General features: G+C 38.4%; 2 long non-coding RNA genes across 23 annotated transcripts; one reads left to right on the top strand and one right to left on the bottom strand.

The window, feature by feature from the left end:
* The first annotated feature begins 26,600 nt into the window (after positions 1-26,600).
* Positions 26,601-30,120, top strand: LOC110922288. Of its 20 annotated transcripts, none has more exons than XR_004886436.1 (10): positions 26,601-26,785; positions 27,049-27,456; positions 27,836-27,881; positions 28,059-28,162; positions 28,238-28,293; positions 28,416-28,662; positions 28,816-28,895; positions 29,071-29,187; positions 29,311-29,497; positions 29,597-30,120. It is a non-coding gene; the product is annotated as an uncharacterized LOC110922288 (long non-coding RNA). The 20 variants fall into 20 exon arrangements; XR_002583041.2 differs by having other exon boundaries at positions 29,071-29,203; XR_004886440.1 differs by having other exon boundaries at positions 28,242-28,293; positions 28,434-28,662; positions 29,071-29,497.
* A 3,260-nt stretch (positions 30,121-33,380) lies between these two features.
* On the bottom strand, positions 33,381-44,537 carry LOC110925946. Of its 3 annotated transcripts, none has more exons than XR_002584876.2 (3): positions 44,426-44,537; positions 33,974-34,031; positions 33,381-33,494 (listed from the first exon to the last, which is right to left on the bottom strand). It is a non-coding gene; the product is annotated as an uncharacterized LOC110925946 (long non-coding RNA). The 3 variants fall into 3 exon arrangements; XR_002584875.2 differs by lacking the exon at positions 44,426-44,537 and adding an exon at positions 35,900-36,176; XR_002584877.2 differs by lacking the exons at positions 33,381-33,494; positions 33,974-34,031 and adding an exon at positions 43,727-43,946 and having other exon boundaries at positions 44,426-44,521.
* Between the last annotated feature and the right edge of the window lie 27,552 nt (positions 44,538-72,089).

Below are 72,089 nucleotides of genomic sequence, written 5' to 3'. Positions count from 1 at the left end.
CTCGAATTTATCCTGCATTATGCGCTCGAAATTCCTACACAAGACATCATTAGTAGAACCAAAAATAATATCATCAACGTATACCTGTACCAGAAGAAGATCTCCATCTTGTTCTTTGATGAAAAGAGTACAGTCGATAAGACCTCTGCGAAAACCGTTCTCCAGCAGATAGTGAGATAAGGTTGCATACCAAGCTCGTGGTGCTTGATGAAGACCATAGAGAGCTTTGTTGAGCAACCAAACCCGATCGGGATGGATAGGATCTTCAAAACCTGGAGGCTGTTCGACGTATACCTCTTCTTCAACCACACCATGTAAGAATGCACTTTTCACGTCCATCTGATAAACCTTGAATCCTTTGAAGGACGCATAGGCTAGAAAGATTCGAATTGCTTCGAGACGTGCAACAGGTGCATAGACTTCGTTGTAGTCGATCCCTTCAATCTGACGAAAACCTTGAACGACTAAACGTGCTTTGTTTCGGATAACAACTCCGCGGTCATCCTTTTTGCATTTGAAAACCCAACGGGTACCAATCTTCTTGTATCCAGCCGGTTTCTCTACGAGTTTCCAGACACCCAGCTTCTGGAATTGTTGCAGTTCTTCCTGCATTGCTTCAACCCAAGCGTTATCTTTCAAAGCTTCTTTCCACGTTCTTGGTTCTTCCTGTGAGACATAACATGCGAAAGACCAATCGTTTTGTTGCCCGGATTCTCGAATAGCTGCATACAAGCCTGCATTGTTGTTGTTTCGCAACATGTTTCTTGTTTGAACGCCACTTTGCACATTTCCAATGATGTTTTGTTGAGGATGGGTATTATGAATCCTTGTTTCTGGATTATCTGGAACTGGAATATTTATACCCAGGTTGTTAAGATTAAGATCAACAACCAAATCAAGGCCCGGAATTGACGAAGAGGATGATGCAGTAGCCTCAGCTGTTCTATGGGCATCCACTGGAGGAGTACCCTCTGAAGTACCATGAACTGTTGTTGTTGGAGCTTCTTGATCTGCATCTAGAAATTCATCATCCTCTGAAGATTCGTTCAATTCGTTTGCATCATGAAAATCCTCATTGTTGAGAGTATTATTGTTCACCGAAGAAGATGGTTCTTGATTAACAAGAATTGGACGAACCACCGGTGAAACTGTTGCATTGTCACTCTCGAAAAACATCCTAGCCGCAGCACTTTCTTCAACGGCTTCAACATTGATCGAATTGAAGAAGTCATCGTACTCAAACATCCAAGGTTGACCCGGACATTTGACTGGCAAGGTGTGCCTTTGTACTCTGACCTCAGACCATTCCTCGACCCTTTTAGTCTCTAGATTCCAGACTCGTAAGTTAGGGGTGGCATACCCAAGAAAGTATCCATCAATTGCTTTTGCCCCAAACTTTCCATTTGGATCGATGATTGTGCATGGAGCTCCAAACGGTTCGAGATAAGACAGATCTGGTTTCCGTTTTTGAAGAAGCTCAAAGCAGGTCTTGTTGTGCCTTTTGACTGTAAGGACTCGGTTCAATGTGTAACATACAGAGGCCACAGCTTCAGTCCAGAATGGAATGGGCAACTGCGACTCTACCAACATTGTCCTAGCAGTCTCGATCAATGTGCGGTTCTTACGTTCAGCGACGCCATTCTGTTGAGGAGTATAAGCTGCACTAAACTCATGAAGAATACCCTTTGAAGTGCAAAACTCCGTCATGGAATGATTTTTAAATTCAGTACCATTGTCGCTACGTATCCGCCTAACCTTCAACTTATACAAATTCTCAATCTGAATGATCAAGTCTTTGATAATGCCAAAGGTTTCACTCTTGTGTGCCGTGAACGCTACCCAAGAAAATCTTGAATAATCATCAGTTATCACGAGGCAGTATTGATCACCCCGAATACTCTTGTGCTTGACAGGACCGAACAAATCCATGTGCAAACGTTCAAGAGGAACTGCCACCGTGTTGATCTTCTTTGTAGGATGCTTCTTCTTTGTTTGCTTTCCTTTCTGGCACGAAACACAGATGTCTTGAAGATGGAAATTTTTGAGGGGAACACCATTCACCAATTCATTTGAAACCAAATGATTCATTTTGCGTAAGTGAATGTGACCCATTCGTCTGTGCCAAGAGATAGTATCTTTTTCTGTGGCTTTAGAAACGAAACAAGTTGCTTGTGCAGACGTAGTAATAGCTTGGCTCATATCAAGGACATACAAATCATTTATCCTTGGAGCCGACAAGAGAATCCATTCTTTTGGAATTTTGAAGCCGGGTTTCAGCACATAACATCCATTAGCATCAAAGTGTACTGAGAACTGTTTGTCACAGATTTGAGAAACACTAAGAAGATTGTGATCAAGTTGTTGCACAAAGTTGATCTTGTCAAAGCTGACAATCCCGTTGGATATCATTCCTTCACCCGTTATATATCCACCTTTATCTCCAGCAAAAGCAACATAACCTCCTCTAATAGATTTGACGTCGTAGAGAAGCTTCATGTCGCCTGTCATGTGCCTGGATGCCCCACTATCAACAATCCAATGACTACTGACAGTTCCTCCTGGAACACCCTGCACATGAACTCAAATGAATTAGTTGGAGATGGGGACCCAAGCCATTGTGGTCTTGGGTCTTCCATTTTCATCAATGACAATAACTTCTTGTCTTTGATGGTTGGTGAATTGTGATGGTCCCCCCTGATTCAGTAACCGATTTAGGTTTCCAGGTCTGTTTTGTTTTACCAGTGTCTTTCTTTAAAATTTTAACTTCTTGATTGTTTGAAGTTTCAGAATTGTCTGGTTTTACAGCAACAGATTGTTTTTGAACCACCTCGGTTTTAATTGCTTTTTCAATTTTCTTGACCTGTTGGCGTTTCTGTTTCTTTTCCCTTTCTTTTGCAAGGCGGGGATCTTGTTTTACAGAAACAGATCGCTTACGGTCAATCTGGTCACGGGGAACATCAACCTTTCCTTTTTGTTTATGAAGATATGGACAATTTCGAATAATATGTCCAATTGTTCCACATTCAAAACATGATCTTCGTTCAACAAACCCCGAAGAATCATGTGTTTGTCTAGCCGATGATGATGAACTTTGTGAACCCGAGGTACTAGGTTTTGAACTGCTTGGTTCATTCCTTTTCTGTATAATAGCTTTCTTGACAAAATCTAAGTTAGATTTGTTTTCAAAAGTCTCAATTTTGTCCGTTCCCGTCGATTTCACAAAGTTAACGTTTTTCTTCTTCTTTTGATTCGGCTTCTTTTGGGCTTGAGCCGGTGATTTTTCTTTGGGCTTGGTGTGATTTTGCTGTTTTGGCACTGTTGGTAATTTCTTGTTGCCAAATTGTTTTCGAATTTCAGCCTTTGGAATAGGAGGACACTGTGTAACTGTAACACGTGGTCCTGTTTTTCCCAAAAACTTACTTGTCGAATTTTCAAAGACTTTACAGATTAAGGATTGATTAACATTCTTAATGGGAAAATCTTTGTCTGAGTAAATTTTATCATCACCAACAAGAGTGTACAGCAAATTCACACTCTCCGGCTCTTCTGCAGATGAGGACTCAGTTGCAACAGTCTTAGCGGGCTTTACAGGGGGATCACATAGAATGTGATTCTCGAGAGGTATGTCCTCATTCTTGGCTACCGCATCAGACTTTGCTGGGACAGCATCATCAGATTCATCATCAGAAGAATCAGCATCCTCAATCACAACTGGAGGATCTTGATTCTGTTCAGCACTTACAAATGTATCTGCTGACGCATCTGAATCTGAGGATACTTCCTTTTGGTATCCGAGTCCTGCAGCAAACTCTTTCACATCTAGAGGCACAGATGGTTCAAAGAACACCCTGTCCTCTTCATCAGGCATGGCATCATAATTGTGTCTAACTGGTGGTGGACATTTCTTGTAGCCAATACATGTGACATCCCTCTTTTCCTTCTGAACATCAATGATGTGATCCAACACATAGCTAGAGCTCAAATAACTGTCTAGCTTAAGCTGGATCGCATCGCTTTCTGTTTTCACACAAGCCATCTCTTTTTACATAATCTCCAGGCGAGATATATACAAATTAATATCAGTTTGTTTTCTTGAAACCATTTTTGTCAGTTCAGTTTTATCTTTCTTTAAGGTCTCAATTACTGACTTAAATTCTTTTTCATGGTTTTCATAAAACATGTTGGCTTCTGTGCATTTTGAGAGATCCACAGTCAACTTCTGATTGTGGATAAATGTCACATCATATTTCTCTTGCAAAGCCTCATGCTTGCTTTGCAAGTCACACCACTCAGCACTCAAGGAACCATGTTTGTCTTGCAAGTCAAACAAACTAGCTTGTAAAGCATCATGTTTGGCTTGCAACTCAGACATGTTTCCTTCTAAGTCAGCACATTTAGCACGCAAACTATCACAGTTAACACAATTAATAGCAGTGGGTTCATCGACACATACCTGACTTGATGAACCGTCGACATTAGCCATAAAGGCTGAATGGAGAGAAGACGAAGTATAAGCAGCTTGATCCACCAGAATAGATCTTCTTTGAGCTTCTGCTGCAGCTTCCTCCAAAAGTTCATCAATATCTGCATCGATTGTTGCATTTGATGTCTCACCCACATGATCATCACCAGAATTGGATGATTCTTCATCAACACTCCTGCTGTACCCAGACGAGTCTTCATCTTCAGACGATTCACCACCACTGGCAGAAGATTCTCCACCACTGGTGTGAACTAACTCCTTCACAACCTGAGCAAAACACGCTGTTCCATCAGGAGCATCACCACCCAACTGGATTGACCAGTCACAACCTTCATCCACCTGAACTGCCAGTGCCCGGTTGGTTTGGTTGTTGACAGGCACCAATGTACGCTCATTGTTTCTGTTCTGCTGGTTGCCTAGATTTCTGAAGGGGTTTTGGTTCCCGTGCTGAGCTGGCTTTGTACATTCTCTCTTAAAGTGACCCCTTTCACCACAGTTAAAGCACTTCACTGCCTGTTTATCGAACCCATACTTGGTGTCTCTCTTACTCTCCAAGCTGGTTCTGCCAGTACTTTCCATCCAATCCTTTGCCCTTCTTACAGCACTAGCAAAGGCCCACTTGATATCCATCAAGTCCATCTCTTCTTTATCAATCTGCCATCTTGTGTCAGATTAATGTTGCCAATCTGACCTTCAATTAATCCACAGTACGCTCTCACTACAGTGTTAAGCAGCTCCATGTGTTCCTTAGCTACTTCTACACTGACTTTAGAGAAGCTTGAAGTGTCGAGCTGTACTGTACTTGGCTTTGATTGCTGACCAGCAGATGATGTTCCTCCATAACATGCACGTTGTGTTTGAGCAGGAGGAGGAGGAGGAGGAGGTGGCTGTATTGGATTTCCATACATGTCTGTGGTGGGAGGTGGCTTAACAGGAACTTGCACCGGATTGCCATACATATCTGTACTTGTGACAAAAGCCGTCTGTAGTGGAGCATGTGGACCGGTTCTTGCAGACGAAGTACTGGACGTTCCATAATACATTTCTGGATTTTGTGGCAATGGAACTCTCTTCGCCTTCAATGTTTCCTCCTGATCCTTGTTTTCCAAAAGCTGCACAAAGTCGTTGATATTTGTAGTTTTCAACTCTCCGTTATACTTCAGGATTTCCAAGAAACTGCTCCATTGGGGAGGCAAAGCATCAGCAAACTTGTTCACCACTTCTGCTTGAGTTGTCGCTACTCCAAAATTGCCCAACTCTGTAAGTAAATGATAGAACCGACTTGTCATGTCTCCCAAGGACTCCTTATCCATGCATGTGAAACAGTCGAATTCTTTCTTGAGCAGATCATGACGCAATTGACGTGTTGCTTCATTCCCTACTCCCCTGGTTTTCAAACCGTCCACAGCTTCTTCGTAGTCTTGAAGCTGACAAACTGATGATAGATGTCTTTGCTTAACGCCTGAGTGAGAATGGCGTAGGCTTTCTTCTCCAGATCATATGTTTTCTTCTGATCCTCTGGAAGATCGGCAAAAGTAGCAGTTGATGAAGCAGCGACCTCGATAGCTTGATCAAAATCTGTGGTGAAACGTATCCACAGCTCTGTATTTTGACCCAGAACATATGTACGGAATCTATCAGCCCAACCCGGATACTCCTTTAAATGCATCAGCTTTGGAGGTCGATTCAAACTTCCTGTTTCGCTTTCGCTCAGTAAGATACTTTGAATACTTGGAGTTTGATTCGAGACTAACGCCCACTGATTGGCTTGAGAAGATGTCGACACTGGAGACTCGGCCCATGAAGGAGATAGACTTGTACTTGTGTACTTTCCACTATCGGGAGCCGGTGTACCCCACCATGAGGGAGTGAAACCAGAACTGGTATATTTACCACTGTCTGGGGCCGGATTCCACCAATTCGGATTCATGATTGATAAGCAAAATAAATGCTAAGTGAATATTCCGAAAGATCACACACAGCCGAAGGATCCTGTTCGAAAGATCTGAAATCACAGAAACTTGTTAACAATAAACAGACCACAATCGAAAGATCAAATCTTGTTCGAAGGATCAACAGTGCTCGAAAGATCACCGTTGAATCTCGAACAATGATTTCGAAAGATTCACAAACTCGAAGGATTCACTATTTGAAAGATCCCTATCTTTCGAGTATATATCCTTATCTTTCGTATAGCTGTCTTTCGAATAGATTCCCTGATCGAAGGATATGTTTCGGACTTCGAAGGATGGGTCGAAAGATGATGATCTATCGAGCCTTCCTTGATCGAAAGATGGTCTTTCGATGTCGAAAGATATCTTTCGAGATCCACTGACACACTGACACCGATTTGACAGGTTGGTGAAAAGGTGATGGGTAGGTAAGGTCAACTTTCGGCAAAAGGGATGTGCAGGTTGTACTTTCCCACTAACTTTGAAAATTTTACCCAAAATGGACAACCTTATCCAGAACCGGTTACCGGAATATTGACCGGAATTTTCGCCGGAAAAACACCAAATCACTTAAACACAAGTTTTCAAGTTACCCAACCCAACCTTGAACACTCCCGAAGGTTTAGAACGCGTTTTACAGTTTAAAGATGCAAGAAAAACCACCAAAACGGGTGCTAAACCAAGTGTCCAAACACACCAAGAACTTGAACAATCCCGGTTTTAAACAAGGTAAAGAGCCAAGCTCTGATACCACTTGTAGGTCCCTCTCGGAGGATGACGAACCTAAACCTTGTTATACTAACCCACTAGCAAGTGCGGAATCCAAGCTAGCAAGCAAACCGGGATGAGACAAGTATAAAGCACAACACACAAGGTTCACCGATTAACACCACTGTATTAATACGTATGAAGGTTTCGGTTACAAGCACAATGTTTACAAATCTAACTTGCAAACTCTCAAGTGTGTGTGTGTGTTTTCGGACAGAATGCTCTCAAACTCTCTATCTTTCTATCTGTGTGCATCTATCTTCTAACATAGACTGCATGGGTATATATATACCCAGCCCAGCATGTCTGGTCGAAGGATCCGATAGATGATCGAAGGATCATCTATCGATGACAAAGTGTTCGAAGGATTCACATATACTTCGAAGGATGGCATATCCTTCGAAGTCCAACATTATCCTTCGTAACATATCTTTCGAGGTCATCGAAGGATAGAATCAATCCTTCGACGGATCAACCTTCGACACAGAACAATACAACCATTTTCTAACTGTTGGTCCAAGTCAAACCAGGAGGACGGTTGACTTGGTCAACTTACAGGACTGACAAGGACATCGTTTACATCGTGACCGAATACAGACAAAGTACAGACACAAGTGCACCAACAAAGGCAGATTGAAAAGAAAAAGCTCCATCTTCAGAAAATAACTTCTCCATCTCCTTTGATGCAGTAGCCGCCTTCCTAATCAGAATTGATTTCTGACATTTAAGCTCATCAGCTTCACTCAGTAGATCCTGAATATCATCACCTCCTTCCTCCTTCACATCAGACTCTGAGTGATTATCCCCAGAAACAGAGCCTTCTTCATCAGAACTTCCAGAATAACCAGAACTGTCATCACTTCCAGAAGACTCTTCTTTATGAACATGCTCGATGATCTTTGCATAACAAGCTGTTCCACTTCTCTGATCATCATCACCAAACTGCACTGACCAGTCACATCCCTCATCAGCTTGAACAGCCAAAGCCCGATTGGGATTTGAAGTTCCAGGCTGGCTCTGATTGTTATTAACTGCCACCATCCTCCTTTCACGGTTTTCTTGCTGGGCATTCACATTTGTAGTACTCGTCTGGTTTCTGAAAGGGTTGTGATTGCCATGTTTTGTTGGTAGAGTGCACTCACGTTTGAAGTGCCCTTTATTACCACAATTGAAGCATGTAACGGCGTTGATATCAAACCCATACTTCGTATCTTTCTTTCCTTCCAACGAAGTTCTACCAGTACGAGCCATGAAGTCTTTGGCCCTTCTAACCGCACTTGCAAAAGCCCACTTAATATCCATCAACTCCATTTCTTCCTTGTCGATCTGTTGATAATCTTCATTGGTCATGTTGATGTTTCCAAGCTGACCTGCTACCAAACCACAGTAAGCACTGACCATGGTGTTGATAATTTCCATATGCTCCTTAGCAACTTCAATGCTAAGGTGTGAAAGATTTGAATTGTCGACTCGGATTGTGTTAGGATTTTGGTGTTGAGGTTGAGGATTGCTGGTATAATGAGCTTGTTGTTGTTGTTGTTGAGGTTGGACTTGTGGCTGTGTTGGAACAGGAATGTAAGACCTCGGATCGAATTGAGGTTGTGGTGGAGCAGCTGTTGACTGAGGAAATGGGAAGGAACTTGTGTTGGATACAAATGCAGTTTGCAGTTTAGGTTGCTGTTGCTGAGCTGCAGCGGATCTTGCCAAAGCATCGAAGCCTGGAAGGTACATTTCTGTATTCTGAGGAGCGGGAGCTCGCTTTGCTTTCCTGATTTCTTCATCATTTTTATGTTCCAGCTTCTGAATGAACTCGTAGATATTAACCGTGTCTAGAGTTCCAGTATGCTTCAACAGCTCAATAAATGAACTCCATTTTGGAGGTAACGCGTCAGCAAACCTATTCACCATGTCTTGTTGAGTAGATACAACCCCATAAGCACACATTTCACTAATCAGATGATAGAACCGTGTTGTCATATCATTTAGAGTTTCGTTTTCCAAAAATTGAAACGATTCAAACTCTTTCTTCAACAAATCATGACGAGATTTTCGAACAGCTGCATTGCCTTCTCCTCTAGCTACTAAGGCATCCCACAATGTTTTCGTGGTTTTGCAGTAGGAGAACTGATGATAGATATCTTTGTTGAGTGCTTGTGTAAGTGTAGCAAAGGCCTTTTTCTCCAATTCATAAGCCTTCTTGTCATTTTCCAGCATGTTGGCATAACCTTCTGAAGTGGATGCAGCAACCTCCAGATTGGCATTGAATGCATTGATGAAACACGTCCAAAGATCGGTGCTTTGCCCTTGAACATACGTGTGAAAGCGGTTTTTCCATGATGGAAAGTCTTTCATATGATTTAGCTTTGGTGGACGATTGTTGTTGCCCGTTTCGCTTTCACTGATCAAAAGGTTTTGAATGCTTTGACTTTGATTGGATACCAAAGCCCATTGACTTGGACTGATTGATGGCGGAGGAAACATACTCTTTGCCTAAGCTGCAGCAGAAGTTAGTTCTTGATTAGATTGTGAGTCCAAACTCCAATCCCAAGGACTTGTACAACTCATTTTGATCAATTACTAATAGATAACCTACACAAACACAAACTGTTAAGATTCAAACAGACCCGAAATGAAAGATACAACCTTGTTCGAAAGATCAAGACTTGTTCGAAGGATCAACAGTGTTCGAAAGATCACTGTTGAGTTTCGAACAAAGACTTCGAAAGATTCACAATTCGAGAGATCCTTATCTTTCGGATAACAATCCCGAAAGATTCACAATGAAAGATCCTTATCTTTCGAACACTGATCTCGAAAGATTCACAATGAAAGGTCCTTATCTTTCGAGAATGTATCCTTCGAAAAGATTCCAAGTACGAAAGATAATGCTTAGACTTCGAAAGACTACTCGAAAGATGCTTATCTATCGAGCTGTCTTTGATCGAAAGATGATCTTTCGATGTCGAAGGATATCTTTCGAATGCTCTGACACAACTGACACAAAGTTGACGGGTAGGTGGAAAAGGTGATGGGTTGGTGCACAACTTTCGGCAGAAGGTATGTGCAGACACAACTTTTCACCAACTTGAAAATTTGACTTTGAACAATATCCCAAAAAGGAAAGATCTTATCCAGAACCAGTACTGGAATATAGCCGGAAGTTTGGCCGGAAAACAACAAAACCTTTTAGAACAAGATTTTAAGTTACCCAACCCAACCTTGAACACTCCCGAAAGGTTTAGAACACGTTTTTCAGTTTAAAAATGCAAGAAAAACTCCAAAAACGGGTGCTAAACCAAATGTCCAAACACACCAAGAACTTGAACAAACCCGGTTTTAAACAAGGTAAAGAGCCACGGCTCTGATACAACTTGTAGGTCCCTCTCGGAGGATGACGAACCTAAACCTTGTTATACAAACCCACTAGCGAGTGCGGAATCCAAGCTAGCAAGCAAACCGGGATGAAGCAAGTAGAAAGACAAACACACAAAGGTTCACCGATTAACACCAATGTATTAATACGTATGAAGGTTCCGGTTACAAGCACAATGTTTACAAATCAAACTTGCAAACTCTCTGTCACGGCCCCCGACCCGGTTTGACCCGTTTCGGGAGCCGCGGGACAGAAAATCCCGTGGTATTTATTTTTATAGCGGAAGTCTTAACAGGATCGTTTTAAATTTAGAAAATTTGCCCGAGTATTATTTATTTACATTTAGGATAAACCCCGTAAATATCATAATTTCATTATTTTACAATCATGTTTATTTATTTTATTTGAGCCACCACTTCAAGCTTGATAGTGCTCCGTAGCACGTGTACTTAATTCAGTAGGTCACCTGAAACATGTTGTAAAAAGGTTTTGTCAGCGGGGAAATACTGAGTGAATCATTCATTTTGATAAAATGACACATAGTTATAAATTACAGCATAAGAGCGATTACTATGGCAGTATCTTAATTAATATCTGGTCTTGCCACCCGTGTGACGATGGTCATACCACTTATTGGGTCCAGTCACCCAATTAGTGACGTTTTGTCACTGTTAGGTCTTATTAGCCTAACCCATGTTAGGGCTTATTGCCTAATCGTGAGAAATTAGTAATGTGCACAATACCCCACTAACCAGCGGTTAAGATAACCACGACTTAATCCCTGTAATTATAGTACTTTGAAAATAATTTGAGGTATTGTAATACTTACTCACAAACTGTGAGAAAACAATTTAAAAAGAAGAATGACTCACAAACTGTGAGAAAAGAGTTTATAAAAGGGGAATGACTCACATTGCAGATTTAGCGGGCAAGGTATAAGCCTACTGATTTGCCTTGATTTAACCTAATTTAATAATAATGCACACACAATAGGTTAGTAACTAATTCAGCAGTTACGTCAATTCACGAGATCAAACCCTCACAATGATTAACGAGTGCAATACTTAATAATTCAATCGGATTCACAACGAATAACAGAGCATAGTCCGAATTCGAACAGCACTCAAATATTCAAGTCGAAATCACGATGAATAATCAAAGTACAAGCTCAATTTGAGCAGCACTCGGACAATCGTTGGATAGTTACAATCGATCGGACGTTGAATCGTAATAGCGATCGAGTTATTACCCTGATTGCGGCAGCACTTCGTGAATTGTGTGTGTTGTGAACGAAATTCGCTATAACTCGATGGTTATAGAGAATTTGGACGTCGAATGAACACCAAAATTCAAGTGCCAACGTCCCCTATTTATAGCTGGAAAATGTCCTCCCTCGCGCCACGCGAAGAAGACATGTGTACCCGTCGCGTGGCGCGACGGGTCTATTTTCTAGCCTAGGTTGCTTCGTGTCCAAGTAACCTTGCTGAGTAAGTTAAACGAACAAATTTCGTTTCTACAGCAAATTTAGAGGATAAACATCCACTAGGGTTTAACCCCCCTGAGTTTTAGGGGCCCTGATCCTGATTCTGATTGTTACGAAAATTTTAGGGTTAGTGCAGAATTACTTGGGTGTCTTAATTAGGGTTTTCTTGTTGACTAATTATCGTCCTATTTATGGATTTTAGTGGCAGTTGTGACATCCTCCCCACCTTAAGAAAAATCTCGTCCTCGAGATTTACTAAAATAGATGAGGGTATTTTCGCTTCATCTTTGATTCCAGTTCCCAAGTGTACTCTGGTCCTCTCCTGGATTCCTATTTGACTTTTACTAGCACTAGTCGTTTGGGTTTTGAGAAACTTGATCTTTCTATCTTCAGTTTGTAGTGGTTTCTCTACAGATTCAGCTTTTTATTTACCTCTACATCTTGAAGAGGTACTACCAGGGATTTGTCAGATAAATATTTCTTGAGGTTGGATACATGAACATATCATGTACTCCAGCTAATTCTTCTGGTAGTTGTAAACGATAAGCTACTGGTCCTAACCGTTGGATCACTGGGAATGGCTCTACGTATTTTTGACTTAGCTTCTTTTCTTACCGAATTTATAAATTCCTTTCCAAGAAAATACTTTCAATAGCATTTTGTCTCCAACTCGAACTTCGACGGCTCTTGTTTGTTATTTGTATAATTCTTCTAACCGTCTTTGATGTGTGTAAAATGCAACATATAAAACACATCAATTAAGGCATAAAACTAACCCTTTTTAAGTACTAATGTTGGAAAAAGAGTGTTTTTGTCTTCCTTTTGTATTTTCAGGATGAAATGAGCTCAAAATCACAAAAGAAGCAAAAAGACCACTAATTCTACCATAAATACAAGAAAAGGAACAAAAGTGGACTGCCCGGACCCTCAACGGCACCTCCCAAAACAAAGAGAAGAAAACAGAGTCTGAACACGCCCCGTGTCCAGCGAACACGGGGGCGTGCCCAGGAAGCAGCAGAAAAGACAAACCAGTAGAAGCTTCCATTGCTGACCACGGGGCCGTGCCCAGCGGGCACGGGGGCGTGTTGAAAGTACAGCAGGCGCATTAATTGTAATTCGCAATTACAATTAATGAAGAGAGAGAGTGTCAGACGGGCACGGGGCCGTGTCCAGTGGACACGGGGCCGTGTCCAGCGTTCTGTCCAGCCTATAAATAGAGGAGCTTGGTTTCATTCTCCCTCATCCCTTGGCACACCACCTCTCTCACACCTCATCCACCACCCACCACCACCATAACACCATCATCCACCACCATCATCCATTGTCCATCGTAGAGTGTGTGAGTCGTCTCGGGATCCAAGATTGATCGTAAGAGTTCTTGACAATCAAGGCCATGTTTGCCTAAGTCTCTTACATCACTTGGTGAAGACAAGTGTTTAGTATAATACTTTTTATTTTTAATCTTTTGCACTTTTTATTTGGTTTTGTATTAATGACTTTAATAACTAGTTACTTATGTTGAAGGTGATCTTTCCTTATCGTTTGTCCGTGGTGTCTTGGCATTATTTTACTGTCTATATAAAATAAAAGATTTTCACCATTCATATCTCCACGGTCTATATGGAGGTATGTTGGCTACCTGGTCGGGGGTTAAGGGAACGGTTTGGTAAAGGTCTTGCCCTTGTTCAGCGTTTAGAGGTCCTGCTTGGGACCTGTGTCAAATTTAGTAGGATCTCCTTCAATGCCCATAGGTATTGGATGGCGGGGATCCAAACTCTTTGACCCCCTCATAAGTTAACTACTATTAATACTATAACCCGGCTATTTAGGACTGTATCCCTGCTGACTCAGACTACTTAGCCGAGGGTAACGTCACCGCCAAAAGCGGGGCCTACCATAATTTGCATTAATAACTTAATTCATTATCTTTCAATAATCCGACCCTTTAGGATTGTATCCTTGCTGACTCAAACTACTGGGTTGAGGGTAACGTCGCCTTCAAAAGAGGGGCATACTACAATAACTAAGATAATCTCTTAAACAAGTGCAAAAGTGCGAAAATAATCAAAGGTTATACTAATACACGTGTCGGATCCAAGTGATTCATCTTGTCTATCTGTTTTTATTTTATTTTTATTTTCAGCATTTAGTTAGTTTTTATTTTTCTTAGTTTAAATCATTTTTCTAACCTTTTGATTTGATTAGACGTTGAGGATAAACCGGTATTAAAAGCTCTTGTGTCCTTGGACGACCTCGGTATCTTACCAACACTATACTACGTCCACGATGGGTGCACTTGCCCATATGTGTGTTTAGTGTTAGTGAATATCGTGTTTTATAAATTTAAAACTTGGCTAAAAGTGTAAAAAGGGTTTAAATATACATCAAAAATATATACACACTAACACGCATCAAGTTTTTGGCGCCGCTGCCGGGGACACAAGGATTTTAAGAAAGTTAGGAATCAACGGCCTAATCATCTTTTTATTTTTCTTTAATTTTTAGGATTTTTTTTTTGATTTTTCAGCTTCTGCAGAGCTCAGCACGGAGCCGTGCCCGCTGAACACGCCCCGTGCCCAATCATTGGAACTAGCAATCCTGTTTTATATCAGACAGTAGGCTGAACACAGGGCCGTGTCCACTCAACACGCCCCCGTGCCCAAGATTCAGTTGCTGAAAACAGAACCGTTTGATCCCGGCGGTTGGTAATTTCTGATACAAACATGAGTAATAATGATTCTTTTTACTTTCGGCACTCTTATGGTTTGTGGTGTCGAATATGTGGAGGCGAACACGAGGAATTAAAATGTTTCTTCCTCACTTATAGGCCACACTATATAGACCCACCAATTCCTTGTAACCTTAAGAGGGGCGAAAGTAAAAATAAACATTATTTCTCCCTTGAATGCGCCCAGCCAGACATTCTAGGAGAAATGCTCCTTGACGAGCTATTTCAACTAGAAGAACTACTTCTAAATTGGTCAAAAGAACTTAGGAAGGATTTTTTAGATCCATCCCAAGAAGATGACCATGAGGAAATGTTGGAATCGCATTCTGACAACCTCGTTGCTCCCGAAAATACCTTTCTTCCTAGACAAGACGTGGACGATAGTCGTCCCTGTGCCGATTGTGCCGTGAAGGACTCCCCATCGACCTCGTTCGGTGCATACATAGACCTGAGCGATTCGGCATACACCTTCTTTAACGAGAGCCCGGGAAAGGGTTGGACTTGTCCACCTATAATGAAAATAGGAATTACCCTCACCGACAACCTCTTGCGTTCTTGCCTTAGTATAGGACAATTAAGGTATCTTAGGCACTTTGGGGTTGTTCCAACAAGTCAGGAGCCACCCGATACAAATTAGCTCCTTAATAAAGACAAAACTTCATAAAGCCAGCTTTCCGACACGGGGCCGTGCTCGGCCAACACGCCCCCGTGTCCACCAAAAGATTCCTATCTGATCAGAACGTCAGAATACGGACAAACTGTGTCAGAATTTCATCTGCACACGGGGCCGTGTCCAGCGGACACGGGGCCGTGTGCAGCAGGCTGTCATTTTCTATAAATGCAGCCAAAATTCCTGCACATTTGGACCAACTTGGGGACAGAGATTTGAAGGAATCTTCTCTCAAACAATCCTAGGTAAGTCTAAAAGAAGTTTCCAACAACCCATCTTGTCCTTTCCTCTTCTAGACATTTCCTTCTTCTTCATCTTTCTTCAAAAGCCACCATGAAAAGTTTGAATTTTCAATCTTTATGGTAGGAAACAAGGAGTTTTGGTCATGGAATCTTGGTAAAAACATGTTATGTAGCATTGTTTAGAGTTATTTACTGTCAAAAAGCTTGCACAAACTCAGAAAATAACTTGAAAAACCAAGGTTCCTTGCTCCAAAATTCTGCAGAAAGATGAACACGGGGCCGTGCTCAGTGAGCACGGGGCCGTGTCCAGAAGCTGTTTCGTCTTATAAACTATTTCTGGTTTATTTTTCGTAGAATGGCGAGTGAAAACAGCGAAACATCATCCGTGCATTCCTCAAACAGCCGAAGGGGAAGGAGGCCCTCCGTTGAAGCTACACTTGTGCACTACGTGATAGCGCTAAGGGAAGCTCTCGACGAAATGACATCCGTGGAGGAGGTCCTCATTGACCGTATTAACGATCTTACAATGGGATTGGAAAGCAGCTTCCAAGAGATTAACCTTTTGCACCAAAGGTTAAACATTTTGGTGGCACCCCCTATGGAACCAGTTCTTCCACAACAAGACTGGAACCTGGCACTCGGTATTAACAACCCTACCGGGTGGGGAGACATCCCCGCGGAACCTCCTATGGAAAACCCACAAGAAGTTCCGGCGGAAGTTGAAACTCCTCAAACAAATGCAAACGAGCCCTCCTTCCTCCTTCCAAGGGAGGTAGAGGAGTGGCTTGCCGACATGTGAGGAGAACCGCGCCCGAAAAGTGGAGCTCTACAAAGCCTTATCTAACCAAGATCAGTAGATTCTTGGAAATTTTGCTAAATTAAAATAAAACATAGGGCTAGAACTCCATAAGCTTAATATCTATGTAATTTCTATCTTTATGTAATCTCTCTATTAGCAATGTTATGATGGTTTTTATGATTTATGGACTCGTGGTGGTAATGGATGAAAAAGGGAACGAGAAAAAATGGAACCATGCAGAAGAACAGAACAAACCGACAAAAATCTCCATAACAGAAGGCTCCACACGGGCCGTGCCCAACCAACACGGCCCCGTGCTGAGCCCCCTGCAGGAAATCACCCAGTTCAGGTAACTGGACACGGGCCGTGTTCAGCGGACACGCCCCCGTGTCCAGGCTTCTGTTTCACTTCTATAATTTTTGTTACTGGCACTTGACCACGGGGCCGTGCCCGGTCAACACGGGGCCGTGTCCAGAGTGCCAGTAACACAAATCTTTGTTTTTAAACACACTTTTACATATTCTAATCAACCAAAAACTTTATTTTTGGACACATTGAGGACAATGTGTAATTTAAGTGTGGGGGGGGGTGCTAAAACCTTGAAATTTTGCAAAATCCTAAAACAAGCCTTACACAAAACTCTATTGGAACCGCTAAACACCCCAAATTTTTTTCAAAAAAATTTTTTTTTTTTATTTACTTGTCTTAGTTTAAGTTGGGAATAACAAGTTATAAAAGGGTTATATTTTTTTTTATTTTACAACCGATAGCGTCGTGATAAAAAGAACTAACATAAGAAAATTATGAAACGGTATAACAAGTCTAGCTAAAATTCGATTATATATGCTTGGTCACATTAAAAACCCATTCCCACAAAAGTGAGTTTTGAGCCTTTATTGAGCATAAAAATATACATATTTAGATTAAATGCTCATTTTTCGTTTCTTGTGTGAATAGCCGCTCGGTCTTTACAAATCTAGAACTTGCCACGACGATACATTCCCGGTCCTTACCAACTTAAACCCAAGTAAGTAAATGATGGAGGCATTAGGACTAACTATTTTTCTTTCAAAACCATTATTTTTCATTTTTTTTACCTACCCAAAATCCCCCTAGAAAAACCCCTTTGAGCCTAAACCTTTCATTTCATTACCCCCAAAACAATTTTTTTTTTTACCCACCAAAAACCTTTTTCATTTTTTCACCCTTATTTTAGTAACAAGCTCGGTTTTTCACAAACATACCCTCTATGTGACGAAAAAAAAAAATAATAATAATAATATATATATAATGAAGTCAAAAACAAACAAAAGCTACAAAAGCTTGTTTGGAGAAATACTTCAAAAATAAATGTCACTAAAAATAAGGTATTTTATGAAAACCGACACTTGTTACGATTTTCGCCCTTTTTACTAACCACTAACCAACCACCCACCTTTAAACCCAAGCCTTCACCCCAAAAGTCCTCTTAATATTTACAAAGGTAAAAAGTTAAAAAGAAGGAGGATTGATCGCTTGGCAAGCCTATGGAAAACGTAAGTCCGTGCCGCTCTCGAGCGATTCACTTAAATATACACCTTCGGCCGAGTGATTGAGTGATCTCCCGTGAGGTATGTGAACTTGTATATAAATGGAATTTTGATAAGGCATGTTATGCCAAAATAAGTAGTTTATCTTATGAAAAGTTCAAAATAAATCATAACGAATAGGATTGTAAATAAAATAAAAATAAAACCTATAAAAACCTTGGATTCCCGACACTCTAGGACAAGCTAAAAAACTTCTCTTCTACCTATTCCATTTGGGAGTGTAAGCCACATTAAAAGAGTTTTGCTTGAGGACAAGCAAAAGTTCAAGTGTGGGGGTATTTGATGTGTGTAAAATGCAACATATAAAACACATCAATTAAGGCATAAAACTAACCCTTTTTAAGTACTAATGTTGGAAAAAGAGTGTTTTTGTCTTCCTTTTGTATTTTCAGGATGAAATGAGCTCAAAATCACAAAAGAAGCAAAAAGACCACTAATTCTACCATAAATACAAGAAAAGGAACAAAAGTGGACTGCCCGGACCCTCAACGGCACCTCCCAAAACAAAGAGAAGAAAACAGAGTCTGAACACGCCCCGTGTCCAGCGAACACGGGGGCGTGCCCAGGAAGCAGCAGAAAAGACAAACCAGTAGAAGCTTCCATTGCTGACCACGGGGCCGTGCCCAGCGGGCACGGGGGCGTGTTGAAAGTACAGCAGGCGCATTAATTGTAATTCGCAATTACAATTAATGAAGAGAGAGAGTGTCAGACGGGCACGGGGCCGTGTCCAGTGGACACGGGGCCGTGTCCAGCGTTCTGTCCAGCCTATAAATAGAGGAGCTTGGTTTCATTCTCCCTCATCCCTTGGCACACCACCTCTCTCACACCTCATCCACCACCCACCACCACCATAACACCATCATCCACCACCATCATCCATTGTCCATCGTAGAGTGTGTGAGTCGTCTCGGGATCCAAGATTGATCGTAAGAGTTCTTGACAATCAAGGCCATGTTTGCCTAAGTCTCTTACATCACTTGGTGAAGACAAGTGTTTAGTATAATACTTTTTATTTTTAATCTTTTGCACTTTTTATTTGGTTTTGTATTAATGACTTTAATAACTAGTTACTTATGTTGAAGGTGATCTTTCCTTATCGTTTGTCCGTGGTGTCATGGCATTATTTTACTGTCTATATAAAATAAAAGATTTTCACCATTCATATCTCCACGGTCTATATGGAGGTATGTTGGCTACCTGGTCGGGGGTTAAGGGAACGGTTTGGTAAAGGTCTTGCCCTTGTTCAGCGTTTAGAGGTCCTGCTTGGGACCTGGGTCAAATTTAGTAGGATCTCCTTCAATGCCCATAGGTATTGGATGGCGGGGATCCAAACTCTTTGACCCCCTCATAAGTTAACTACTATTAATACTATAACCCGGCTATTTAGGACTGTATCCCTGCTGACTCAGACTACTTAGCCGAGGGTAACGTCACCGCCAAAAGCGGGGCCTACCATAATTTGCATTAATAACTTAATTCATTATCTTTCAATAATCCGACCCTTTAGGATTGTATCCTTGCTGACTCAAACTACTGGGTTGAGGGTAACGTCGCCTTCAAAAGAGGGGCCTACTACAATAACTAAGATAATCTCTTAAACAAGTGCAAAAGTGTGAAAATAATCAAAGGTTATACTAATACACGTGTCGGATCCAAGTGATTCATCTTGTCTATCTGTTTTTATTTTATTTTTATTTTCAGCATTTAGTTAGTTTTTATTTTTCTTAGTTTAAATCATTTTTCTAACCTTTTGATTTGATTAGACGTTGAGGATAAACCGGTATTAAAAGCTCTTGTGTCCTTGGACGACCTCGGTATCTTACCAACACTATACTACGTCCACGATGGGTGCACTTGCCCATATGTGTGTTTAGTGTTAGTGAATATCGTGTTTTATAAATTTAAAACTTGGCTAAAAGTGTAAAAAGGGCTTAAATATACATCAAAAATATATACACACTAACACGCATCAGTCTTCAGTCTTTTCTTCGTGATACTGAATATCACAGGTGTAGTTACTGAGGATTCCCTTATCCTCATGTTAAATCTTTGCTCCAATATATATCTTAAATTCTTATGACCCATATAGATAGTAAACTTACTTAGATAATGTTTCCTAATTTTAAGGGTAACTTGTGGTTTCTAATTTTTTAAGCTTACAAGGGGTAAGGCTTTCTTCGTGCTTTTGCAATTGCCTTGATGCATACACAATTATCTTTTTGTGTTGCATTACTATACATCCAATTTCTAGTTTTGAAGCATCACCGTATACTTTTAAAATCTTCTGTTCCTTCTGGTAAGGCTAGGATTGGAATTTTTGTTAATTTATGCTAGAGGCTTCTTTTTGTTTAAGTTCTTATTTAGGATTAACTGTTTTAGCTTAGTTAAGGATATATCTATCTAAGAGAATCCTTAATAAACTGCCTATAGTATCTGGCTAAATTTACAAGATTCCTAATTTCCATTTAAGAATTACGAAATCTTCCATTTTAGTGATTTGATGCTATCTTAGCAGGATCTAAGTGAATATCTTCATGATTCATCATGTGACCTTACGTAGTTTATTTCCTGTAATCATAAATACTTCTCCGGCGGGTGCCTGGATTATCTTTAAAGTTCTTATTACGGAGAATTCGAGCAGGGTTGGTTACTACTCAATCTATTTCTAACACACATCAAACTCGGCTAATTTCATAGGAATTAGATTGGCGAAAAATTCTATGACCTGAGAGTTCTATATTTTCCCTTTTTGCGTATTTTGACTGTAAAGATTTGCCTAAGTTTGATTAATGATAGGTTAAGAGTTTGACAGAATGAAGTATTTATAAAACCTTGGTTTGTACCAGAGTCAAATAATACTCGTACCAACTATGATGTCAGGAATGAGTTCAGCTTCCTGAGTAGTTAATTGAAAGGCTCTTGCGTTTTTCTTGGTAGTCCCTTCTGCAGGTTTCGTCTTTTCGTTTGCTGGATTGCCTAATTTCGGGCAGCTTGTTCTGAAGTGTCCGGGTTTTCCGCAACTGTAGCAAGTGATTGCCTTCTTTTTCCTACAATCCTCTTCTCGATGTCCTGGAATTTTGCAGAAATTGCAGTATCCTTTGCATTTTCCAAAATGCTTTCCTTTGCAGATATCGCAAAATGGAATAGTGGAAAATCGCCCGTTTTCTCTTTTCTTAAAATTGTTACTATTACCTATATGAAATTCTTGGGAAATTTTCTGGGCTAAATCCTTCCTCCTATTTTCTTCCCGTGTGCGTACCAATCCGTCAGTTAGAGTGTTAGCTAATTCTACCGCATCGTCAATCGTGCGGGGTCTCGCAGCTTGGACAATGTCACGAATCTCACTAATCAAACCCCAGATATAGCGAGAGATAAGTATCGGTTCTGGCGAAGCCAGAGTAGGTACAATTCTGGCATACTCAAAGAATTTTGAAGTATACCCTCGGCAATCTACGTCCACCATTCGGTGACTTAAAAACTTATTTGCCATTTGCTCTTTTTCATATTTGGGACAGAATTTCCTTTCTATTAATCGCTTAAATTCTTCCCATCCCATGGCATAGGCTACGTCACTTCCTTTGGCTTGTAACACTGTATTCCACCATTCTAATGCTTCTTCCTTGAAAAGGTGCGAAGCGTACATAACCTTATCTTCCTCAACACATTTACTTATTCTGATTACTGCCTCGGTTTTCTCTAACCAACGCAGTGCCGCAGTTGCCCCTTTATTGCCGGCGAACTCTACGGGTTTACAGGCAAGGAACTCTTTATAAGTGCAACCAGGCGTTGCAGCTTTCCTTTTCTTAGGGAGCGGAGCTTGTCCTAGTTCCTTATCATGATTAACATGATCATTGCCTCCATTTACGCTATTACTGAAGTTATCTTCAGAAATACGTTTGCTAGGAATGATTTGTTGTGGTTCTATTGGATTTTTAACAGCAGTAACGATTGCTGGAATAGCGTTGGCTATCCCTTGAGCTATCATTGTTGGAATAGTGTTAGCTATCCCTTGAGCAACGATATTTTCTATATCCTGCCTAGTCATATATTGACCCCCTGACTGTTGCTCAGATTGATTACCCTCGTTAACTGGTTCGTTATTAGCATTTTCCATTGGATAACTAATTTATGAATCAATAATTAGTATATAAGAAATAATCCAATGTTACATTTAATTGCACATAATCACGTAAACAAACCTAATTCTGTAATTTTTCTAAGATTTCCTTTATATCATGCTTCTATATACAACCGTTTTATTTATTTATTTTACACATACTGATTTTACTTATTACTATTACATAACCGTAATTTCATAATTCCTTTATCCTTTCGTTAGATAATAGTCTAATAACGGTGTTTCCTTGGATTGTAATTCCAGGAGATTTGTTTCCCAATCTCTTGGATCCTATTCCCAACATTTATTAGTTCTTGACCCAAGTGGTGAAGTCTAGCTGTATTCTTGTTACTCTTTGGCGGATTCGGTAAAGGTTCTAGATTGAACTGAGGAAAAAGCTTATAGGGATTGTTCTGTAATTGTATTTCATGAGTCAACCATTCGTTTATGTCGAAAGGTCGCGAGTGTACTGAAAGGTTCGGAATAGCTGGTTCTAAGTTCATTGATAGTTGTGTTTCATTAATAGTCTTGATAATACTATAGTCTGTTATTGTAAGATCTATTTCTTCTTGAGATGGTAACCCCTTAATTTGCCTAGAACTTTCTTCAATTTCCGGTTTCTTAGGCTCGAGAGGTAAAACATTAAATTCTATAGGTTCCTCCATATCTGGTATATACCTATTAAAATCTCTGGAAACTTCTACTCTTACTGGATAGAGATTTAAATTCTGAAGGGTATCAGACAAATTACTCATGCTGTTTGAAAATACACACACAATTACTAGGTCAGTATTTGTAATAATTTTCATAGAAATACGGGTGTAATTATCCGAACAACTAGAATTTTAAAGCATCCTAGGTTTTATTTAAAAATTTATTTATTTACTGGAATAAGGCTTCTAGACTTGTAAAGACATTAAAGTTTTAGTTTTCTATATAAAATTTGTTCCATGCTATATGCGATTGATCAGATAATGAAACACATAATCACAGAATAGTAATTAATAAAATTTAGGTATTTTCTAAATACTTAATAGGCTTAAATCAGTGGCTTGATCAGTGGCTCTGATACCACCTTTTTCTGTCACGGCCCCCGACCCGGTTTGACCCGTTTCGGGAGCCGCGGGACAAAAAATCCCGTGGTATTTATTTTTATAGCGGAAGTCTTAACAGGATCGTTTTAAATTTAGAAAATTTGCCCGAGTATTATTTATTTACATTTAGGATAAACCCCGTAAATATCATAATTTCATTATTTTACAATCATGTTTATTTATTTTATTTGAGCCACCACTTCAAGCTTGATAGTGCTCCGTAGCACGTGTACTTAATTCAGTAGGTCACCTGAAACATGTTGTAAAAAGGTTTTGTCAGCGGGGAAATACTGAGTGAATCATTCATTTTGATAAAATGACACATAGTTATAAATTACAGCATAAGAGCGATTACTATGGCAGTATCTTAATTAATATCTGGTCTTGCCACCCGTGTGACGATGGTCATACCACTTATTGGGTCCAGTCACCCAATTAGTGACGTTTTGTCACTGTTAGGTCTTATTAGCCTAACCCATGTTAGGGCTTATTGCCTAATCGTGAGAAATTAGTAATGTGCACAATACCCCACTAACCAGCGGTTAAGATAACCACGACTTAATCCCTGTAATTATAATACTTTGAAAATAATTTGAGGTATTGTAATACTTACTCACAAACTGTGAGAAAACAATTTAAAAAGAAGAATGACTCACAAACTGTGAGAAAAGAGTTTATAAAAGGGGAATGACTCACATTGCAGATTTAGCGGGCAAGGTATAAGCCTACTGATTTGCCTTGATTTAACCTAATTTAATAATAATGCACACACAATAGGTTAGTAACTAATTCAGCAGTTACGTCAATTCACGAGATCAAACCCTCACAATGATTAACGAGTGAAATACTTAATAATTCAATCGGATTCACAACGAATAACAGAGCATAGTCCGAATTCGAACAGCACTCAAATATTCAAGTCGAAATCACGATGAATAATCAAAGTACAAGCTCAATTTGAGCAGCACTCGGACAATCGTTGGATAGTTACAATCGATCGGACGTTGAATCGTAATAGCGATCGAGTTATTACCCTGATTGCGGCAGCACTTCGTGAATTGTGTGTGTTGTGAATGATATTCGCTATAACTCGATGGTTACAGAGAATTTGGACGTCGAATGAACACCAAAATTCAAGTGCCAACGTCCCCTATTTATAGCTGGAAAATGTCCTCCCTCGCGCCACGCGAAGAAGACATGTGTACCCGTCGCGTGGCGCGACGGGTCTATTTTCTAGCCTAGGTTGCTTCGTGTCCAAGTAACCTTGCTGAGTAAGTTAAACGAACAAATTTCGTTTCTACAGCAACTTTAGAGGATAAACATCCACTAGGGTTTAACCCCCCTGAGTTTTAGGGGCCCTGATCCTGATTCTGATTGTTATGAAAATTTTAGGGTTAGTGCAGAATTACTTGGGTGTCTTAATTAGGGTTTTCTTGTTGACTAATTATCGTCCTAATTATGGATTTTAGTGGCAGTTGTGACACTCTCAAAGTGTGTGTGTGTGTGTTTCGGACAGAATGCTCTCAAAGAAACTCTCTATCTTTCTGTGTGCATCTATCTTCTAACATACACTGCATGGGTAGATATATACCCAGCCCAGCATGTCTGACCGAAGGATCCGATAGATGTCACGAAGGATCATCTATCGATCACAAAGCCATCGAAAGATCTTCAAATACTTCGAAGGATTGCATATCCTTCCAAGTCCAACAGTAACTTTCGTAGCATATCTTTCGATGAGATCGAAGGATCTACATTATCCTTCGATCACTCATCCTTCGAGACAGACTTGTTACAACCAATATCTGATTGTTTGGCCAAGTCAAACCAGGAGGACGGTTGACTTGGTCAACTTACAGGACTGACACGGACATCGTTTACATCGTGACTAAAAACAGACAAAGTACAGACACAAGTGCACCAACACTATGGTCAACATGATCCAACTATCATACGCATAAGCTTGTACCCAGTTTTCAAATCTTTCGTACCACCAGTGATAATCTTTGATATTCAGGAGCTTTGGTGGTCTCAGATGATTTCCGTACACGTTATCATGATTCATACTCTCAGATGATTTCCGTACACGATTGTAGCATTCTTTGGTGTCACTGGAGTTTCTTCTGACGTAAACGTGTTATAAAACTTTTCTCCAATTTCTAACATCTTTGAAATGCTTCTTGAATTTTTCGTTCCTTGAATCTTTCGCCTCGTTTATCACCTTGAATTACCTGAAACGAACAAACAAAAACGATCAGTTCAAACACTTATCAAACAACTTGATCAGACGAGTATCCGATCGAGTGAGTCAGCAAAAGTCAACAGTGACAATAATCGGGTGACAACACTGTCCGATCGGGTGGGGATGCTGTCCGAATAGGTGACAATGATGTCCGTTGGAGCTGCTGTCCGTTCGAGCTGCTGTCCGTTCGAGCTGCTGTCCGAACGAGCCGTTGTCCGAACGAGTGACTGTGTGGCACTTCAAACAAAATGCAAGGAATTTAGACAATGTTGTCCAATCGAGTAGCACTATAAGACAAAACTTTATGAGTGAGTTGTCCGATCGAGTGGCACAACAATTGGTGAATAAGGTGGCAACTCGTTGGAACCACTGTTCGATCGAGTGACACTATATGACAAAAGTTATGTTGTTCGACCGACCCACTGTTCGTTTGAATGTTACTAAACGACAAAATTCTTGATCGAACGGGTGGCGGTTTCTTTTAACAATGAACTTTTATCTTTCAAAACAATATCACATGCAACATGATATCATTGTGGCCGACAACATCTCGTGGATCTCAATTATAAATGTGTTGTCAATATTTTGAATTTCTAGCGAGGCTTCTCGTGTGGAGGCAGAACGGTTTCCGGGGGAAAGCCGGAACCAAGTCTGATAACCAGCGCGGACCCGGTTAAGACAACGTAGTCTGGGCAGACTTGGCTAGGGCCCCCTGGCTCGGGGGGTGTGGGAGCTGCTCTCACAACCTAATAGTAGACTCTCACCTTTCAAAAAAAGAAAAAAAAATCAGAACATATGTAAACAATTAATGAATTGACAAAAAGTAATTAAAGATTCACGTGATATTATGATAACATCTTTTGATCACATGGGACGAGATGATATTATTCAATTAATGATCATGTGAGAAAGCTGACAATGTTGACTAACAAAATTATATATTCTTATGTTCCTATTAAAGTTAATGGGAACATTATGCAATATGAGCCATTGGATGAATATGAGATTAAATCCTAGCCGTTATAATTAGGTAAAACCTTCTAGAAGGAGAGGTTTTTTTTGGTTAACTTTTGACCAAAGAAGGCAGTTTGCAGCAGTTAGGTTTCCTATCTTCTGGGGATTCAGATCGCGTTGGTTTTAGACGACGCTCCCATGTTGTCCACTTCCCGTAATTTAGCTGCAGTTGAAGACGATTTTTGGTTTTGTACAAGAATGCAGTTGTTAAAAGAGTGGGTATAAAACTAGGTATGAAACCTTTTCTTGCGTTCTTCTTCCTCTCTTCTCCCAGACTCCAACATAAATACGATTCACTAGTTTAAATCGGTAATTTCTATGCTTCTGAAGAAAAATAGAAGGATGAGTATAAAGCGATGCCGGAGTTTCATACGGTTATCATTATCCCCAATTAACCATCCGCTATATATTCGAATCCTCTTTTAATAACGATTGTTTTCTTCCGGAATTCTTTGAAATAGGAGTTAACTAGGTTTTCTTTTGGTTATTTGCAGATCGGTATGAACAACATCGAAAGTTTTTAGAGTTTTTTCATCAAAATCTACAGTAAAACGAGGAGATTCAAACAGGGTTGTGTTGTTCTAGGCTGGTAGTTATACGACGAACTGGTGGTATGTTCGATGCCCTTTTCATCACTGCCGACTTTGGTTTTTCGGTTGCCCCTCATCCCTCCCGGGTCTATTGAGCACAGATTCGTGTAAAAATCCTTTGGATGCTGTAATTGAAGGGCGAAATTGAAGCGTAACGGGTGATGACTTTCTGGGTTTAAGTTTTTATGAAGCGGGAAAAGCTTTATATTCTGCAAAACACTTACTGTTCTCGTGAATTAGAGAAAATAGGCGAAGAACTTCACTTCACGTATCAAGTCATTTGTATTCAATTTGGAACATTAAGCCATTAAGGTATAATTCTATTTAAATTTTGTGATTCTTTTTCACTATTGATTAAAGTGTTGTTTCTTAATACCACTAACATTTGATTATTTGTATCTAATATTTTTATTGCATCTTTAATCAGTTTTATGCTTTACATTAACATGAGCACTTTTGGTTTAAAGGTATATGTTAATTAACGCGCACATCCGCCATTTGATAATTTGAGTTGTATAGCAACCAAACTGTTCTATTGTTCTTGGAAATTAACGATTTATATGTTTATTCTACTATTTTTTTGTTTTTTTCACTGGGTATCTATGAATTCTTCATTGTTGGGTGTTGTGTTGTTAATACTTATGTCTAAGAACTTCCATCTCGCTTATAATATGTGTTTTTATGCCCTCAGGTTCTGTTCATCTTATAAAGATAAACCACTATTCATCAATCTACAAGTACTCACTCATCTTTTAACCATTAATTTCGCTTATAATCTGTGTTTGTTTCTACTGAACCACATAAACTTTTTTGGCTGAGAAAGTTATCTCTGTTACATCAGAAGTCTAAAAGAGAAAATGAAAATGATATATAGGCTACACCACAATATCGTTTAATGTTATTTACTTTAACAGATTTCGGACTAAAAGAACGAAGGTTGGAAGGAGAAGAATACATCTCCATAGTGGACGAATTGATGGAAGCCCTTCATACACGTTGTCCAAAAGCTCTTATCTAGGTTCGTTTTTTTATGAGTTTAAATTTTGTATATTTGTTTCATATGAAATTTTTTTAAGTCGCCATGTTGAACCAGTTAGAAGATTTACAATCCAAGTGGGCTTTTGAGATTCTTCAAAGATACATAAACAAGTACAGGTCCATTACTAAATTTTCACCAAGATTTGATCTTTTTTTGTTCTGCATGTTTTAATTTGCAATTGGAATAAAGGGTACTATATCTAAATAGTTTTGTGTCATTATGATTGAGCAAGGATTGCCATGGACTGCAGAGATGATGCACGAAAGTCGAAACTGGAAACATCGGCGCGTGCGCGAGATGCTAATTCTTTGGTTGATTTTCCATCAAAAATAGGAGAAGTTGAGGACATGTTGAGTCGGTTGTTTGCTATCTGGTTTAGATCTGTCTCAGTAGCTACAAACACAGAAAAACTAACCCTCGGCAACGACACGGTGGCAATGGGTGGCGATGCAGTTTGTTGTGGCGGCGATGTTCATCAGGTATCATGTTTATCTTCTCCAAATGATTCTATTGTTTCTGCCATTAGTTTCATAAACAATTTCTTCCATGAAAAATTGTTTATTACCGTCAGACTTCACTTCACTGACCGTTTTTTAATTTTTTAATATGTCCATGTTACTTGGTTCGCACAGAATCTAACGAGACGGGTAGGGACTTTACTCGTATTGTCGACCTTTTAGAGTGTTGAGGAATCAAAGACATTGATTAAAAGGTAACTTAATTTCTAAAATGTAGATGCTATATCAAAACTGGATGAAGAATGGTCAATTGATCCAAATAAACTTGATGCTTTGTGATGTATGGGCGATGCACAAACTCCTTATGCTTTTTTGACTCCTGATAAAGATGAAGCTAAAGGTTAACTTTTTGTTATAATATATATCCAGGCACGGATTGTCAAAGCTGCAAACAGCGAACCTTAATTTACAATCAACACAAAGCTAATCCAATCCAATTGTTATCCATTCAAGTGAGCCGCTGGTTGTTATCCATCCAACACTGAGGTGAAATTATCTATCTGTAAGGATCTTTGATAAATTTATTTGTTAACTTCTGATTTAAGATACAAAAATTTGAAATTATATGTTTATTTTAATAATTTTTGTATTTGATGTGATGTGTTCTAGGTGTTTGATGAAATGTTAGATATGTTCAAATGGAGCAACTGTCTAAATTCTCTTTGTTTTATTTTTTTATGTTTTCCAAATGCCTCTTTTCTACTAATAACTTGTACACTTGTACACAATTGGAGCATATGTAGAATGCATCAGCAGTAGAGTATGTCTTTCGATAGTGTCTCGCCTGGCTATTAAGGTAACCACCATATCTAATATTCATGAGTTTTAGTGTGACTGACCCGCTAACAAGTGTGACTCAGTTTTAATGTTATTTTGTATTCGATCTCACCCTTAGAATGCCTCACTACCGCTCAATGGCAAATTGACTGGAATGGCTTTTGGTGTACCAACCGTGGACGGTATGCGTGTGGGTGAAGATCCAGGTCCCAGATGCATTTACTTTGGTCGACATGATGGTTAAGTATAGTCGTTTGAGTCTGGATATGGCAGGGAACGAAGGTGGGTCATACACGCAATCTTTAATCCGATGGAGGATTTAGAACAGCTGCAATGAGAGGGTGTTCAACCGGAATTATAAAATGACCTCTGCAGTGATGGATGAGATAAAAGAGTCCTGGTGGGCGACTAAAATGCTTAAAATCAGAAGTATCAGGTCGACTAACTGGGCAGCTTCAGTGGGCTCGATTTTGGCTAGGCTTTGTTGTCAGTTAGTATTGGGGCCTTTCTGTTGTATTGTTTTTTCTTTTTGCTTTGTCTCTTCAACTGTCATGAGTTCAAACTCGATAAGTGACAAATTGTTGTCTTCCTTAATAGAAAAATCAGCTGGTTCTGTTACTTCAACACGACCCCATTTGTCAACCGCAAGTCCGCAAGTCTCATTAACCCTTTGTACATGTCGATTTTTGCATTTCGCAAAATTATAGGGCTGCCCTCCTTCATAGCTTCCACTGAGAAATTTGCATATTCTGTGACTTTAATGGTAGAATAAATTCTTCTTTTTATACGGCTTTAATATATTTACATGAATTTGGATAGCAGTCTTTCAAATCATATCCGAGTAGTTGTAATAACTAAAAATGTATTTTTTATATTTCAAATCATTTTAATAACTAAAGATGTATTTTGTATATATTTATAAACACGCAATGAACTATTAAAAGTGTTAGAAACAAGCTTTGGCAAGTTTTTTTTTCTTCATACTTTTGTGATCGGAATACCAAAACTTTATTTATTTATGAGTATAAAACACTTACGTTTTCTTTGTTATTTAGACAAACGATTTTCGTTTTCATCCCAAAACAATTAATATAATTTTAAGGGTATTTACATACTTTTAACTTTTTTTCATCATGATCACTTGATCTAAATATGTTTAGAATAAAAAAAAAAAAAAACTTTTCTCATTATGATATCAAAATAAAATCCCGTCTACCGGACGGGTATAGAACTAGTTAATAAGATTGACAAAGTGGCCCGATCGAGTGGGTTGCTTTGACACGTATTGTTGCCCGATCGGGTGGGTCAACAAGTCAATAATTTTTTTTTAAATGCAACAGAGTCGGCCCAATGGGCTTCCAACCCTAGGCACAGGCCTAGGGCCACCCAAAATGAAAGGCCCCCAAATTTTTGGATGGTTCTTTATATACTAGGCCCATTTTTTATGTTATACTAAACAAGAAATAAGAAGCCCACTAAAATAAAGGTGTGAATCCATTAAAATAAAAGGCCCAAACCCAAACAGAAACTGAAAAGCGCTGTACTCAACTCGGTCTCCCACACATTTCAATTCACGTCGTAGAGAGAACGAGACTACCACTACGAGAGATCAGAGAAGAACATAATGAGGCCTGAATCGTCGCCTAAATCATCGATTTATTACAGGTATTGATTGTGTTTTGATATCTTCGCCTAATACGTTTACAAATTCCAATCGATTGTGTTTTGTGAGTCACTAAGTCATCGATCAAATAGAAGATTTGAAGATGGGCATTGAACCTAGTTTTCGTGAAAAACGTGTTATTCGTAGAAATAGAAGATTTCATGAAAATGTTGATAATGAGACTTTGAAAACTCCTGTTGATTGTTTTAGAACGGATTACTTTTTATACATAGTAGATCAAGCTAGTGTTTCACTCGAAAGTAGATTTGCTCAGTTTAAAGAGTTCGAACAAATTTTTGGTTTTTCGTTTAGCATAAAAAAGTTAAAATCTATAGATCAAAAAATTTTAAAAGAGAAATGCATTTATCTGAAAAAGTTTTGTAACTATGATAATCATATTAATATTGATGGTTTAGATTTATTTGAAGAACTAAAAATGCTAAGAGACATTATACATTTAGAATCTGACACACTTACTAATATATTAAGTTATATTAAAAACTTTAATTCTTTTCCAAATGCATATATCGCCATAGAATTGTGTTAGCCATTCCTGTAACCGTTGCTACCTTAGAACGTAGCTTTTCCAAATTAAAACTAATAAAAAATTACTTAAGATCTACAATGTCACAAGAAAGATTAAACGGTCTAGCTATTATGTCAATCGAAAAAGATTTTTTAGAAGAACTTGATTACGATAATTTCATCAAACAATTTGCCTCGGTTAAAGCTAGAAAAGTAGATTTTATTTAAACATATACTATAATTATAGAAAACATATGACTTAAAAACAAAATTTTAACTATGCCAATTATAAACTTTTTAGTTTATAATTGTCGGTCCCAAGCCCGGATAAAGGAGGAGGGTTTTGTTACTAAATATGTTGAAAATGATAATTTTGCAAAAGGGTCACCACTTCGTAGTTCGATTAGGGCCTTCGAAAACGTAGGAATGGCTCTGAAATGCAATGCAATGAAAGGTGTGAGACAATGGAACGAACTACTGTTTGAGCGACCTGTAGTTCGATCGGATAGCAGTCAACAGATCAACATCTTAATGAATTGTAACAAGTCAATAGTTCGAGCTACTATTCGATCGACCTGTAGTTCGATCGGATAGCAGTCAACATCTTAATGAATTGTAACAAGTCAATAGTTCGAGCTACTGTTCGATCGAACTATAGTTCGATCGGGTGACATTCAAGTGACAACCAACATCAACAGTTAACACTTTATCAATATTTTCGAACAAAAAATTTTAGATCTCTCCCAAACGGCTTTGAATTAAGATCTGAAAATTTGTAGGCTTGTAGATCAGATGTTTTCGCACAACATATTCAAAAATTAGCCGATTTTAACCGTAAAAAGTCGTTTAATTTGGCGATTTTCAGATAAAAACGCGAAGAGATGAAAAGATAAAGAAATTGAGCGAATCGGATGCGATTTTTTATCTGAATCTGATGTTTTCTCGAGCGAAATTGTGTGTTTGATCCGTGCAATCGAGCTCCTGCTCTGATACCACTTGTAGGATCGGTTTTCGACTCCAAAACGATTGCGTATCGACACGTGTGACGTGTGGAATCCGTACACGTGCGTGGACCGAACACAGAACGTACTATAATCGTGATTCTATTGATAGATCTGAAACGTAAAAAGAACCGTGAATCACCTCTTGCACTTTCTCTCACTAGACTCTCTCTCTCTAGCTCCAAAGCTCTCCAACTATCAAATATGCAAAAGTCTCCAAAAGTTTTGAATCCTAACCCTAACACATCTATTTATAGGCCAAGGCTTTTAAAGAGAAAACTCATTAATTACAATATTTCCACCTTGCCTTTCTTATCTAGATATTACAATATAAGGCTAGTATTAAGCTGTTTGCGCTACGACCTGTTTTAACGGAGGCGATAGACATAAATGCACCAACAACAGCCAAGTTTGTTGAGTCTTCATCTGTGAGTTGTGAACGCATGAACTTGCTTTACACGTTGATTAGATCTGATAAAATATATTCAGATAAGGATTTCCCAATAAAAAATGTCAATCAATCCTTGATTTGTCACACCCCGATTTTCGGTTTATGCGGAAGCGTATGGCGAGGTGTGACGAGAGCGGCAATCGTTACAATCAATCGAGTAAACAACATATTTGAAACATAAAAGATGTTCATCCATACATTTGATTCGAAACCATAGTTTACATTACATATGTCTTGTTTGAAACTTGAAACAACACCAACTTTAACTACATTAGTCAAAGTTCAAAACATAACAATCGAAAACGGATGACATCACAAAAGCTTGCGTTCTTGATAACCACTTGAACATATTTTTCCAAAGCCGTCCACTAATCTCCTGTAATACATGTTAATTTTGAAAACGTCAACAAAAGTTGAGTGAATTCATGTTATTTTGTTTTCGCATCAAATGAGTCTCCAAAACATTTGAAGTAATAAAATTCGTTTTTGTATAGTATGAAAAAAAATTGTATGATCATTAGTGTGTTGCAAGGACACTAATATGTATGCCGAATAGGAGGCAACCAAACCTTGACAATTTATCGTGTGTGTCAACGACACTAGTTTGGACACAAAGGCACTCTTGACGATCGTGGTTATCGTTGTCGTTAAGAGTGGGGCTTGCCAAAACCCAAATAGATCTATCCGTTTGTTCCTCGGTACTTGTTTATTCATTAATGGCCCCTTTATTTTAAACACCTATCCGCATGTGATCAAAATAGTTTCATTGTATTATCATACTATTTGTAACATGTATACATCCCCGAAGTTTAAAACTATAAACATTCAAAGTAAAAGGGGAAAACATGAACTCACAGATTTGCGTTCCGTGCAAATCTCTATTCGATTCCTTGTTCGCGGTTCGTTTCTCGACCTACAAGTGTTCTAATTTAGTTAGACACTTAGGTTTGTTTTTGTGTATGGTACAAATATTCTATCTTGTATTTTGTTTTTGTGTTTTCATATATATATATAACTTCCTTGTATATACACATTTATTTTATTTTATTTGTGTTTGAATGGGCTTAATTTATGTTTTAGAATTTAAGTCCATTTTGGGTATTTGGTGCTTATGGGCCTAGCCTAAATAACTTTGTTTAAAAATATGGGTCAAACCCAAATTAATTTATAGGAGTGGGCCTTAGCCCAAAACATTTTATAAAGGTAGGCCTAGCCCAATTTAGTTTATAGTTGTGGACTTAGCCCAAATAACTTGTGTAAGAATGGGCCTAGCCCAAATTGTTTTCTAAAATATATCTAGTCCATAATAATTTGTAAATATTGGGTTTTTAGCCCAAGTATTTTGTAAAGTGGGCTTTAGCCCAATTTTGACTAAAAATACATTTTAGTCCATTGTTTTGTAAAAGTGGGCCTAGCCCAAATTTTGTTTATGAGAAATGGGCCTTAGCCCAATTTTAATTTATGGACCACTTTTAAACTACATAATTTTTGGGCTAGTAAATAAAATAAAAAATAATAATAATAATAGTAATACTTGTATTTTTATAAAAATCTAATTTTAATAAAAATTGTTACTTATGCCATAGTTGAACATTTTAGTGCATAAACTTGTGTGACGGTTCGTATTTTATTCTAGTCATTTACTACTTGTCGGTTTTATTTATTCGTATCATTTATCCCGTTTGTGTTATCCGTCACGTTTTACCATTTGCTTTGTTTGTGCCATTTTTGTTTGTCCAAAAGTCCATATAGTCCAATAGTGTCCGAATTTGTCCATTTGTGTTTTCGTGTCCAAGGATGGACATTTTATTTCGTTTTCAAGTTTATATATATATTTTGTAATTTTTATGGATGTGTAACAATTTTGCATTTGTTCCTACTAGAACTAACATATGATGTACACATCAAAATATATAAACTTATGATACTTGATGAATACTTTTGTAAGTACACATTTTATCCAAAAATATATACTTGTTATTTTTATTTAGAAATCTTTTTATAAAACATGGATTTATGACTTTGTCCAAAATTTGTTTAACCATGTTTAAAGACTCCAAATAATTGTTTTAGTAACAAACTTCTTTGTTTAACAACTTTTAACACATCACAAAATTTATAAAAATTTTGCCATAGTTTTGTTTGAAATATGAATTTTCCCCAAGTTTATACAAAACTTGTTTTCAAATTATTTCAATACAAAACATCATCAAGTATCAATATCTATCAAAATTTGTCAACAAAAGTAGCATGAACATGATATTGTTCTTATCTTTCCCAAAAAGGAAACTTTATTCCTTATTTTTGCCAAAAAATTGTAGAAAGAGATTTTATGAAAAACTCTTGTTTTAGATGTCTTACAAAGTCATTTGAAGAATAAACACGTATTCAAAATGTTTACTACTAACATATTTCTTGCTTTTGATTCTTTCCAGAAATGGAAACTTTATTCAATAAATTTTTCAAAAATTTATTTTCTTGTTTTTAAATGGTTTTTCACATTTTACTAGCATGCATGTTCATCAAAAACTCATGTTCATCACTTTGTTGATGAATCTTGGTTGATCCTACATGCATGTATGTAGATCATATTTTTGAGTAAGAATAACCAAGATTCAAGTTTATTAGCCTAGATTTCTCCAAGTTCATCTCATAATCATAGAAAAATCATGTTTAAAAATAATGATTTTTAGTTGTTTCTTGTTTTTTTTTTTAAGTGGGTTTATGATGAACTTGTAAAAGAAATCAAGAACAAAAGTAAGACTAGTGTGATGTTCTTACAATTTTTGCTAGGAATTAAGGATGAAGATAAGGAAAATCTTGATGATCTAAGGCTTCTAGTTCCACCAAAAATGCTCCAAATAGCTTTTCTAGTCTCACAAGTGTTTTTGATATATCCATGAACCTCCATATTTGCAAGAATCTCTAGTGTTTAAATTTTGAAAATGTGAAGATGGTGGTGGGTTTGCTCTAACCGAAAATTAGAGAGAGAAAGTAGGAGGTGGTAAATTTTGATGGTTTTGTTGGGATTATGGAATGGTGGAGTGTTTGAGAATGTTTGTTTACTCTAGGGTCTTACACAAATACACTAATCATCATCTTATGCTTCCAACACACCACTTAAAAGTGAGTAGGCATGTGGGGGTCCCACATCTAACGTGCACAAGGAAAGGGGGGGGGGGGGGAAGAAGTTTGCATTTTTTTTATAAAATCTTGATTAAATATATAAACTTTTATAACTTTGTTATTTTATATAAAAATATCTACAAGGTTTTAAGTCTTCATATTTTAAAGTAGTGTGACACTAGGTAAAACTAGTTCACCAAAATTTTTAGTTTGTAATTCAGGTGAAAAAGTCGGTTCGGGTCCTGTACCGGGTTAAATACACTGACACTGTGTCTCGTTTAGATAAATACATAACAAAAATTATTTTTGCACTTGATTTATTATCCAACTAATTAATCCAACTTTTTAGACTAAAAATTTTATTGTTTTTGACACGGTTCCGGTACCGGCTTTACTGACTGGCAATTTACTGGACTAGCCGTACAACTTAACGCAATAAGATTCGATTGCGGATTTTGTGTCGTTTTTAATACCCATTATATTATTTATGTCAAATAATATTTATTTTTGGGTTTTCGGACAGTTACTGTTTTGTTCTGCGGAATGCTGTACACTTCCGCATGATTGCTGTATTTTTCTGCGGACTTGGACAATTTGGTTTTTAATTGGAATTTTGTAAATAATAAGGCACATATTATTTTTGGACAAAGCTTTTTATAGAATATTTGTGTAGACATATCCATATGTCTTGTTTTTATCGTGTAAGACTGTACCGCGACTAGTACTGACAAGTATTGTTTAATCGCGTTCCTATTGTTAGTCTAGGATATTGTTTCCAATCGCAACGGATTTATTATCATAATTTACTATGATTTTTGTAATTCCTAGACTCTCAAGACTTTAATTAATTAAAATAAAGTCGTATACGCGAAAATAAAAATTTAAATAGTTGTTCAGGTTGTACGGAATTACCTGAATTTTGCCGATTGTCACATTCTCCCCCTGTTAAAGAAAATTTCGTCCCGAAATTTTAGGTTGCGTTACTCTTCGTTGGGACTTTCTTAAACAAATGAGGGTACTTCTTTTTGAATTTGTCTTCTCGTTCCCATGTGAACTCGAGTCCTCGTTTCGAGTTCCACCGGACTTTGAATAGTTTGATACGACTTCTCCTCGTTTTGTAAATCTTTGAAACCAGAACCTCAACAGGTTCTTCGATGAAATGGAGTTTGTCGTCTACATGGATTTCGTACGGGGGAATAATAATTGTTTCATCCGAAAGACACCTTTTCAAATTCGACACATGAAAGGTGTCGTGAACGCTACTGAGTGTTTCTGGCAGTTTTAACTTGTAGACGACGTTTCCAATCTTTTCCAAGATTTCGTATGGTCTTATGTATCTCGGGCTAAGCTTCCCTTGCTTACCGAATCTAGCTACGCCTTTCCACGGCGAGACTTTTAGCAACCCCTTGTCTCCAACCTCAAAGGACAATGGTTTGCGGCGTCTGTCCGCGTAGCTTTTCTGTCTGTCTCGAGCCACCTTGATACGGTCTCGAATTTTGAATATTTTATCGGTAGTTTCTTGAACTAACTCAGGACCTAACCGTTGTTTGTCACCTAGTTCTGCCCAGCATACCGGAGATCGACACTTACGGCCATATAATGCTTCGAATGGTGCGGCTTTGATACTCATGTGATAACTGTTATTGTATGATAACTGTTATTGTATGAGAACTCCACTAGGGGCAAGTGAGTATCCCAATTTCCACCTAAGTCCATCACACAAGCACGCAAGATGTCTTCTAAAGTTTGAATTGTGCGTTCACTTTGGTCGTCAGTTTGGGGATGAAAGGTCGTGCTCAAATTTAATTGGGATCCAAAGGCCTTTTGAAAAGACTGCCAAATCCTTGATATAAAACGACCGTCTCGGTCAGAGATTATCGACAAACGTACACCATGTCTTGCTACAATTTCTCTGAGATAGATTTTAGCTAACTTCTCAGTACTATCTTTCTCCCGGATAGGCAAGAAGTGAGCTGACTTGGTTAATCGGTCGACGATTACCCAAATCATGTCGTGACCACTAGAAGTCCTGGGTAATTTAGTTACGAAATCCATAGAAATATGTTCCCATTTCCAATTAGGGATTTCGGGTTGTTGTAGCAATCCAGAAGGTTTTTGGTACTCAGCCTTAACTTTAGCACATGTTAGACATTTTCCAACATATGTCACAATATCACCTTTGATATTAGGCCACCAATAAAATTCCTTGAGATCGTGATACATCTTATCTGTTCCAGGATGTATCGAATACTTGGATTTATGTGCCTCGTCAAGTATTAGGTCTCGAAGACCACCAAAATGAGGAATTCCAAATTCTATTCATGAAATATAAGGCTCCGTTCTCTTTCGACTCAAATTGTTCTTCCATACCTCTAAGCATTTCTGCTTTGATATTTTCTGGTTTAAATGCTTCTTGCTGAGCATCAAGAATTCGAGAGGTAAGGTCGTTATGAATCGTTAGCCTTAAAGATCGTACACGCAAAGGTTTAACTCGTTCTTTTCGACTTAATGCATCCGCGACAACGTTCGCTTTGCCCGGATGATATTTGATCTCGCAGTCGTAGTCATTCAACAATTCAACCCATCGTCTTTGGCGCATATTTAACTCTTTCTGGTTGAATATATGTTGAAGACTCTTGTGATCCGTGAATATCGTGCATTTAGTACCATAAAGATAATGACGCCAAATTTTTAGTGCAAATACCACTGCACCTAACTCTAGGTCATGTGTGGTAAAGTTCCTTTCGTGAATCTTTAGTTGGCGTGATGCGTATGCAATAACTTTTTCCCTTTGCATCAACACGCATCCTAACCCTTATTGTGAGGCGTCACAATAGACTACGAAATTATCTGTACCGTCTGGGAGTGACAGAATTGGAGCATTACAGAGTTTGTCTTTAAGCAGTTGAAAAGCTGCTTCTTGTTTCTCTCCCCATTCAAATTTCTTATCTTTTTGAGTGAGAGAAGTGAGGGATTGTGCAATCTTCGAAAAGTTCTCAATGAACCTTCGATAATAACCGGCCAATCCTAGGAATTGACGTATTTCAGTCGGTGTCTTTGGTGCACTCCAATTCTTTATGGCCTCAATTTTCGATGGATCAACGTGTATGCCTTTCTCGTTAACTACGTGTCCGAGAAATTGAACTTCGCGAAGCCAAAATTCGCATTTGGAAAATTTCGCATACAGTTTCTCCTTTTTCAACAACTCAAGAATAATTCTAAGATGGTGCTCGTGTTCATTCTTGTTTCGTGAATATATCAATATATCATCGATAAACACTATCACGAATTTGTCAAGGTAAGGCTTGCACACGCGATTCATTAAGTCCATGAACACTGCTGGTGCATTTGTTAAGCCAAAAGGCATAACAAGGAACTCGTAATGTCCGTAGCGAGTTCGGAATGCCTTTTTGGAACACTTTCTTCTTGAAATCTGAGTTGATGGTATCCTGATCTCAAATCGATCTTCGAATAATAGCTTAATCCTTGAAGTTGATCGAATAGATCGTCAATCCTAGGTAATGGATACCGATTCTTGATTGTGAGTTTATTCAACTCTCGATAGTCTATGCACATCCTAAAACTTCCGTCCTTCTTCTTCACGAACAACACTGGAGCTCCCCAAGGTGAGTGGCTTGGTCTAATGAAACCCTTATCCAACAACTCTTGAAGTTGTGTGGATAATTCTTGCATTTCCGAAGGAGCTAATCGGTATGGAGACTTTGCCACAGGTGCGGCACCTGGAATTAAGTCTATTCGAAATTCGACTTGTCGTTGTGGAGGTACTCCCGGTAAGTCTTCTGGAAAGACTTCAGGGAATTCCTTCACAACCGGGATTTCCTCAAGTTTTAGCTCCTTGGCCTTTTTATCAACTATGTGCGCTAAGAATGCTATACATCCTTTTCGTAGGCACTTTCGGGCTTTCATACAGGAAATAATTCGTAAAGACATTTCGTTTTTCTCACCGTGAACAAGAAGTGTTTCGTTATTAGGAAGGAGAATTCGAATGATCTTGTCGTAACATACGACTTTGGCTTGATTGATGGATAGCCAATCCATTCCAATTACAATATCAAAACTACCTAGTTGAACGGGTATTTGGTCAATTTTGAATTTTCGTCCTCCTAGTTTTAAGGAACATCCTTTAACAATTTTATCAGATTCAATTACCTTTCCATTCGCTAATTCGATAGTGAATGGAATATCTAGTTTAGTTGACTTTAGTCCAAGTATATCTTTAAATTCTAAAGATATAAAACTAAAATCTGCACCGGTATCAAACAAAATAGAAGCAAAATGATCGTTGACAGGGAACGTACTAGGATCACGTTTGGATCCTGTCGTGCCTCTTGAGGTCCAATTACAAAGGCTCTTCTGCGGCCTTTGTTCTCTTTGGGACAGTCCTTCCTGAAGTGTCCCATATCACCATAATTAAAACAGCCTTGGGTTCTCCCTCGTTCTTTATCGTTACCACTGCCTCCTTCTTTGTTAACCACCTCGTTATTACCCCAACATTTTTCTGTGCCGTGACCCATTTTCCCGCATTTATCACACTTGGTGGCCTGGCATCCACCATAGTGGTGATAACCACACTGTTTACACTTAGGTGCATTTCCAGTATATTTCTTACCACTCGTTTCCGTTGTGGCAAAGAATGCCTTGGTTTTTCTTACTCATAGGGGTTTTCTTATGTTTGTTGTTCGACATAGAACCTTTCTTGAAATATGAATACTTTCTCTTATTGTTACTCGAAGTAGACTCCACATGCGTCTCCTTTTTCACCGCACCTTTATTCAGTTTTCCCATCCTTACTACATCCTCATAAGACTTAAGGCAAGAGTTATAGCCTGAGCAATTCTAAATATGGTTCCTCCAGTTCCACCATTGTTTGCAGTATGGTTTGCTTCATGTTGTACGATTGCTTCTGCAACTCACTGGTTCAGTAGAGCATCAAGCTCAGCTCGTGTTATAGGTAAGGGTTCCGTTTGGGCTTAAAAAGTGTTACTTCGTTCTGGTGCCATGATCTTCATATATATACAAAATATATATCGAAGAGATTAGACATGAACGAAAATAAAAACACATCGTCACGCACTATGATCATAAGGTCAAGTAGATCATAATGATACTTATGCAAATCTTTCGCACCATATTCATCACATCCTTGCAGGGATGTAAAATAAATTACAACAGTGTGTCAATAAGAAAATACCAACTTATATATGCCATGTCACCTTTTTACAATTATTTTAGTGAAGAAAACAAAAATAATCTCACAGTTATATCACTTCGGTCGATACACGACATATAGTAATATATAAAATAAGGTGAAGTCTTTTCTTCACATTGTTCCTGATTGATATTAAGTCTCCAAGTCTTCAACAGTCTTTAGTCTTTCACAAAATCGGGTATACTTCCCAAAGTTAGTAATTGAACATAACTACCGTGGTGTGGGATGTGTAAGTGAAGACTTAGAAATTAGACTGTGAAGGCACGTAACCTCCTCCTCGAGACCAAAAATGTGCCTAATGGTGGCAGTCGAGTGGTTCTCAAGGGTATGAATGTGTTCCTCAAATGATAGAGGCGCTTTGTGGAATGTAGAGTGTGGAGGTACTGATAGGGGAAAAAATGATTGTAATGGGCCATTTCGGGGGAGGTCGAGTAGCAGAAATCTGAGTCTTAAGATCATGGACTCATCGAAAGGGAAAACTAAGATGAATCTTGGAAGATAAAACTCATAGTTTATAATAATAAGCGGAAAATGGCATGGAAGATAAGGATTAGATGGGCTCATGTCCGGTAGTGGAGGTTGAGAATGTGCATCGGAATAGTAAGGTGGAGAGTCGTGGGTGATAGGATGTATGTGTTGTCCATATGCCTTAGCAGAACAACCATCTGTTCAGGAGGGGAAAACCAAGCAGTTACCTCTATCCTTATAGTATGTATTCCATACTCTATGGACCTTGGTCGTCCAAAGTAAGGAAAGTCCTTCATCGCATTAACTCATGTGACGAATACATTGGTATTGTTTGAGCTCAACGAATTCCAACAAAGTTGTTATGATTTCTATAGATGTCGAATGGGATATGGTAAGAGACTTGCGCCATGGCTCGTGCCATATTACCCTTTGAGACAAAACGAATGTCAAATAACGGATTTTATCGCAATAACTCCAATAAATATCATAAGGTGTTATAGGCACCGTGAGATTAACCCAAATGTTGGAGTTTTAGAATGTTTGAGGAAAATCCTTCCTGGATGGTTTTCCTAATTTGTTTTCTTAGATGACTTGTCTCAACTGACTTGTGATATAGATCGGATGCTAGGCACGAAATCAATACGTGTAGTTTTTAATGTGTTGTGGGGAATCATAGTAATCACCTTAGTTAGCGTTCTAAGAAATGGAAAAATTGAATTCTTAAGTAACAACTCAAGAATTTTGAACAGGTAGTGATCATTAGTCTGACCCGCAGGGCCCACCAGGATTCCCATCCACTGCAAGTTATTATTACGTGGGCCCCCGTAATAATAAATTGCCTTGTATGGTCACCCTAGCGTTCCCTCGTTCAAAACAGACGATCAGTCGGAGAGGGGGACATGATTGTCTAATTACCTTTAACATAGAATGGACCTTCATGATGGTCCACGCGTTAATACTTGTAGCCATTGCTCGCGGAATGGCACGAAGTTAAGAAATAGAAGTAAGAGGATTCATAACAATAATGGCTGAATGGTTACCTTCAAGATGAGTGTTTCATCTTCCTTGTCTTGACAAGAATGTCACCAATCATGATTAATATGAACCATAGGGACCTTGTTCCTACTAATAGAGTATTCATCCAAGGCTACCACCTCCACCTAATTGTCATCATCGAGGTCAGGCATTTTCCGTATCTGAGGGAAAACAACCATCTTTTATGGAATGTCGAGCTCAGGGTTTCACTTAGGGACTACGCCCTACCATGAGCTCATTAACAGATGCGAGGTCAATACGCTTGTTATGAGAGTCCAGAATAATAATAGAATTTGAATACTAAGATATCATGGTCGTGGCAAAATAATCCGTACAACATACACATGTGAACAACTTATAAATAATCGATTTTTGGACAGTTGTACTTTTGTTTTCATCATTGTTTATATCGTATATCGTTTCCAGTTCGACTTATTGTTATCGTGTCTAAACCCCATAGACTTGTACCAAATAAACTAGTCTTTTGGTATCATCGTTTCGAACTATCATTTAATACTATCACATAGTATCCTTGCATTATCGTTTTGTATTAGTGGACGCTTTGTAAAAATATAATGTAGAACGCTTGTTGTAAAGAACTTCGTTTTGAAATTGTAGACTAGACTCAAAAAGAATCTTAGTTCACTACAATTGATGCTCTGATACCAGGTCTGTCACACCCCGATTTTCGGTTTATGCGGAAGCGTATGGCGAGGTGTGACGAGAGCGGCAATCGTTACAATCAATCGAGTAAACAACATATTTGAAACATAAAAGATGTTCATCCATACATTTGATTCGAAACCATAGTTTACATTACATATGTCTTGTTTGAAACTTGAAACAACACCAACTTTAACTACATTATTCAAAGTTCAAAACATAACAATCGAAAACGGATGACATCACAAAAGCTTGCGTTCTTGATAACCACTTGAACATATTTTTCCAAAGCCGTCCACTAATCTCCTGTAATACATGTTAATTTTGAAAACGTCAACAAAAGTTGAGTGAATTGATGTTATTTTGTTTTCGCATCAAATGAGTCTCCAAAACATTTGAAGTAATAAAATTCGTTTTTGTATAGTATGAAAAAAAATTGTATGATCATTAGTGTGTTGCAAGGACACTAATATGTATGCCGAATAGGAGGCAACCAAACCTTGACAATTTATCGTGTGTGTCAACGACACTAGTTTGGACACAAAGGTACTCTTGACGATCGTGGTTATCGTTGTCGTTAAGAGTGGGGCTTGCCAAAACCCAAATAGATCTATCCGTTTGTTCCTCGGTACTTGTTTATTCATTAATGGCCCCTTTATTTTAAACACCTATCCGCATGTGATCAAAATAGTTTCATTGTATTATCATACTATTTGTAACATGTATACATCCCCGAAGTTTAAAACTATAAACATTCAAAGTAAAAGGGGAAAACATGAACTCACAGATTTGCGTTCCGTGCAAATCTCTATTCGATTCCTTGTTCGCGGTTCGTTTCTCGACCTACAAGTGTTCTAATTTAGTTAGACACTTAGGTTTGTTTTTGTGTATGGTACAAATATTCTATCTTGTATTTTGTTTTTGTGTTTTCATATATATATATAACTTCCTTGTATATACACATTTATTTTATTTTATTTGTGTTTGAATGGGCTTAATTTATGTTTTAGAATTTAAGTCCATTTTGGGTATTTGGTGCTTATGGGCCTAGCCTAAATAACTTTGTTTAAAAATATGGGTCAAACCCAAATTAATTTATAGGAGTGGGCCTTAGCCCAAAACATTTTATAAAGGTAGGCCTAGCCCAATTTAGTTTATAGTTGTGGACTTAGCCCAAATAACTTGTGTAAGAATGGGCCTAGCCCAAATTGTTTTCTAAAATATATCTAGTCCATAATAATTTGTAAATATTGGGTTTTTAGCCCAAGTATTTTGTAAAGTGGGCTTTAGCCCAATTTTGACTAAAAATACATTTTAGTCCATTGTTTTGTAAAAGTGGGCCTAGCCCAAATTTTGTTTATGAGAAATGGGCCTTAGCCCAATTTTAATTTATGGACCACTTTTTAAACTACATAATTTTTGGGCTAGTAAATAAAATAAAAAATAATAATAATAATAGTAATACTTGTATTTTTATAAAAATCTAATTTTAATAAAAATTGTTACTTATGCCATAGTTGAACATTTTAGTGCATAAACTTGTGTGACGGTTCGTATTTTATTCTAGTCATTTACTACTTGTCGGTTTTATTTATTCGTATCATTTATCCCGTTTGTGTTATCCGTCACGTTTTACCATTTGCTTTGTTTGTGCCATTTTTGTTTGTCCAAAAGTCCATATAGTCCAATAGTGTCCGAATTTGTCCATTTGTGTTTTCGTGTCCAAGGATGGACATTTTATTTCGTTTTCAAGTTTATATATATATTTTGTAATTTTTATGGATGTGTAACAATTTTGCATTTGTTCCTACTAGAACTAACATATGATGTACACATCAAAATATATAAACTTATGATACTTGATGAATACTTTTGTAAGTACACATTTTATCCAAAAATATATACTTGTTATTTTTATTTAGAAATCTTTTTATAAAACATGGATTTATGACTTTGTCCAAAATTTGTTTAACCATGTTTAAAGACTCCAAATAATTGTTTTAGTAACAAACTTCTTTGTTTAACAACTTTTAACACATCACAAAATTTATAAAAATTTTGCCATAGTTTTGTTTGAAATATGAATTTTCCCCAAGTTTATACAAAACTTGTTTTCAAATTATTTCAATACAAAACATCATCAAGTATCAATATCTATCAAAATTTGTCAACAAAAGTAGCATGAACATGATATTGTTCTTATCTTTCCCAAAAAGGAAACTTTATTCCTTATTTTTGCCAAAAAATTGTAGAAAGAGATTTTATGAAAAACTCTTGTTTTAGATGTCTTACAAAGTCATTTGAAGAATAAACACGTATTCAAAATGTTTACTACTAACATATTTCTTGCTTTTGATTCTTTCCAGAAATGGAAACTTTATTCAATAAATTTTTCAAAAATTTATTTTCTTGTTTTTAAATGGTTTTTCACATTTTACTAGCATGCATGTTCATCAAAAACTCATGTTATCACTTTGTTGATGAATCTTGGTTGATCCTACATGCATGTATGTAGATCATATTTTTGAGTAAGAATAACCAAGATTCAAGTTTATTAGCCTAGATTTCTCCAAGTTCATCTCATAATCATAGAAAAATCATGTTTAAAAATAATGATTTTTAGTTGTTTCTTGTTATTTTTTTTTAAGTGGGTTTATGATGAACTTGTAAAAGAAATCAAGAACAAAAGTAAGACTAGTGTGATGTTCTTACAATTTCTGCTAGGAATTAAGGATGAAGATAAGGAAAATCTTGATGATCTAAGGCTTCTAGTTCCACCAAAAATGCTCCAAATAGCTTTTCTAGTCTCACAAGTGTTTTTGATATATCCATGAACCTCCATATTTGCAAGAATCTCTAGTGTTTAAATTTTGAAAATGTGAAGATGGTGGTGGGTTTGCTCTAACCGAAAATTAGAGAGAGAAAGTAGGAGGTGGTAAATTTTGATGGTTTTGTTGGGATTATGGAATGGTGGAGTGTTTGAGAATGTTTGTTTACTCTAGGGTCTTACACAAATACACTAATCATCATCTTATGCTTCCAACACACCACTTAAAAGTGAGTAGGCATGTGGGGGTCCCACATCTAACGTGCACAAGGAAAGGGGGGGAAAGAAGTTTGCATTTTTTTTATAAAATCTTGATTAAATATATAAACTTTTATAACTTTGATATTTTATATAAAAATATCTACAAGGTTTTAAGTCTTCATATTTTAAAGTAGTGTGACACTAGGTAAAACTAGTTCACCAAAATTTTTAGTTTGTAATTCAGGTGAAAAAGTCGGTTCGGGTCCTCTACCGGGTTAAATACACTGACACTGTGTCTCGTTTAGATAAATACATAACAAAAATTATTTTTGCACTTGATTTATTATCCAACTAATTAATCCAACTTTTTAGACTAAAAATTTTATTGTTTTTGACACGGTTCCGGTACCGGCTTTACTGACTGGCAATTTACTGGACTAGCCGTACAACTTAACGCAATAAGATTCGATTGCGGATTTTGTGTCGTTTTTAACACCCATTATATTATTTATGTCAAATAATATTTATTTTTGGGTTTTCGGACAGTTACTGTTTTGTTCTGCGGAATGCTGTACACTTCCGCATGATTGCTGTATTTTTCTGCGGACTTGGACAATTTGGTTTTTAATTGGAATTTTGTAAATAATAAGGCACATATTATTTTTGGACAAAGCTTTTTATAGAATATTTGTGTAGACATATCCATATGTCTTGTTTTTATCGTGTCAGACTGTACCGCGACTAGTACTGACAAGTATTGTTTAATCGCGTTCCTATTGTTAGTCTAGGATATTGTTTCCAATCGCAACGGATTTATTATCATAATTTACTATGATTTTTGTAATTCCTAGACTCTCAAGACTTTAATTAATTAAAATAAAGTCGTATACGCGAAAATAAAAATTTAAATAGTTGTTCAGGTTGTACGGAATTACCGGAATTTTGCCGATTGTCACATGATTGATACAGTTTTCGAAGATTCTACTAGTGAGTTTTTGGGTACGTCGAGCCCAAGAATTGTAGTAACTTAGTGTGCTCCTATCCCAAAATCCGAAGTTAGAAAGCAATACGGGAATAAAAAATTGCAATCTCAAAACAATCAACAAAAGCAAAGTCACGCTCACCAAGGAAAAGGAAAAGGAAAAGGCAAACAAAGCCAAACCAAGAAGAAGGTTCAGAAGGTAAACTTCGTGAAATCCCGAGGGACTGATAAAATTGAATCTTTTGAAAACAAATCCGACACGGATTTTGTTATACAAAGTAGAATTTTGAAAAGAAACAATCAAAACAACTATACACAACACACAAACTGTTCTGATGTAGAACCAAGTACCTCCTCTGGATCTCGAAGTTCATCATCAAGCTCCTACAGTTATGATACTCCGAGGTTTGTTGAGCGGAGATCATGTTTTGAATGCGATGAGTATGGGCACATTTTCAGAAATTGTCCATATCTCATGAAAGGAAAGGCAAAAGTTGATGCCCCCCGTGGTAACAGTTACCATACAAGATCTCTTTCACCAAAATAGGACCCTCTTCTTGTTAAACAACAAGAAATGAAACAGAAAAAGAAACAAAGAAACAAAGAAAAGAAGTTGAAAAGGCTTTGAAACCAGAGGTTATCCAAACACAGTCTGTTAAATCAGATGTTAAAAATGAAAAATAGAAACATATTTGGAAACTAAAATCGGTAATTGTTTCAGGGGGAGTTCAATCAATTCTGAATCATCGGGAAATGGAAGTCACAATCCTCGATGATGCCGGATGACCCAAGTCAATGAAGGCTTGGGTCCCCCTCTCCAACTAATCTCTGAATGAGTGTGCAAGATGTTCCAGGAGGAACTATTGATAGTCTTAGGATTGTTGATAGTGGAGCGTCCATTCACAAGATCGGCGACATAAGGCTCCGAAACATTGTTACATCTAGGATAATATTGTTGCCTTTGATGGAGAGAGAAAAAGAAAAGAAGACAAAAATGTCCGATAAAAGAATTTGAAAAATTTCGACAAGATGAAAAACATGCCAAAGTTTAATTGTTGAAGGCTTTGATCGGGTCCACATGATAGATTCAATCGAAATGTACGCGCCTGCCGCATGTTTGAGATCTTTCAAAGCTTTAAGGGTTATGTAACGACCTGTAAAAATGTCCCAAAATATGTCGTAAGTGGAAACCCGGACCCCTAAAACCCTAATCCTTATGAAAAATCAAGAAAATCCAATTTTGTTGATCTGTCACGGGTCGAGTAAGACTTAAGTAAAGCTTACGCGGGGTGCGACAGCTTGGTAAGTCTCCGGATAAGCTTTAGGCCACGTGTCAGACACGTGGCGGACCTACGGGGTGACACGATAGCCCTAGTCGTAGCTAGGGTGGCCCTCGCGGGCCGCGTACGCTTCCCTTCAAGTTTACGCGGGCCACGACAAACTCAATTTTCAGCTATAAATGGGACGTGCATGGGCATTTCGTCTGTGCTCGAGGAATTCATCAAAATCACCATCTTTCTGCTTAAAAATCACGTTCAAAGTGCGGAAACGCTGCTACGATTACAGGGTAATAACTCGATCACTACTACGATACAATGTCCGATCGATCCGATGGATGTTTATGTGCTGCTCGAATCCGGGTTATACTTTGTCATTCGTCGTGAGGGTTTTGATTTCGTGAGCTTATCGTAAATGTTATATTAAGTTACTAACCTAGTTTCGTTTGCATTGTTATTTAACTAGGTTATCAAGCTTAATCAGTAGGCTAACTTCTGTCCAACTAAACTTGCAATGTGAGTCATTCTCTTTTACCAAATTGTTTCCAAAACCCTATTTATTTCAAAGTTATAATTACAGGGATTTAGTGTTTATAGTCTTCAATTACAGCCGGTATGTGGGGTTTTGTATACATTACTTGATAATCGTCACCATTGGACAACGGGTTAGCCAATGGGTGATATGACCATAGTCACAGAATCGGGTCGAGTGACAAATACTATTGGGTAATTGGTTGATATAAACATTGTAATCGCCCTTAATACTGTAATTTATAACAATGTGTCATTTTGTGCAAATTGAATGACTCCCCAGTATTTCCCCGTTGATAAAATATTTTTAAACATATTTCAGGTGATTTACTGTGAACAAGGAAAAGTGTCGAGTAGCACTACCAGCTTGGATAAACTGGCTCAATAAATAAATAAACATGTTTTTGTAAACAGGGGATTTCCCGGTGAAATTCCTTTACTGTAAATTACGGGGTTTGTCCAGAAATTTGAAATGAAATAAATGGATGTTTTCAGTTTAAACGATCCTGTTAAAATTTCCGCTGTCTAATAAAACACCAATACCACGGGTTTCTGTCCGCGGCTTCTGTTGATACATTATTTGTGGACGCGACTCGACTTGACGTGTATAAGATTAAACACGGCTTTCCTCCGTCGTGTGAAAGAACGAGAATATCGAACCTAGATGCTGAATCCAGACGAGAAACAAAGCCTTGGGCCTCAACCTTCAACGAATCAAAGAATCAATGCATGGGCCTTAAATATTTGGCGAAACAACTATTGGGCCTAAGCCCATATGCAGTGAATCACATGGAAGTCGACGAAACAAACATGTTTCGTCGACAATACTTCTGTTTCGTCGCTATAATCCTTGTTTCGTCGAGCAAGGTTTTGTTTCGCCAAGAATGTTCAGTCTCGTCGTGTCTGTGACTATATATAACCTGTCTGTGGATAAGAAAGTAAGAGAACACAGAGAGAAAACACACACACACGAGAGTTTGAGAGAGTTTACAAAACACATTTGTAAACATTGCTTTGTAACAGAACCTTTCATACGTATTAATACAGTGGTGTTAATCGGTGAATATTGCGTGTTGTGTTTATGCGTGTTCTATCTCGGTTTGCCTTTCCGGTTGGATTCCGCACAACCGGGTTGGTTAGCATACAAGGATTAGGCGACTAGATCCTCCTAGCCGGACCTACAAGTGGTATCAGAGCCTTGGCTCTTCTCCTTGTTAAAACCGAGTGTGTTCTTGGTTTGTTTTCGGGTGTTAAAGTTCATATTTTTCTGGAAAACAACTTAAAATCTGGTTAAATCTTGTTATTTTGCTTTGTGTTTGGCTAAAAACCTTGTTATTTTTCATGTTTACATGTTAGTTTTGGGTTTTTGTTAAACATTTTAGCAAAATATTGTATTCGGAGAGTTTCGGTTCACCGGAAAACTTATTTTTCTGGGTGGTGTTCTTGAAATCTTCATAGTGTTCTTCAAAAAGTAACACTTTTTGATCCTTCAAAAACTGTTTGGAAGTTGTTTGTGTATTGGGAAGGGATAAAAGATTAAAATAATCACAACCTTGCTTGTTTGGTGAAAGCATCTTGTCTTAGCCAAAAGGGTGTCTGTTGTGTCAGGAAGATAAAGTCAATCAGTTCACCAACCCCTGACATCTTTTTGACGAATCAGACATTTGACGAAACTCTATTTCGCCGAGATTGTCTAGTTGGGCTTACAAAGTTGGGCCTGTTTCGTTGACAAGGAGCCAATATTTACAAAACCTGTGTTTCGTCAAAACAATTTTTTTTAAACAGTAAGGTTACAACTTGGATTTAACTGTTTGTTTGAGTTGTAATTTACAGGTATTCAGTTTTCAATATCAAACATGAATCCGAGTTGGTGGGGAACTCCGGCTCCAGATAGTGGAAAGTACACAAATACAAGTTTATCTCCCTCATGGGCCGAATCTCCGGTGTCGACATCTTCGCAAGCAAATGCCATATCAACCGGTCAATGGGCATTCGTATCGAATCAAACTCCGAGCATTCAAAGTATTCTATTAAGCGAAAGTGAAACCGGAAGTTTGAATCGACCTCCAAAGTTGATGCACTTGAACGAATATCCGGGTTGGGTTGACAGATTCCGTACATACGTTCTTGGTCAAAATACCGAACTGTGGATACGTTTCACTACAGATTTCGATCAAGCTATAGAGGTTGCTGCTTCATCTACTGCTACGTTTGCCGATCTTCCTGAAGATCAAAAGAAGACGTATGATCTGGAAAAGAAAGCATACGCCATTCTCACTCAGGCGTTAAGCAAAGATATTTACCATCAGTTTGTCAGTTTCAAGACAACGAAAAAGTTGTGGGACGCGTTGAAGACCAGAGGGGTAGGGAATGAAGCAACACGTCAACTGCGACACGATCTCCTCAAGAAAGAATTCGATGGCTTCACATGTATGGATAAGGGATCGTTGGGAGATATGACAAGCCGGTTTTATCACTTGCTTACAGAGTTGGGAAATTTTGGAGTAGTAACAACTACAGCAGAGGTGGTGAAGAAGTTTGCTGATGCGTTTCCTCCCCAATGGAATAGTTTCTTGGAGATTTTGAAGTATAACGGGGTTTTGGCTACTACAAACATCAACGACTTCGTGCAGCTTTTAGAGAACAAGGATCAGGAGGAAACCTTAAAGGCAAAAAGACCTGAAATGTATTATGGAACTCCAAGTACTTCTTCTGCAAAATCCATTGTGCCATGCAATCCTGAGATGTATTATGGAACTTCCAGTTCTTCGTCTGCAAGACCTGGTCCACATGCTCCAGTTCAAACGGCGTTTGTCACAAGCAAGGATTTGTATGGCAATCCAATACAAGTTCCTGTTAAGCCAGCTCTTGTTAAACCAGCTCCAACCACAGACTTGTATGGAAATCCATTACCACCAGTTGCCTCACAATGTCATCTTTCTACCGAAGCACCATCACCTCCTGATCCAAGGAACAGTAGTCAGACAAAAACGGCGTTGTATGCTGAAATTGTCAAAGATGTCAGCAATGGTGAATCTTCGGGAGGCAATGACAGTTCTGAACATAACAGTAGTTCAGATGAAGATGTTTCAACTTCAGTAGAGGGTGATACAACTTCAAGTTCAAGCGAGGATGGATCTGAATGTGAATCATCAAGGGAGGTTATTAATTATGATTCTGATGCAGAAAGACCAATACCTGAGAGTGATTCCAGTCAGGTATGTGTCGATGAACCCACTGCTGTAGATTGTGATAATTGTGGTAGATTAAGAGTTAAGTTTGCTGATTTAGAAGCAAACATGTCTGAGTTGCAAGGCAAACATGATGCTTTACAAGCTAGTTTGTTTGACTTGCAAGACAAACATGTTTCATTGAATGCCAAGTGGTGTGAATTGTAAAGCAAACACGAGGCTTTGCAAGAAAAATATGATGTGACATTTATCCACAACCAGAAGTTGACCGTGGATCTTTCCAAGTGCACTGAAGCCAACATGTTTTATGAAAACCATGAAAAATATTTTAAATCGGTAATTGAAAACTTGAAGAAAGATAAAACCGAATTAACTAAAGTGGTTTCCAGAAAATAAACTGACATTAATTTGTATATATCTCGCCTTGAGATAATGCAAAAGGAGATGGCTTGTGTCAAAACTGAAAGTGAAGCGATCCAGCTTAAGCTAGACAGTTATTTGAGCTCTAGCTATGTGTTGGATCACATCATTGACGTTCAGAAAGAAAAACGGGATGTCACATGCATAGGCTACAAGAAATGTCCACCACCAGAGAGACACAATTATGATGCAATGCCTGACGAGGAGGATAGAACGTTCTTTGAACCATCTGTTCCTCTAGATGTAAAGGAGTTTGCAACAGGACTCGGATACAAGAAAGAAGTATCGTCCGATTCAGATGTATCAGCAGATACGTGTGTGTCTTCTGCTGAACTGAATCAGGATCCTCCAGTCATTATTGAGGATGCTGATTCTTCTGATGATGAATCTGATGATGCTATCCAAGCAAACTCTGATGCGGTAGTAAAAGATGAGGACATACCTCTCGAGAATTACATTCTATGTGATCCTCCTGCAAAACCCGCTAACACTGTTGCAATCGAGTCCTCGTCTGCACAAGAGTCGGAGAGTGTGAACTTGCTGTACACTCTTGTTGGTGATGATAAAATCTACTCTGACAAAGATTTTCCTATTAAGAATGTTAATCAATCTTTAATAAGTAAAGTCTTTGAAAATTCGACAAGTAAGTTTTTGGGAAAGACAGGACCACATGTTACAGTTACACAGTGTCCTCCTATTCCAAAGGCCGAAATTCGAAAACAATATGGCAATCAGAAATTACCAACAGAGAAAAGGCAGCCAAATCATACCAAACCTAAAGGAAAATCACCGACTCAGGGTCAGAAGAAACAGACCCCAAAGAAAAACAAGAATGTGAACTTTGTGAAATCTAAGGGAACGGACAAAATCGAAACTTTTGAGAACAAATCTAACTTAGATTTTGTTAAACAAGCAACAGTGTTGAAAGAAATGATCCAAACTGTTCAAAACCTAGTACCTCGGGATCACAAAGTTCATCATCATCGGCAAGACGATCACATGATACTTCGGGGATTGTAGAACGAAGATCATGTTTTGAATGTGGTACAATTGGACATATAATTCGAAATTGTCCATATCTTCATAAGTTGAAAGCAAAGGTTGATGATCCCCGTGCACAAAATCATGCCGCCCAAGATAATGGAAAAGGCAAACAGGGCGAAAACAAGAAAAAGGTTCGGAAGATAAACTTTGTGAAATCAAGAGGGACTGATAAAATTGATACTTTTGAAAACAAATCCAACAAGGATTCTGTTAAACAAAGTAAAATTTTGAAAAGAAACAGTCAAAACAACTATACACAACAAACAAACGGTTGTGATGTAGAACCAAGTACCTCAAGATCATGAAGTTCATCATCCAGCTATTACAGTTATGATATTCCAAGGTTTGTTGAGCGGAGATCATGCTTTGAATGCTGTGAGTATGGCCACATCATTAAGAATTGTCCATATCTCACCAAGGGAAAGTCAAAAATTGATGCCCCCCATGGTAACAATTACCATAAAAGATTTGTTTCACCAAAACAGGACCCTCGTCTTGTTAAACAACGAGAAAAGAAACAGAAAAAGAAACAAAGAAAAGAAGTTGAAAAGGTTTTAAAACCGGAGGTCATCCAAACAAAATATGTTAAATCGGATGTTAAACATGAAAAACAGAAACAAATTTGGATACCAAAACCGGTAACTGTTTCAGGGGGAGCTACATCAATTCCGAATCATCGGGAAATGGATGTTACAATTCTCGATGATGACGGACGACCCAAGTCTGTGAAGGCTTGGGTCCCCCTCTCCAACTAATCTCAGAATGAGTGTGCAGGATGTTCCAGGAGGAACTATTGATAGTCTTAGGATTGTTGATAGTGGAGCGTCCATGCACAAGATTGGCGACATAAGGCTCCGAAATATTGTTATATCTAGGAGAATATTGTTGCCATTGATGGAGAGAGAGGAAAGAAAAAGAAAAAGAAGAAGAATATGTTGGTGAGAGAATGTGGTTGAATGAAGTTGCAAAATTCGACCAAATGAAGAACGTGCCAAAATTTGGTTGTTATGGTTTTTGATCGGGTCCTCAGGAAAGATTCCAATGAGATGTGTGCGGATGCCTTGGCATGGATTGAACAACCGCACACTTCTTCTCAAGAGGAAGACAAAGACCTTCGCTGGTGCACTGTGTAAGACCAGCCGGACCAAAGGTTTTTGATCGTGTTGCTGTGAAGAGATTTTTCAGTAGCTTCAAAAATCGGCCTTGAAGTCCACAACGGTTGGATATCTAGTTTGGGAGACTGCTCAGATTTCCGGCAATGCACGAAGCAGTTGCAGGATACGGATTTGAATTTCTAATCTCCCCTATACTTGTTGATTTTTAAGCTGCTTTATGAATTATTATCATCTCATACAGCACTCTTTGGCCTGACACGTTGATCTTTAATATCACCTCACACGTGATCGTTTCAATATGAAACTCATCAATGTTGTCATGGTCCACACCGATGACCAACGTGCCGACCTTTTTTTTACCAAAGCATTTGACAAATCAAGATTTGACTTTTTATTATTGGTAAACGGCATTAAGGTCAAGCAAGAGTAAAACCAACATCGGAAAATCATTTTTGTAAATATCTTTGTGTTTTAAATTTATCTCAGTTTGTTGATTTTAGGGGGAGTAAATCAAAATTTGAAAATCCAAAAACATCGAAAAATTTCAAAAACACAAAAACAATAGAAAAGCAAAAATGAGTTTCCTGGCGAGCAAAAGAGAAAATGATAGTACATCGGTGGTCTATCCAAACCTCTTTAAACCTTAAATGAAAAACGATAAGCAGTTCTATATAAGATGTATCGGTAGGCTCACAATCATTTTAAAGTGTGCAGGGTGATATAAGCTTAAACCGACTGAAGACCAGGTGGGAACCATTCATTGGCATATGGTCTTAGTACCGAAATTTCGTTTGATAGATTGCCGAGGTTCTGAGATATTCGGTCTTTATGCTGCTTATCATCTGGGTATCATGGTTGTATCTTTTACCGAAAAATAACGGGGACGCAAGTCTAGATCTTCCATGATACTATACATACGTGTACATATTGCATACGACCTCAATAAGTGATCAACAATCACATGTCCATACAGATAAGTGATAAAATATCACATTTATCCGGGAGTTAAGTTCGTCTCTCTGCTGTACGAAAGTACTGACCTGTTCACGGACTTGCTCCTGTGCCCTCATGCATTGAAAATCAAGCTCCTCATCAATAAGTGATTCTATCACATAGGGCTTGTTTTCAAAATCAAAATAAGTGAGAATCTCACATCATATACGATCAAACAGATGATAATCGGTATACTCACCGGCAAGATGAACCCTCGTGCATACCTTGATATGGGAATGTGTCGTGATGTGGATGAACACCGGTCGGTAAGTATAAATCATACCTTAACGTATCCCCTCGCCATGATTACATCTGATAAGTTGAGCTTAAGTGGACAACAATATCGATAATCGTTATAGGATGCTTATCTAAATGTTAATTAACTGAACAACAAGAGCGTTTTTGGTATGACCGTACACTGATATGATTCTCTTACCCTCGAAACTCGTAAAAAGAATGTCTGTATATATTTATTTACTGCTTTCAGTCTTTACATTTCAAAATATTCAAAAATACCAAAAAGATTTTAGGTGTGTTTTAATATAAACTTTATAAAAGCCAAAAAGATTTTATTTCTATTTTATTTCCGATCGTACGATGTTGGAACTCGAGTCTTCGTTGCCTGAAACCTGAACGAAAACCGAATTGACCAAATCTTCATAAACGGTCAAAATTTGCAAGTTTTGGAAGTTAGAAACTGAAATTGATAAATTTATTAAACTTTCAAACTGTCGACAGTGTTTGATTGTGACATGGTCATTCGTGTGTCATCTGTTTATATTAACTATATTCCAGGCAGTTGTTCTCATTACGCATTTAGATTTCTTGCATGTGCAGATTCTAAAGGCAAGGAGAACATGGTCGTTAACAAGCTTCGGAATGAAGACACGACGTGAAGGCAGTCAAGTGATGAAGATGATCGAGTTGCCGCTGACCATCATCAACACCACAAGGATCTCAAGCACTGATGATCAAGTCATTCACGAGCATAACTCAAGGGGGAGCTTATGCTAAGGGGGAGTTTGTCAACACACTTTCTACATGATACGGGGAGTTTGTTGATACACTTTCTTCTTTCAAGACGTGAAGACTTTGAAGATCCTCCGACTTTGAAGACATCGAAGGCGAATCTCGCGAGTAGCGTCCAAGGGGGAGTTTGTTGATACATTATTTGTGGACGCGACTCGACTTGACGTGTATAGGATTAAACACGGCTTTCCTCCGTCGTGTGAAAGAACGAGAATATCGAACCTAGATGCTGAATCCAGACGAGAAACAAAGCCTTGGGCCTCAACCTTCAACGAATCAAAGAATCAATGCATGGGCCTTAAACATTTGGTGAAACAACTATTGGGCCTAAGCCCATATGCAGCGAATCACATGGAAGTCGACGAAACAAACATGTTTCGTCAACAATACTTCTGTTTCGTCGCTATAATCCCTGTTTCGTCGAGCAAGGTTTTGTTTCGCCAAGAATGTTCAGTCTCGTCGTGTCTGTGACTATATATAACCTGTCTGTGGATAAGAAAGTAAGAGAACACATAGAGAGAACACAGAGAGAAAACACACACACGAGAGTTTGAGAGAGTTTACAAAACACATTTGTAAACATTGCTTTGTAACAGAACCTTTCATACGTATTAATACAGTGGTGTTAATCGGTGAATATTGCGTGTTGTGTTTGTGCGTGTTCTATCTCGGTTTGCCTTTCTGGTTGGATTCCGCACAACCGGGTTGGTTAGTATACAAGGATTAGGCGACTAGATCCTCCTAGCCGGACCTACAGCTTCTGAACCGGGTAAAACCGAGACGGGGGCCGTGACAGAAAAAGATGGTATCAGAGCCACTGATTTAAGCCAATTAAATATTTAGAAATACTTAATTTGACAAGTGATCTATCATCTATCGATGCAAGCTGCTTTAATTTTTATTACAATCTTGATGTTCCAGAGATCAACTCTTAGCCAAATCCATAGTTTTCTGTCAAATCAACCGCCGATGAAGCGAAAAACTGATCTCGCTGGATCCAAACGACGTTGCAAACCGGAAAACCAGTTGGTTCTGGAACTTCGAACCAGAGACGAGTAAACTGTTTGGATAACCGGAGCTACGAGTATGGAGAAGAGGTGATAACCGATAAAACGTCGCAATTGGAGGTTTATTTATGCATAGGTCTCTAGGGTTAGGGATGATTATAGTAGATGTGTAAATTGAAGTTTTCATGATTGTTGTTGTAACTGTTTGTTTGAGAGAGATGATGGGGCTAAATGCTAACTTAATCATGGTGTTGGCTGGATTCGATGGTGACGGTGGTGGGGTTTGGTGGACAGATTTGGTGTTGGTGGTTGCTGGATACAGTGGTGGTGGCTGGGATATGGTGATGGTAGCTAGATTTAAGGTTGGTGATGGAGATTGGTTGAAGAGAGAGAGAGAGAGACGGAAAGAGATAGAGAGAGAGAGAGAGAGAGAAAGGGAGAGGGGGACGGGTGAGAGAAGAGATAGGGTTTTATATAAACAAATGAAAGAAATTACCAATCTACCCTCATTTGCAATTCACATGTTTAGACTTAACTAAAAAATTTAACTAGGTTAGTGTTAAAGGACGAAAGGTATAATGGGTTTTGCAAATAAAGGATTGTGACTGTAATTATTGAAGTTAAAGGCTATCTGTTGCAATCCGATACAAACATAAAGGACGAAAATTGTATTTACCCTGAAAGGAATAGAGAACTATAAAGTTTGGTCCAGTGCTATGAAACTTGTACCGGAGGCTAAAAATAAATTTGGTTTTATAGATGGAAAATGTAAGAGGTCACAAGATGATGGAGTTCTAGGAAATCAGTGGGACAGATGTAATTCGGTGGTTTTAACCTGGTTGTTAAACTCTATTTCAGAGGAATTGTACTTAGGTCAGGTGTTCTCTAAATTAGCATATGAGGTTTGGGTGGACTTGAAAGAAACTTATGATAAGGTGGATGGTTCTGTAATGTATGATCTTTATAAAAAAAAATTAACTGTATTTCTCATAATGACAGTTCTGTTTTAGAGTACTACCATAAGTTGAATACCATGTGAAAGCAATTTGATGCTATGTTACAGCTTCCCACATGTTCATGTCAGGCAGCTAAGGATTATAATGATTTTAATACATTGATTAAACTAATACAGTTTCTTATGGGGTTGGATGATGTTTATCAACCTGCAAGAACAAATTTGTTAACTAGAGAACCATTTCCATCTATCAAAGTTGCTTTCTCTATTGTGTCTAGAGAAGAATCACATAGGAACTTTAGTAGTGGTTCTAAAAATCAAACTGTTTCTCTTGTGTCTAAAAGTAATCAAAATTGATCAAAAAAAAGAGAATGTTTAGGGGTCAAAATCCAAACCTCAAATGCACTCACTCTAATGTAATATGATGGGTCATAATGTTGACATGTGTTTTGAAATTGTTGGGTATCCTCCTGGGTTTAAAAAACGTAGTGTAGGGCAAGTGTCTAATGGGAATACTTATGGGTCAAACAAAGTTAATTTGTCTTCTACTTCTACTAGTTCTCCATTTACATCTAAACAGATTTCAAAGCTGTAAAGTCTTGTTGGAGAAAAGTCTTCATGTGAGCAGTCAAGTTCAAATCTAAGAAGTAATGTTTCTAATATGTATGTTGGTGTTGAAAAGTATATGCGTTCTAGTTTTAGTTCTTTTGAGTCTGATAATAATTGGATTGTTGACTCTAGGGCTAACCAGCATATGGTTAAAACTGATAATAATATGTTCAACTGTGTTGATGTGTCTGAGTATGATCTAAAAGTCAGTCACCCAAATGGTACTAGTGTTAAGGATGTTAAAATTGGTGACATAATGATGATTCTATTGATTTGCATTAGAAGTATAAATAAGAGTACATGTAGAATTATAGGTCACTATCAAGGAAGTTAATTTTCAATGGAATCCAGTTTGTCAAGCATATGTTGAAAAACATTTTTTATGCATTTGTAGATATAACACCATCCTACGATTAAAAACTTTTGGAACAGTACGTAAAAATTAAAAAAATAAAAATGTAATTCTTAAGGGAATTCTAATAAATTTACTGTGTGGGTTACGGGAACAATATTGAAAAATCAAAATGTGAAAGTAACGTCGCTTCATATGAGTTAAAGAGTTTGGTTCTAAACCACTTTATGAAAGCATATGAGTTAAAGAGTTTGGTTCTAAACCACTTCAAGAAAGCAATATATACCCACTGTCAGTTGACTAAAGGCAATTGTGAGATATATGATATGTGTGAGGCAAGTTTTTATAACATATACAGGAAAATATTCGATTACTCTTTCAGAAATTAATTACAAGAATATGGTATTATTGTTCTCTTCTCTTGTTGTGAGAAATTACAAGCACCTAGATTTATAAAAAAAAAAAAAAAAAAAAAAGATATAGGTTTCTAAGTTATTCCTCAAAAAAATAATTAGGCTAAATTAAAACAAATAAGTCAAGCTTGCCACATTTAACCTTTCATTTGCCTGCCATATTAAGCCCGTATAATTGGGCCTCCAAACCGAACATGCTCGTCCAAGACTATCGTAATTTCAAGAACCATAAACATTGGTGCATTTGAAGGAGATGGAATAGAAATGCCAAACTAGTAAAAATTAGGAATGACATCACCCACCCCTTTAATCAGAACGTGTATCTTGTGAATCAATGTTATCGTACTTCTCTTATGGCCTACCCAAGACAACTTTTGCCTCCAAGTAATGTTATCAGCGGCACCTTTAATCAGAACGTGTATCTTGTGAATCAGGCTTATCCCACATTCCCATTCAACAGTACCATGTCCATTTAAAAATTTATTTGATATAAAAGAGACATTTATCATTTTCCAGTGGCATCCAGTTACATAGTCCCTCTCTAGTACCTTAAATCATGGAATCTGGTTATAAAACATATTTCGAGTGCCTGGTAATTCGGTCCTTTTTACAAGATGCATACGATTTTCTTTCTCCCAGTGAATTCAACTACAGCCTCCCGTCTATCACTTTGTTAGACATAGATTTGCAAAGTAAAATATGTGACTTAGTATATGAAAATGAAGTAAAAGAGGCAAAATTTGGCAAGCCTATGTTGTGGATCGGGATCTACATAGCAGTAGCATCATTATTTTGTGTCCTTGCCATGGCTGCTGATTTGCTTCATGGTCTCCGAAACAAAAAGCTCTGGTTTCCATCCAAATACTTCACGCTAAATGCTGCTTCAATCATGGTGATTACTGTTGCAATGAAGCTACCAGTTGATTTAAATGATCCCATGCCAGGCTGGTTGGACATATTTGCCAAGTTGGCAAGCATGCCCTTCATGACGACTATGATGGCTAATTTAATGCCTTCTCTAGCGTCTATGGATGACAAGAAACTTTTTGAAAATGTCATAGGTTTACTTATTCTTGTTATTACCATCGTTGTCAATGTTTCAATCCAAATTCACACTGGTGTTGTTGAAAATTTAACCCTTACATACATATACATTGGTGCAATGCTATATTTACTCATAGTGTTGACATCTGTAGCTTTAACAGCGCCAGTGTCAAAACAAATATTGGAAAACAAGTATCAGGCTGCTCATAAGTTGGTGTCAAAAGATATGCATAGAAGAATGTCTACAGTGGAGGAACTAATACAATGTGTGAGAAGATATTCTATCATGGCGGGAACGTCTAGCCCACAATTTGTTGTAGCTACTACTCCATTATGCTCTGCTGCTGGTATAATTTGCATTTGTAGTACAATCATATATTTTTATGATGTTCTAACTCTCATCATCTACGGAATTAGCTACTACAAAAGATTGGGAGAACACAATTATTATAAACTCTTTTTAGAGTATGATTCAGATTATAAATGGTCAGTGGTTGGAATTTTCTTGATCCAGTCTGTTGGAATTGTAGTGGGTACAATACACTCAATATTTAGATGTTTTGCACCCTTAAGCTTCAAATTGTCCCTCAAGTGGTGTAAAAAACATACTAAGATCTTGAAAGTAGAGATGTATTGGCTCCAGAAGTTGTTTGAATGGAAAGATATCCATTTAGTTTTACCAATAGGCAGTCGCACATTAAAAGCTCTTGTCCACAATTTAAATCACTTCATAATACGTGTCTGCACTGGATTTCAGATGGTAATTGTTGTATCATGCAAAACAATAGCACTCATTCCAATCGGCATTGTAATTATTGGTGTTGTAGGTCCCTTTTCGCGGAGGATTACGAACCTAAACCTTGTTATACAAACCTACTAGCGAGTGCGGAATCCAAGCTAGCAAGCAAACCGAGTTAGTAGCAAGTAGAGAAACAAACACACAAGTTCACCGATTAACACAACTTGTATTAATGCAATGAGGGTTCGGTTACAAGCTCAATGTTTACAGAAATGTTCTATAAACTCTCAAAGTGTGTGAGTGTTTCGGACAGGATGCTCTCTGCTGTGTGTCTCTCTGATGTGCAAAAATGACAGAACTTCCTCACACATACATTGCATGGGTATATATATACCCAGCCCATGATGCCAGATCGAAGGATCCGACAGATGGTCCGAAGGATCATCTATCGAGGATGAGTTGTTCGAATCATCAGCATTGACCTCGAAGGATCATCCTTCGAGGTCTAACAGTCGAACTATATCTTTCGTGCACCTCGAAGGATCAACAGAATCCTTCGAGAGGCTATCCTTCGATCAGAACATCTTTCAATATACAAACTGTTGTCCAAGTCAAACCGGAGGATGGTTGACTTGGTCAACTTACAACACAAATCAGGACATCGTTACATACAGACCGAATACAGACAAAGTACAGACACAAGTGCACCAACAAACTCCCCCTTGGCTGTAGCTTTGTCTTTATCTTCTATGGTTGTAGACTCGTCTTGAACTTCGACGGTCTTTGGTCTTCGAGTTATCAAAACTCTGATGTCCTTTCAAGTCTTCAATGTCGGAGGATCTTCAAAGTCTTCACGTCTTGAAAGCAGAGAGTGTATCAACAAACTACCCGTATCATGTAGGAAGTGTGTTGACAAACTCCCCCTTAACATAAGCTCCCCCTTGAGTTATGCTCGAGAAAAGACTTTATCTTTATGAAGTGAGATCCTTGTGGTGTTGATGATGGCCAACGGCAACTCGATCATTTTCATCACTTGAGTGCCTTCTCGTCGTGTCTTCATTCCAGAGCTTGTCATCGACCATGTTCTCCTAGCCTTTAGAATCTGCACATGCAAGAAATCTAAACGCGTAATGAGAACAACTGCTTGGAATATAGTATAAACAAATGACACACGAATGACCATGTCACAAACAAACACCGTCCGACAGTTTGAAAGTTTAATAAATTTGTCAATTTTAGCCTTTTAACTTTCAAACATGCAAATTTCGACCGTTTATGAAGATTTAGTCAGTTCGGTTTTCAGTCAGGTTTCAGGTAACGAAGACTTGAACTCCAACATCGTACGATCGAAAATAAAGCAGAAATAAAATCTTTTTGGCTTTTATAAAGTTTATATTAAAACACACCTAAAATCTTTTTGGTATTTTTGAAATTAAAAGACAACAAGTTAAAATCCTTTGAGTGTTATCAAACGACATCACCGCTAATGTCGTGCTGATATGCACCAAACGACGAAACTGTTTAAAAGAAATAATAAAAGTTAAGCAGTACATAAATATATACAGACATTCTTTTTGTGAGTTTCGAGGGTAAGAGAATCATATCAGTGTACGGTCATGCCAAAACACTCTTGTTGTTCAGTTAGTTAACATTAAGATAAGCATCCTATAACAATTATCGGTATTGTTGTCCACTTAAACTCAACTTATCAGATGTAATCATGGCGAGGGGATACGTTAAGGTATGATTTATACTTACCGACCGGTGTTCATCCACATCACGACACATTCCCGTATCAAGGTATGCACGAGAATTCATCTTACCGGTGAGTATACCGATTATCATCTGTTTGACCGTATAAGCTGTGAGATACTCACTTATTTTGATTTGAAAACAAGCCCTATGTGATATAATCACTTATTGATGAGGAACTTGATTTTCGTATGCATGAGGGCACAGGTGCAAGTCCGTGAACAGGTCAGTACTTCCGTACAGCAGAGAGACGAACTTGACACCCGGATAAATGTGATATTTTATCACTTATTTGATTTGGACATGTGATTGTTTATCACTTATTGAGGTCGAATGCAGTATGCAATATGTACACGTATGTATAGTATCATGGAAGATCTAGACTTGCGTCCCCGTTATTTTTCGGTAAAAGATACAACCATGATACCCAGATGATAAGCAGCATAAAGACCGAATATCTCAGAACCTCGGCAATCTATCAAACGAAATTTCGGTACTAAGACCATATGCCAATGAATGGTTCCCACCTAATCTTCAGTCGATTAAGATTTATATCACCCTGCACACTTTAAAATGATTGTGAGCCTACCGATACATCTTATATAGAGCTGCTTATCGTTTTTCATTTAATGTTTAAAGAGGTTTGGATAGACCACTGATGTACTATCATTTTCTCTTTTGCTCGCCAGGAAACTCATTTTTGTTTTTCTATTGTTTTTGTGTTTTTGAAATTTTTCGATGTTTTTGTATTTTCCGATTTTTGGATTTACTCCCCCTAAAATCAACAAACTAAGATAAATATAAAAACACAAAGGTATTTACAAAAATGATTTTCCGATGTTGGTTTACTCTTGCTTGACCTTAATGCCATTTACCAATAATAAGAAGTCAAATCTAGATTTGTCAAAAGCTTTTGTAAATAAGTCGGCACGTTGGTCATCGGTGTGGACCTTAACAACATCGATTAGCCTTTTCTCAAAGCAATCACGTATGAAGTGATATTTGATTTCGATGTGTTTGGTCTTTGAATGCTGCACAGGATTTCTAGTGATATCTAAAGCAGCAGAATTATCAACGTAAATAGGAGTAGTTAGGAATTCAAAACCGTAGTCCCGCATTTGTTGTTGGATCCAAAGAACTTGGGAGCAACAACTTGAGGCAGCAATGTATTCAGCTTCGCATGTTGATGTAGCGACACACGTCTGCTTCTTGCACTGCCATGTAACTAGGCGATTTCCTAAAAACTGACATCCAGCCGTTGTGGATTTACCGTTGATTTTGCATCCGCCAAAATCAGAATCACTGAAAGCTACCAATTCAAAGTTATTATCCCTAGGGTACCACAGACCGGTGTCAGGGTACGCCTTCAAATAACGAAAAATCCTTTTAACAGCAGCAAGATGTGAGGCCTTCGGGTTAACTTGATATCTAGCAAGCAGGCACGTTGGGTACATTATGTCTGGCCTTGATGCTGTGAGGTACATAAGAGAACCGATCATAGCGCGATAGATTGAGGGACTAACAGCTTCTCCCTTCAAATCTGGAGTAATTCCGTGATTTGTTGGCAATGGGGTACCAATGGGCGTGGCATCTGACATCTGGAACCGGCTCAAGATGTCACCAACATATTTAGTCTGATGGATGAATATCCCAGACTCTGTTTGTTGTACTTGTAGGCCCAAGAAGAAGGTCATTTCCCCCATAGCACTCATCTCGAATTTATCCTGCATAATGCGCTCGAATTCCCTACACAAGACATCATTAGTAGAACCAAAAATAATATCATCAACGTATACCTGTACCAGAAGAAGATCTCCATCTTGTTCTTTGATGAAAAGAGTACAGTCGATAAGACCTCTACGAAAACCGTTCTCCAGCAGATAGTGTGATAAGGTTGCATACCAAGCTCGTGGTGCTTGATGAAGACCATAAAGAGCTTTGTTGAGCAACCAAACCCGATCGGGATGGATAGGATCTTCAAAACCTGGAGGCTGTTCGACGTACACCTCTTCTTCAACCACACCGTGTAAAAATGCACTTTTCACGTCCATCTGATAGACCTTGAATCCTTTGAAGGACGCATAGGCTAGAAAGATTCGAATTGCTTCGAGACGTGCAACAGGTGCATAGACTTCGTTGTAGTCGATCCCTTCAATCTGACGAAAACCCTGAACGACTAAACGTGCTTTGTTTCGGATAACAACTCCGCGGTCATCCTTTTTGCATTTGAAAACCCAACGGGTACCAATCTTCTTGTATCCAGCAGGTTTCTCTACTAGTTTCCAGACACCCAGCTTCTGGAATTGTTGCAGTTCTTCCTGCATTGCTTCAACCCAAGCGCTATCTTTCAAGGCTTCTTTCCACGTTCTTGGTTCTTCTTGTGAGACATAACACGCGAAGGACCAATCGTTTTGTTGCCCGGATTCTCGAATAGCTGCATACAAGCCTGCATTGTTGTTGTTTCGCAACATGTTTCTTGTTTGTACGCCACTTTGCACATTTCCAATGATGTTTTGTTGAGGATGGGTATTATGAATCCTTGTTTCTGGATTATCTGGAACTGGAACATTTATACCCAGGTTGTTAAGATTAAGATCAACAACCAATTCAAGACCCGGAATTGACGAAGAGGATGATGCAGTAGTCTCAGTTGTTCTATGTGTATCCACTGGAGGAGTACCCTCTGAAGTACCATGAACTGCTGTTGTAGGAGCTTCTTGATCTGCATCTAGAAATTCATCATCCTCTGAAGATTCGTTCAATTTGTTTGCATCATGAAAATCCTCATTGTTGAGAGTATTATTGTTCACCGAAGAAGATGGTTCTTGATTAACAAGAATTGGACGAACCACCGGTGAAACTGTTGCATTGTCACTCTCGAAAAACATCCTAGCCGCAGCATTTTCTTCAACGGCTTCAACATTGATCGAATTGAAAAAGTCATCGTACTCAAACATCCAAGGTTGACCCGGATTTTTGACTGGCAAGGTGTGCCTTTGTACTCTGACCTCAGACCATTCCTCGACCCTTTTAGTCTCTAGATTCCAGACTCGTAAGTTAGGGGTGGCATACCCAAGAAAGTATCCATCAATTGCTCTTGCCCCAAACTTTCCATTAGGATCGATGATTGTGCATGGAGCTCCAAACGGTTCTAGATAAGACAAATCTGGTTTCCGTTTTTGAAGAAGCTCAAAGCAGGTCTTGTTGTGTCTTTTGACTGTAAGGACTCTGTTCAATGTGTAACATGCAGAGGCCACAGCTTCAGTCCAGAATGGAATGGGTAACTGTGACTCTACCAACATTGTCCTAGCAGTCTCGATCAATGTGCGGTTCTTACGTTCAGCGACACCATTCTGTTGAGGAGTATAAGCTGCACTAAACTCATGAAGAATACCCTTTGAAGTGCAGAACTCCGCCATGAAATGATTTCTAAATTCAGTACCATTGTCGCTACGTATCCGCCTAACCTTCAACTTATACAAATTCTCAATCTGAATGATCAAGTTTTTGATAATGCCAAAGGTTTCACTCTTGTGTGCCATGAACGCAACCCAAGAAAATCTTGAATAATCATCAGTAACCACGAGGCAGTATTGATCACCCCGAATACTTTTGTGCTTGACAGGACCGAACAAATCCATGTGCAAACGCTCAAGAGGAACTGCCACAGTGTTGATCTTCTTTGTAGGGTGCTTCTTCTTTGTTTGCTTTCCTTTCTGGCACGAAACACAGACGTCTTGAAGATGAAAATTTTTGAGGGGAACACCATTCACCAATTCATTTGAAACCAAATGATTCATTTTTCGTAAGTGAATGTGACCCATTCGTCTGTGCCAAGAGATAGTGTCCTTTTCTGTGGCTTTAGAAACGAAACAAGTTGCTTGTGCAGACGTAGTAATAGCTTGGCTCATGTCAAGGACGTACAAATCATTTATCCTTGGAGCCGACAAGAGAATCCATTCTTTTGGAATTTTGAAGCCGGGTTTCAGCACATAACATCCATTAGCATCAAAGTGTACTGAGAACTGCTTGTCACAGATTTGAGAAACACTAAGAAGATTGTGATCAAGTTGTTGCACAAAATTGATCTTGTCAAAGCTGACAATCCCGTTAGATATCATTCCTTCACCTGTAATGTATCCACCTTTATCTCCAGCAAAAGCAACATAACCTCCTCTAATAGATTTAACGTCGTAGAGAAGCTTCATGTCGCCTGTCATGTGCCTGGATGCCCCACTATCAACAATCCAATGACTACTGATAGTTCCTCCTGAAGCACCCTGCACATGAACTCAAATGAATTAGTTGGAGATGGGGACCCAAGCCATTGTGGTCTTGGGTCTTCCATTTTCATCAATGACAATAACTTCTTGTCTTTGATGGTTGGTGAATTGTGATGGTCCCCCTGATTCAGTAACCGATTTAGGTTTCCATGTCTGTTTTGTTTTACCAGTATCTTTCTTTAAATTTTTAACTCCTTGATTGTTTGAAATTGTAGAAGTTTCTGGTTTTACAGCAACAGATTGTTTTTGAACCACATCAGTTTTAATTGCTTTTTCAATTTTCTTGACCTGTTCCCTTTTCTGTTTCTTTTCCCTTTCTTTTACAAGTCGGGGATCTTGTTTTGTTGAAACAGTTGGCTTATGGTCAGTTTTGCCACGGGGATCATCAACCTTTCCTTTTTGTTTATGAAGATATGGACAATTACGAATAATATGTCCAATGGTTCCACATTCAAAACATGATCTTCGTTCTACAAACCCCGAAGAATCATGTGATCGTCTAGCCGATGATGTTGAACTTTGTGAACCCGAGGTACTAGGTTTTGAACTGCTTGGTTCATTTCTTTTCTCGACAATAGCTTTCTTGACAAAATCTAAGTTAGATTGATTTTCAAACTTTTCAATTTTGTCCGTTCCCGTCGATTTCACAAAGTTAACCTTTTTCTTCTTCTTTTGGTTCGGCTTCTTGTTAGCTTGAGCCGGTGCTTTACCTTTGGGTTTGGTGTGATTTTGCTGTGTTGACACTGTTGGCAATTTCTTGTTGCCAAATTGCTTTCGGATTTCAGCTTTTGGAATAGGAGGACGCTGTGTAACTGTAACTTTAGGTCCTGCCTTTCCCAAGAACTTACACGTCGAATTCTCAAAGACTTTACAGATTAAGGATTGATTGACATTCTTAATGGGAAAATCTTTGTCTGAGTAAATTTTATCATCACCAACTAGAGTGTACAGCAAATTCACACTCTCCGGCTTTTCCGCAGATGAGGACTCAGTTGCAACAGTCTTAGCGGGTTGAACAGGGGGATCACATAGAATGTGATTCTCAAGAGGTATGTCCTCATTTTTGGCTACCGCATCAGACTTTGCTGGGACAGTATCATCAGATTCATCATCAGACGAATCAGCATCCTCAATCACAACTGGAGGATCTTGATTCTGTTCAGCACTCACAAATGTATCTGCTGACACATCTGAATCTGAGGATACTTCCTTTTGGTATCCGAGTCCTGCAGCAAACTCCTTAACATCTAGAGGCACTGAAGGTTCAAAGAAAACCCTGTCCTCTTCATCAGGCATGGCATCATAATTATGTCTCACTGGTGGTGGACACTTCTTGTAGCCTATGCATGTGACATCTCTCTTTTCCTTCTGAACGTCAATGATGTGATCTAACACATAGCTAGAACTCAAATAACTGTCTAGCTTGAGTTGGATCGCATCACTTTCGGTTTTTACACAAGCCATCTCTTTTTGCATACTCTCAAGGCGAGATATATACAAATTAATATCAGTTTGTTTTCTTGAAACCATTTTGGTCAGTTCAGTTTTATCCTTCTTTAATGTTTCAATTACTGACTTAAATTCTTTTTCATGGTTTTCATAAAACATGTTGGCTTCTGTGCATTTAGAGAGGTCCACAGTCAATTTCTGATTGTGGAGAAAGGTCACATCATATTTTTCTTGCAAAGCGTCATGCTTACTTTGCAAGTCACTCAAATTCTCATTCACAGTAGTATGTTTGTCTTGCAAGTCAAACAAACTAGCTTGTAAAGCATCATGTTTGCCTTGCAACTCAGACATACTTTTCTCCATTTCAGCACATCTAACATGCAACCTAGCACATTCATCACAATTAACAGCAGTGGGTTCATCGACACATACCTGACTTGATGAACCGTCGACATTAGCCATAAAGGCTGAATGGAGAGAAGACGAAGTATAAGCAGCTTGATCCACCAGAATAGATCTTCTTTGAGTTTCTGCTACAGCTTCCCCCAAGAGTTCATCAATGTCAATATCATCCGAAACATTAGATGTCTTACCCACATGATCATCACCAGAGTTGGATGATTCTTCATCAACACTCCTGCTGTATCCAGAGGAGTCTTCATCTTCAGACGATTCATCACCACTGGCAGAAGATTCTCCACCACTGGTGTGAACTAGCTCCTTCACAATCTGAGCAAAACATGCTGTTCCATCAGGAGCATCACCACCCAACTGGATTGACCAGTCACAACCTTCATCCACCTGAACTGCAAGTGCTCGGTTGGTTTGGTTATTTGCAGGCACCAATGAACGCTCAGTGTTTCTGTTCTGATTCTGCTGGTTGCCTCGGTTTCTGAAGGGATTTTGATTTCCGTGCTGTGCTGGCTTTGTACATTCCCTTTTAAAGTGGCCCCGTTCACCACAGTTGAAGCACTTAACAGCCTGCTTATCGAACCCATACTTGGTGTCTCGCTTACTTTCCAAGCTGGTTCTGCCAGTACTTTCCATCCAATCCTTTGCTCTTCTCACAGCACTCGCAAAGGCCCACTTGATATCCATCAAGTCCATCTCTTCCTTATCAATCTGCCTGTAATCTTCTTGTGTCAGATTAATGTTTCCAATCTGACCTTCTATCAACCCACAGTACGCACTCACTACAGTGTTAAGTAGCTCCATGTGTTCCTTAGCTACTTCTACACTGACTTTAGAGAAGCTTGAAGTGTCAAGCTGTACTGTATTTGGCTTTGATTGTTGACCTGCAGCAGATGATGTTCCTCCATAACACGCATATTGCGGTTGTTGAGCAGGAGGAGGAGGAGGTGATTGTATTGGATTTCCATACAGATCTGTGGTTGGAGGCGGCTTTACAGGAACTTGCACTGGATTGCCATACATATCTGTGCTTGTGACAAACGCCGTTTGAAGTGGAGCATGTGAACCGGCTTTTGCAGATGAAGAAGTGGAGGTGCCATAATACATCTCTGGATTCTGTGGCACTGCAACTCTCTTTGCCTTCAACGTTTCTTCCTGATCCTTGTTCTCCAGAAGCTGCACGAAATCGTTGATATTTGTAGTTTTCAACGTTCCGTTGTACTTCAAGATTTCCAGGAAGTTATTCCATTGAGGAGGCAATGCATCGGCAAACTTCTTTACCACCTCTGTTGGAGTCGTTGTGACTTCAAAGTTGGTCAGCTCAGTAAGTAGGTGATAGAAACGGCTTGTCATATCTCCCAAGGACTCCTTATCCATACATGTGAAGCCATCGAATTCTTTCTTCAGTAGATCTCGTCGTAGTTGACGTGTGGCTTCATTACCTACTCCTCTTGTCTTCAATGCATCCCACAGCTTCTTCGTAGTCTTGAAACTGACGAACTGATGATAAATATCCTTGCTCAGTGCTTGAGTGAGAATAACGTATGCTTTCTTTTCTAAGTCATACGTCTTCTTTTGATCATCAGGAAGATCGGCAAATGTAGCTGTCGAAGAAGCAGCAACCTCGATAGATTGATCGAATTCCGTAGTGAACCGCAACCACAACTCTGTATTTTGACCAAGAATGTATGTATGGAAACGATCAACCCATCCCGGATATTCATTAAGATGCATCAACTTTGGAGGCCTGTTCAAACTTCCGGTTTCACTTTCTCTTAGTAGAAGACTTTGAATACTCGGAGTTTGATTTGAAACAAACGCCCAT

This window comes from Helianthus annuus, chromosome 17 (genome assembly GCF_002127325.2).
Source record: "Helianthus annuus cultivar XRQ/B chromosome 17, HanXRQr2.0-SUNRISE, whole genome shotgun sequence".
Taxonomy (NCBI): Eukaryota; Viridiplantae; Streptophyta; class Magnoliopsida; order Asterales; family Asteraceae; genus Helianthus; species Helianthus annuus.
This window is presented reverse-complemented; position numbering and strand designations above follow the sequence as displayed.